This window comes from Rissa tridactyla, chromosome 1 (assembly GCF_028500815.1).
Source record: "Rissa tridactyla isolate bRisTri1 chromosome 1, bRisTri1.patW.cur.20221130, whole genome shotgun sequence".
Taxonomy (NCBI): domain Eukaryota; kingdom Metazoa; phylum Chordata; class Aves; order Charadriiformes; family Laridae; genus Rissa; species Rissa tridactyla.
This window is the reverse complement of record NC_071466.1, coordinates 100,051,803-100,123,476: the sequence shown is the minus strand read 5'-3', so window position 1 is coordinate 100,123,476 and position 71,674 is coordinate 100,051,803. Positions and strand designations below refer to the sequence as shown.

Genomic DNA, 71,674 nt, shown 5'->3' with positions numbered 1-71,674 from the left:
CTTTCAAAAGAAGTATTCTTATATACTTTTGTCTTTCTGGGAAATATAATCCTAAAATTACCCTAGTTCTGAGCAGAAGCAGAATAATGATGAATCTGGAAATAAAAGGCCCATACCGCTTGTAACGGTTTTCAATATGACACTTGGAGGAAGATTATATAAAGAAATAAACAGCAACAAAAACATAAAAACATCAGGCAAGCTCAATACCTTCCAGGGTAGTGCAGCCTAGTAAAGAAAAGAAGCAATGCTGATCCATGAGAAACAGTATGCTTGGGATTAAGTAGCAAAACACAGAAACTCCTTTTAAGAAGAGATTTAAGCTATGGAAACAAACAAGAAGTGAAAGGAGTTAATGAAAAAATTCCAAAGGATAAGATGAGAAAAGCATGATGTAGAAAAAGCAAGGAATGAGAAAAGTGTGCTAAAATGAAATATTTGAATTGGCAGGCAGTGAGGGAGCTGAGAAGAATAAACAGAACAGCCATAATCAGGATAAGGTTAGACTAACAACGGGTAGTCTTCAGAAAAGATGGGGATCATGCGGAACAGAGAAAAGTGAAAAATCAGTCTGATTTGTATGAGCTTTAAGAGACTGCAGAGGGTAGGTAGGGAAATGAAGAAATAGGCATAGATAATATGGTTGATGTTGAGGCACAAAACAAGAGATACATGGAAGGGCTTACCCACTGAACCAAAATTAAGAATCACAGTGAACTGTGCTTAAAAATATACATGCCTGTTTTGATAGTGTGGGACAGAAGGGTCCAGAGAAGAGCATCACTGTTTTTTAAAAAGGTATTTTCTTGGCAATAGCAACAAAAATGACACAAGCATTGCTAGAGAGAAAAGAAAGATGAATAGTGAGAATCAGACGGGAAGAAAAGAATTTCTGTTTTTGTTATCTTTAAAGCAGTTGTATCTTTCCAAGAGGGAGATAAGGGAGGTAGAAACAGAATTATTGATGAGTACGTGAGCAGACAAGCAAGAAGGAACATACCTGGGTGCTATGAGCATACCAATATCACTGGCCAGGAGCAAAAGTACTGCTGATAGGGTAAATATAAAGATAACACAGAGACCAAAAACAACACCCTGGGCACATTGCTAAGAGAAGCACCTCAAAACTGTGAAAAACTTGAGCAGAGTCAGTCAGTCAGGCTGGAAGAAAGGTGAACCGAAAGCCCAGCGCCATGATAATGAAGAAAAAGGAAACAAACTGCTGTGGCAAACATAGTGCTGGCTATTTGATTCCTGAGCAAAGCAAGGATGTCTGGTAGTAGAATGACACAGAGCGAGAGTATTGAAGGGCAAAGTGCTAAAAAGTGGCTCATCCTTTAATGCTTCGGGATTATTGTTAAGGTTACCTTTCTTTCCTGCAGAATCTCTTTCTAACTCGGTGCGTTCATAACTTGGTGAATTCCACTAACTTGTGTCTGGGGTTTCTCTTGTCTTCTCTGGGGCAAAGCAGTCATACAGGAGAGTAAAGGAACAAAGCATGAGGTGCAGAGAAGTATAGCACCACCATTTTCCCCTGCTACAACATCATCACTGTTCACTCAAGAAAACTGATATTTTGACCTTATAGACTTCAGCTGTAGCACAAACAGCTCTAGGGAAGACTTGGAAAACAAGAGAATGGAAGTGCTGAGTGACTATAGCCAAAATAAGTTACAGGGCAAGGATGAGAACAAGACATAAAGACTCCTCTACTCTGTTGTCCATAGAATAAAAAGATGCTTTAGAAAGCAATGTTATTGCCTTTACAAAAAAAATGTTGAAGCCAGCTCATACGATAGGAAACCATTTTAAGTTTACAAAGAAATATGTGGAGAAAAAGGAATCGCAGCTAAGGAAGAGAAAGCACTGATAAACTCTCTGTGCAACTGAAGAAAGCATAAGACAACCACCGATCAATCAAACTTGAAAGAGTTAAAGTAACATTAGTTATGTCCTTGTACATGTCTTAGAGAAATAACCCCTGTAGATGAACAAAAATAATAGGTAAGTGCATCATAGGTACCTTGATAGTTTCAGTAGCAACATACCTAAATCTGGTTTTGCTGCAGTTTTAAATAAATAAAGCATTCTTTATTTTTGTTTTAAGTTGACCTATAGGGCCCCTGGGCAATGTTCAGCAGTCACTCAGAATTGGTTGTTCTTTAGTCATTAGTGAATTCCAGTACAGCAATACTTGTAAGAGTCAAAACTATACAGAAGAGATATTCCATTATAATCCCATGTTTTCACTGACTCAGATTTCCCCAGGGGGAAAAAATTAACAGAATCATTTCATGTCCCTAAGTACAAAGGGAGCTTTCCCCTTGTCCCCCCTAAAACTTGAGAATTATTCTTTGGACTACAGGGGTTTGAAAAGAGGGTGCGTGTACATAGATAAACATGGGCATGTGTATGCCAGAACTACTTCAAAAGAACATTAAGGACATGTAGTCAAGCACTAAATTAAAGTCAGAATTCAAGTTGTCAGTATAGCTTTCTCTCAGGGTCCCTCCCTTTTTACTAATTATTATTTAGCACCATTATCGCATTAATTTTTTTCTGCAGGACCTCTTCCTCATTGAGCTCACCAGGTGGGCGGCAATCACTAAATGTACAACTAGTCAAGATTACTTTTTATCCTCACTGTTCAGTGGGTGCTCCAGGAGTTAATTATCACGTCACCCAAATCCTGCCTTTGAGCTTTTCTATGATGCCTGTATCGTAGCGCACTAGTTCTTCACAAACAGTAGTAAATACACTTTCACTAAGCTCCTCATGCGACTAACTGGTATTATAGCCTATCACTCGAAGAGCTTAAACAAAAAGTCATTTAATATTCTATACCACATAATATGTATGCCCACACTGTCCTAGGAAAAGTCATCCTGAAGACCAGATTCACTGTCCTTCCAGACAGCAAGCCTGGAAGCACAAAACTAGGCATGGCCAGAGGGTACCTCCACATCACGCTAGGGGGTTAGACCGTTTTAAATAGGACCTTATATTTGGAACCGCAAGGCACTACTGAGCAATTTCACTAGAGTTTTTCACAACAGGGATAATACAACAAGGACAAGAAGTCAATGACATTTCAGGAGAAGCAGTGTGTTGAAGGGGGTTTCTCTCCCTCTCTCTCTAATAAGAAAGACCTGCTCTGTGAGACTTCATCTATCTCAAGTTGATGCGAGAACCCTATGCAACAGAACCCTTCCTTCAGACACTTCCCTTCGGTATTCACAGAACCACACAGACCTGGCAACACTGATCTGCAAGGGATGGGTAAGGAGGAAATGGTCTCCGTCCATTCTTCTTCCTTCTCACTGCCTAAATTTTACAGTGGGAACTGGGAGTCAGAGTGTGTATGCAGCAGTATACAGGGCACTACAGTACCACACTAATATGAATAATACCTTGCACACCTTCAGAATCATGATAAGGCTGGCAAGCGCACATCACCCGTTACTACAGCAAAGATGAGAGCATCGATTTCTGTATCACCATGTAATGATGCTGCAATGTACCAATTTGGTCCACACTTTTTCTAGCAGTTACCTGCAATTCTTTTGGAAGAAGAATAATGCAAGACGAAATGTAACTTTTACATCACTTTCCTAAAGCTGCTTTACTCTTATATGGAGCTTTTAACTGGGAAGAAAAGGGAGTATGGAGGGAGAAGATACTTCAGATTGTCTCTCACATCCACATGCATCTACAGTGAAGAGCGGAGAGAACGTTCCTCAAAACAGGTAATGAGATTCCTCAGCAAGCAAAGAACAGTACAAGTCTCCCCTTCTGCACATGCTTCACTCTTGGAAAAATTCATGTTGTAAGTTTAAAACTCTCCTTTTGGCTTGCGTGAGCTGCATTTCCTCAGCAGATTATCCCTGATCTCACTGCCCTTGGCAGCATTAGAGGGGTCACATTTTTACACGGCTGAACTACTTGAACAATTTCTTCAAAGTATGAAATAAAAACATTCTTTCCTTCAAAGCAGCCATGCATGCTTTCTTCTTTATTCTGTTTGTTCAGTTTTTCTTTTAAAGTCAATAAACACTTTATACCTTGTATTCATTGCAAGAAAAACAAATTCTACTCTATTACTAGTACCTACATTCTGCTTACAGCATCAGCTCCAGAAAATTAAGTATTTCACATGTGTCTTAAATTCCCTTCTAAGATTTAAGTTCAACCCCTAAATGATTTCCTCCTCAGCAAAAGTTCTAATTGTATTTGGCAGGAATGGAGTGGGGAGTGACATCTCTGATTATCTTCTGCCAAGCCTCAAAGAGCTGCTGTGTCCTCTTTCCCAGCTCCCAGGAGGGAACCAGTACGGTAAACACCATCTTCTTAGGTACTCCATGTAGCAGCAGCAGATGCATTTGCAAAGGTCACCTAGCAGAAGGCATTCCTGCCAACTTTCCTAAAATCCAAATGATTATTATTAACTATTTAAAGCAGAGTCTGCTTATACATGGTAGAGTGAACCCAAACCGCATGTTATAGCTCTCTTTTGTTATAAATGGATAACATTTACCCAAGTGTTAATAGAGTACAGGAGATGGACAAGGGTATTGCTAATATAAGGTAACCAAAAACTTAGTCAGTCCTTTTAAATGGTCAGAATATGGCACTTCAGCCTACATGAGACCCCAGAAAGATGAAACAGCCATTCTTGAATGCTTTTTCTCTTTGAAACATGTATTCTCATACAAGTCTAATAAAGGAGATTTCCTCCAACATTGAGTCAACTTCTATTTCTTATTTTTTTGTTTCCTAGACAGACTAATAGGATTATCAGTACTATATCCTGAAATTCATATTCAAAAGCAATAGCAGCCAAACCTTTGCCATGGAGACCAGAGTACCGTGAAGGGGTTTTTTTGTGTGGTTCTTCAAAAGGTATTAAAATGCAGTCAATAAAGTCATCCAGCAGAGAGAGACTATGAAGGAAAAAGCAATGACACGCCTGTAAGAATCCAGAAGGTCTAGTTGCTCTCAAAAAAAGACAGAACATATTCCTTTATGGGAAATCTTAATTAGTTAACAAGCCACATCATCATTCAGGCACTCTTATCCTCATTTGGTAAGAAGTGTTTTAAAGTTACCGTGGGCTCTTCCACTCTGCGCTAATAGCCTGTTCCTGTCATTCCAACATACTTGCCCTTTTTTTCCCTCCGAGTCATGCCACTGTGCGGGTCCATTTGTGCTGTCACAGCTCTTCTGTCCACACCCCTGTGCATGACAGGCCAAGTCCTGCACCATTTCAGTATGGAAGCTGTCTTCTCCTCCAGAACTCTCCTGAGAGGTCTGTTGTCACATCTGCAATCTCAGTCCCTGTACCCAGCACTGCAGCGCCCAAGAGCAGTAACTCCAAAGAAAGTCTTACTGAGCCCCACACCAGGACCAAACAATGCTCTCCAGCCTGAAGGTGAAGACCAACAAAGAGACAGAATGTGTTCAGCGTTAAAGGGGCCCCTGGAAGAAATTAACTGCTAGATGGGTTGCCACTGAGCACGTGTAAACTGATTTTTAATAGGATAAAAACTATGACCATGCTCAGATTTGTTGTTATGAAAACAACTGAAGAGATATACCTCATAGATAGGCAACTTTCCTTTGAGTCTTTTCCCCTCATACCCGGACGTTCCAGATCTGCTTCTCACATGGAAATACCCCGAAATGGACTGATATTTTTTTTAAGCTGCAGAACAATATGCTTTTCTCCAATACATTACTCAGAAAGGCCAGGAACAAACTTGCAGAAAATAGGATGAGTCCTTGGCAAAGCTGCAGCCCAAAAAAACTTCAGCAAAGTTATAAGCTTCTCTAATTTGAGGTTCTGGGCATTATCAACCAGAAATCGTGCAACCAGCTCCAAGTAATATATTTCTGATGCCCAACATAAGAAATAGTATAAACTATTAGGAAGGAAAGAAAAATTGAAGTGAAATGGCTAGATCTTGCCCTTATAAGCAGCAAATCAATCTAGCTTACTTCAGTGGGCTCTACAATTACAAATGAGGGAAGAATCACCTGGAGTTTTTTAAGCTCTTTTTTCAGACTTCTACCTCTTTTGGCTGGCTGTCTTTGAGAGTCTGCATCTCTGAAACAGCCTCCCTGATGCATTGTTTCCTGAAAACAAAGAATACCAAAAGGCAAGCATAATTATTCTCATTGTTGGATACTTGAAACAAACGGCAGGAGACATAAATTATGAGAAGACCTATAAGCCTGCATCTGATGAGGAATAATGAACTATTGTAAAGACAGAGAAAAATTGAAGTGCAAAGGCATGTAACATTTTATACATTAATAATGTAATCAGACTTTCTAAGATCACAGATCTTTCTCATTTTTTTAGAACAGGATCAGTGTATTTTGCCTTAGGACATATTTTATCTGGACCATTTCATCTACTGTCATTACCAGGCAACTGTAGGATAACAGTCCTTTTAATAATTGACTTATTTAACCTTAAGCACCTAAACCATTTTTTAGCTCTATCTTGCAGAAAGTCCATCACTCACAGCTGAAAACAGTTCATTATCAGTTTTTTTCAAGCAGGTGTGAGTTTTAAGTAGCATTTGGGGCTTATCATTAGCACAAACACTCAAAAGGCTAAATATACCCTGGTACATCATGAACTAAGCATTACAGTTGCCACTGGAGTTCATTCTGTAAAACACAATTGCATTTCACCTTTCTCTAGCCCCAATAAAGCATTTCAGAGGTCTCCAGAGGCCCAGAAGAATAACGACAAGACCTTATTTTACAAAGCTGATAGCTGCAAACCTTTCTTAGATGCACTGGGTTTTCCCCGTGGCTTAGATGACAAGAATGTTTCTGTGCTTGCAGACTACTTTGCTAGTAACATATTCATTTTTCATGCACATAGTTATCTTTATGTGCACAAAGTGAAAAACTTCAATCTTTCTAAGAATTTTTGAAAAACCGAGCTCAAGTTTGGGGTTGGTTTTTTTTTTTTAATTAGAAACAAATGGGATATAGAATAGGTTATTTAGAACAAGGTCACTGGGACCAGTATAATAATTTTGTTTCCAGTGGGATGAAGACTTGACCCATGTTGCTGTTACTATTTCGGACCAAAAAAAGGCAAAATTTATAAACAAAGTATAATTTCAAGACTAAAAAGCCGAAAAGAAAAAATAAAGAACTCATTGTCAGATTGCAAATAATCTTTTATCAAAACAAAGGGGATTTTTAACAAATCTTTTATTAATCCTACTAATTACATGTACCTAGGTTGTCATTCCAAATTCTCCTTCACCCAAATGTCACTCAGACACTTGGTCTGAAGTCTGTGGTTCAGGCTCAGCCTTCAGTATTTCAGATTTTATTTACTACAGCAGTGTATCTAAACTAGAATCCAGAAATTTACTGCTCAAGGAGGAAAGGAAAGGAAGGAAAGAAGCTCTGTGTCCAGCTGGCAGTCACTGAGTTGAGAAACCCAAGTTAAGGAAAATGCAGATCTTTATAGATTATGGTAAAAAATACCTGCAGCATCCAGTCTTCAGAGGCTCTGCCATGGTCAGCACCAGGGTGATAAAGCAAGGTGGACCAAAAAAACCCAGCAAGTTATAAAGACAGGCTGCAGGAACTAATTTTGCCATGCATGAGATCCTTCCTTTCTTGAAATCTCCAGTCTGAAGTGGTTATGCAGGCTACCACAAAGAAAATGCAGACAGCAAGCAACTTCTCAACTTAAGGCTGGCTGTTCAGACAACGTGGTCCATCACAAAATTCCTCAGTCTCTGCAATAATGGGCATAAATATAGACCCACAGCTCTATTAAATGACAAACTTATTTTAAAAAAACATTCCTGAATGCAGCTTTTAAGTGGAGTGCAGACAGGAGCATGCCTGTAATCTCCTTGTTGAACATCTGGTACGCAGGTGGGTTGGAACAAAACTGTACTCCATGGGTTTACCTTCCCAAAGTGACTAGTGTCTAGACTTCCAGGAGGACTCTCTATCCCATGTCCTCCACTTCCCAGCAAACACTGTGGAAGTCTAAGCACTTCTGAAAAGTCTTGACCAAGCCGATTAGTTTCCTGAACATCCACTAACAAGCAATTCCTACTACTCTTAACTATTAACAATAAATGAATAGTCTACTAGCGCTGGGCAAATGGATTGAAGCCCTGCATGTTTATGAAAGTACCTGAGTAATCTCAGTAGTACGTGCCAAGTCTCAATGTGTTGTTTTTAAAGTGCCGTTATAGTACACCGCATGTTTAATTTTTCATAGTTTATAAATTTATAACCATTGCTGTTTGTGGTGTAGGAAGGTCTGGAATCAGAAGGTCGATACTGGATCATTTTAAGGTCTAACCCACAAATTATTTCTTCTGTGGTGCCAGCTAGAGAATAGAGTTGAGGAAGCCTGCAAAGCTTTCTAAGGAGAAAAAACACTTTTCTGAGAGCAGTCGATGTATTCATCAAGAATTCTGCAGGCTGCCTCAGATGTGGGGCAGAAGCTCAAACGGGCACTCTCCCAGATAGCAATGAGCAACACCAGGCCCACCAGCCCACCAAGGCTAGCGAGATTTAAACAAAAGGTGATAAAAAAACCCAGACAAAACACAGTATCAAACATATCGACAGCATTGTATTGTCAGGATGTCCATGACCCTAACCTTGACCTCTGCTCTGAGCTGCCCTTTGAGCCCACAGGGCCTGAGTGAGACTTTACTTTGATCCACTTGGACCTGCAGCTGTGCTTCTGCCTCCCCTTCCTTTGCTCCTACTCCTTTCCACAAAGGAGGGATAGTGGCTTCTGCACAGCTCCTCTGCTCTAGCACTGGGAAAAGCAGAAAGCAAGCTGGTTTTTGCATCTCTTCCCTTTGATTGGGGACACACCACTTTGTCAGAGAAAAAGGATGAGGTAGGACAGAAGAAAAGGCGTTGCACGTGTGGACTTGAAGACCCCGGGAAGAAAGAAAATATTTGGAGGCAGAGATTTCTATAGGGAAAGGGCCTCATGCTCCAAATGGAGAGAAGTTCACATCCTGTGAAATCTTGCTGCAGCAGAGGGCCTTACTCCAGAGAAGACACAAAATAAGGACGTCATCACCCAACTGGGTGACAGTCTCTACCACAAAACAAAGTCTTGGGATGACTTTTGAGATCAGCTCAGCCAGGCTCCACTAGTGATTACATGCCTTCAGCAGTAACTAAGGAATTTTTAATGGAACTTTCATAGAAGACAGATGGATCTTCAACATCTTACATGTTCAACTGTAGCCAAAGTTGTAGCCACGTATCATCATTCAGAAAACTAATTGCACAGACAGTGATCAAAGGTGACACCCCTATCCACAGATTCTCTACTCACAGTAAAGAGATGAAGGGCACCAAACATTTGCACCTATATCCCCAACCACATAATCTCCAGCCACAAGATTCATTTTGGATGAGCTCTATACATGGTACCTATGCTCAGTCCTTCAACAAGCCCCAGAACTGCCCAAGCCCTCACTTTGGCACAGGAGGTGCTACTAGAGCCCTAGCAGTACCACTGGAATAGCTTTCATGGGTGGCACACCTTCCATCCCTGGTTTGTTCATCACCTTCAAAGACATACTGCCTTGGCAGACATGCAACACAGCCAAATCTTGTGGCCTCTGCTGCCACTTGATCGTTTACTGTTCTGTCATTTACCAGCAACATTACCAGCAACATTACCAGCAACATAGAAAAAAAACCACAGACAGAGAAGACCATTTCCCAGTCAGGTCCAGGAAGACCAAAATCTCCCTGCTCCTAAGGCTACCTACACTGCAGGTCCAGTCGGGTTTGTTTCAGTACCAGTGTGCAATTAGCGGTAAAGAGCAATCAGTCTTCTTAAAACTGAAGTATTGATTATGCTAACAGTAGAAACACAGAAAGTAGACAAAGCAATTTTAGAACAGAAGTCTTTATTTCATGTCCATCTGCCCTTATCATCGCATAACAATAGCATAGGTCAGCCTGACTTCTGCAGATGCACAGCAGCGAACCGCCTCGGTCTGAGCAGTCCCCTAATAGCTTCCTCTTTTGGAAGGAGAGTAGCTCTTTTTAGCCACCCAGAGTTCCTCTGCTCAGATCACCTCCAGCACTTCCTCTGCATCTTCAGCCACCTTCTCCATTCCTGCTTGTTTTCTCAACAGTCCTGATTTAACATCTCCATATAGCAACCGTCCTTCTGACTTAGTTAATGTACCTTGTCCATAACACAGAGCGGTTGCATTTTTATGATGCACTGTATTCTGTAAATACTGGTGGAAGGTTATGTTATAGAGACATATGTTAATTCACTGTCAAGTGGCTCAAGGTTCAAAACACCACAATACCGTCAAATTAAATTAATGCAGAGCTGGATCAAAGTCAAGATATACCTGCAAACTTATATTTGGACAAATGACTTTTTAGAAAGACCTATTCACAAGGGCTGATATTGAAAGATTATTTTTTTTAATTATTTACTCAAAGAGTACATATTTGGAATAACAAAAATACAGAAAAAAGATTCTCCAAATATTCTCGTCAACAAGGAGTACAGACACTTAAACTTGTGTCTATTTCTAGCGTTTCATTTATTTTCTGGATGTGATACACAAAGAAATAAATGTGCACATTGACTGTAGTGGCTTTCATTGCATACAGATGATTTCCCCTCCGAGGAATGTTTTGGATATAGTTACGTTCAGCTCTCTGGGAGGACTCTATAATGTCTTCTTTCAAAAGCAGTTGTTTACATTGCTCTTTTAAGGCCCATTCCTGCCCTTGTTCATAAATGCATTGGGACTATGCACCTGCACATGGCACAGTGTAAGCCTTACCAGATTCTTAGGTAAATAAAGGAGCAGACGAGGCAAGGCAGAAACCTCACAACACACTACTGCACGAACACGAGCCCTGCTGTGATGATGCGATGGGAGGACAGAAATGTTACGCGCATACCACTTCATAGGCAGCAGCTGTCTGATGTGCATTTACTACAAGAACTGTCTAGGTCTGTGGAAAACAGGACAAGAATAACTTCTAACAAACAGTATGAAAAAAAGACAAGTTTTCTCTTGAACTATGCTATATCTTCTATACTTTGAAAACTACGCACTTCTTTTGACCGGGATTGCTTTACACAGAAGTATGGTAACGTATCTTAGCAACAGTGGCAAGGGGGAAGACTTACTCTACTGTAAAAGAATTAAAACAAAATGTATATAGCTGCTGACTGTTATAAATACATCCCTACCACTCTGAGGGGGTGTTCAATTATACTCCTGATTACTTTTCACATTTCCTTTTCCAAAGGGGCGGGGGCACTTCTCCAGTTTTCAGCTCACCCATGAAGAGCCCTAAGCATTTTAATTCCCCTGAAGCTTCAGCTCCGACTAGACAGGCCTTACAGCATAACCTGTCACTATCCCAGCTACATTAGAAAAAAAGCCATTACCGGAGCACCCTGGAGATAACCTCTCTGTGTGAGACACGCTGCCACTCCCTCAGGTGTTCAGCTGCCATCAGCCTGGAGCAGCCATTTTCCTGTAGAAATGCGTAGAGCAGGTGAGACGAGACATAGCAGGACTGCAATATTTCACATTCCTACTTGTCAGGCAAATAGAAAGCTTCCTGCGGCGGCGAAAGTTTGCACCTTTTCACCTTTTACTGAGATGCGGAGTTTCCCACAAGTAAAACAACCTCCTGAGCGCAAGTTTCATCGATGCCCTCTACCCAAGTCCCCAGCCAGGCCAAGCCCCTCGCAGGCCTCCACACCTCCCCAGCTGCAGAAAAGCGAAGTTTTATAGCGCTTTCCTCCTCCTTGCAGAGCGCTCTGTCAGCAGCAGGGACAGGGACAGCATCCATCTCCTGCCATGGGTGCAGGGGAAAGCACTCAACTGCACTGGAGCCACTGAACTGATCTAAGGGAGGAGCTACTGAGAGCAAGGGTTCCAGATTATAAGTGACCGAGAGCTAGAGTATTGAAAACATCAGTGAAAAAAGTGAAAACACCTTGTTTTCCTTCAGCGAGGGTAGGTGGGCTCCCATTTCTTTTTAAGGATTATCCTCTGCAAGCAGCTCTGGCAATGGCTACGAATAACAGTCTCACCGGAGTACCCTTCTAGCAAATAGTTTACTCAGCCTTCCTGGGAGTGAACACGAGTACTACCCACCTCCTAGGGAAACTTCATTTAATACCTGTGAAACACTTGAAAATCTCGCAGAAGACTATTCTCTCTCAAGGAAATGAGGGAGGGAGCCCTCGCTGTTTACTATGGCAGGGGAGGGATCTCAGTTCATGCAGTTTGGAGCAGACTTACACACTAGGACAGACCAGGTGGTTGCCCAGGACAGCAAATTTGTGATGGGATACTGAGAATATGCATGACTTGGGCTGGATGTTTTTCACTTTATCTACTACACAGGATGGGGGTAAGGGTCAGGAACAAACACACACCAAATGACTCTGCTTAGACTTGCCCAGTGTTATTTTGCAAGGCTTTTGGACTATCTGCTCCATGTAATGATCTATCTGGCACTGTCATTACTCCGAAGGTGTAGAGACTAATTCCATCCAAAGTGTTCCCATCTTTCGAAAGGCCGCACTTGACTGCTGGTATTAATTCCATGCATGATGGAGACATTTAAAGCCCTGCAGGCTTTCTAACAAGCAGACGTCTTTCATGCCTTGCCCTTACTATTACAGCAGATGAATTTCCAGACACCCGCTCCTCACAACAGATGCCGCCGCTGTCACCCGCGCCACGGCCACACGCTGCCACAACCACCCGCGCCGGCATCCCCGGACCCGGCTACGTGCTCCCACCTCCTCCTCCTCATCATCCTCATCATCATCAACACCCTACCCTGCCGCTGCCTCAGCTCCCGCGGGGTCCTGAGACCCACGGCGCTCCAGTGAGGGGACCAGAGCTCCGGTCGCCGCGGGCGCGGATCCCCAGACCCGGCTCCGCGTTCGCTCCGCGCCCCCTCCTCCTCCTTCTCCATCATCTCCTGCCCCGCCGCTGCCTCAGCTCCCGCGGCGTCCTGAGACCCGCGGCGCCCCATGGAGGGGACCGGAGCCCCGCTCGCCCCCGGCGCGGCTCCCCGCTCGCCCTGCCCGCCCCGCCGCCTTCCCTTTAAGGCTTTCGTGAAACTTTCCTCCCCGCCGTGCCGTCACGCTCCGTTAGCGGGGCTGCGGGCTGGGCTCAGCCGAGCCGGGAAGTTTCTCCCGTGGGTACCGGCGTCGGAGCAACTTTCCCGCACGGCCCCCGAGAAGCCGGAGCGGCCGGGGCTCCGGCCGCTCCGGCTTCCCGGGGGCCGTGCGGGAGAAACGCGAGGAGGAGCTCGGTTTGGGGGAGGGGGGAGATGAAACCGGGGCGTGGGGAAGCCGCTCCCTTCTTCCTCCTCCTTCTCCTCCTCCTCCTCCCCCTGGCTGCTCCAGTCTGGCAGCCAGGCGGCCGCTGCAGTTGGGAAGCGACCCCGGCCCCCCGCGCTGCCGCCGGGATGGGGAAGCCGCTGGCGGCTCCCGGCCTCCTGCTCCTTCTGGCCGGCACCGCGGGGCTCTGCCGGGCTTTCTTCTCCCTCCCGCTCCGTGTGTCCCACCCGGCCGCCCCCGGCGGGTCGCCGCCAGCCCCGGTGGTGCTGCGGCCGGGGAGCGGTAGTCGGCAACAGGATCCTCAGGGCGGCGCGGACGGCTTGGCCTTGGCCTCGGATCCGGTCGGGACCCTCAACTTTTTAGCCATGGTGGAAAACCTGCAGGGAGACTCCGGCCGCGGCTACTACCTGGAGATACTAATCGGGACCCCGCCGCAGGCGGTAGGAGCGGGGGCGGGGGGCTGCGGGCTTGGGGGGAAGGGGAAAGGGAATGGGGCGGGCAAACTTCTCCCAAATGCAACTTTCTCCCCGAAAGACGGTGCCGGTGCGGGGGAGCGGCGGCGGCGGCAGCAGCGAGTTTCCACGGGCCGGGCGGGAGGCGTCGCCGGGTCCCCGGGAGGGAGGGAGAGCGGCGGGGTCGCGGAGCTCCTTCGGAGCCGGTGCCCGGTTTCATGCTGTCTCATGGGGTTTTGACTCACAGGCGGCTTCTATTATTATTATTCCTTTATTTTATTTTTTTGTTAAGCTGCTTTGCATTGTGATTGGGTGCTTTGATAGAATCTCCCGCTACCCCCCCCCCCCCCCCCCCCCCCCCGGGAGAAGCACTCGAAATCTTCCCGCTGAAGTAAGTTGATGTCTAGGCAAAACCAGCCCCTTCTTTCGGGAATTCATGTGTTATTCATTAATAACACAAAGAGCGTGTGTGTTTTGAATATTGTTTTCAAATAGACCGTGTTTCCTTAAATCTCCTCCAACTGCCTTCACCAGCGTTGCTGAAGTTTTTTGCAATGTGGTTGCTCTTTCATCTGTGTCATGAGATCCCAGGAGGAGCGGTGCTGGGCTGCTGGTGGGGATGACTAGTCAGCTGAGTGGGGATTAATTTCCTGAAAGCCCTCGGGGCTTTCCCTCAGAACTTTGTGTTTGCTGTGGGAGTTTAGGTCCTTGCGTTCCCAGTGTACAAAAAAAAAAAAAAAAATCCTTATTCTTCTGCTTTAGCTCCTCTCCGTAATAAAAAGCCAAGGGATGGCAAAATGCGTAGCCAACAGAGAGTGTTCAGCAGTTGTTACGTTTTTGGACTTCTATGAGCTCTTTCTCTTTTTACACCTTGAATGTTGAGAGGATTGGCCACATCGTCACTCCAATTGAAATGTATGACGGTAGGATCGATACGTGTATTGAGAAAGGGTGGCTTTGTTTTATGATCAATAAATGGAATTAAAAAAAAAACAACCAAAAACAAACAAAACAGAAAAGCTAACTAGGTCTGATGTATCAAGGTGTGGCCTGATAGCCACAGAGGCCATGAAATAATTTTTCTTCCATGTTGTGTGCTGCATATTTGACTAGTTCTATTAGTGTTGCGTTGTGTGCGCTTCATTACTCCAGGGAATGTTCAATATTGGTTTCTGCCAGAATCAAGATACCACATTTGATTGGACTAATAATCCAATTCAGTATGTCTTAAATGAAAAAAATAATTTTAGGTAGAGAAAGTGACTATCAAGCATATCCTTACGCATCTAGGGGGATTCTGAAATTGGAAGAAATGGAGAAGGAGTAATATGACAGGCTTTTGATAATGTGACTGGAGGTCTAAGAGGGAGAAATATGCTGCCCTCAGTGCACCTGGAGGCTTCACTTACACTTAACAGCTAGTATTACTTGTATTACATGTGATGTCAGGTTTCAGACAAACTTGCCTCAGTGATTTTTTTCCATCTGAAAAAAAGCTCTGAACCTGGTTGCAAAGCTTTTACTATTTTGAACTAGTTCTGAGTTCTTGCAAAGTTAATTATTTAAAAGACCGCCACTGGTGTTTAGCACATGTGAAATTTTATTCACGGGTAGGCCCACCGAGGTTGTAAGTAAGGTTATAAATGTGCTTGTGTTTCTAAAATCAGATCTTGGCATGTAGTGACTCAGTAGATGCAGTTAAAATTTATTCAGTACTTTTGCTGGAGACGAATTTGTTATCTCTTTCCCTGCCTGAAACTGGAAGACTTAAAGATCACAAATGTACTTGTTGTTTTTCTGCTTTGCGGTGAATAGTACCAAGCTCCAAAGCCACTACAGGCTAGTGCTACTTGAATCCCTCACAGTGCTGATACTAAAAGCAAGTATCTCAATACTGCCGAGTGTTGGGATCGTGTTAAACTCCTCGGGCAAGTAGTCACTGGAGTCAGAATGGGCCATGATTGTGTAGAAAGAGAGATGTCTCTTACTGATTTAAATGCTCCTCCCAACCCGACTTTGCCTCAAGCCAGAAGCTGCAATGTCAAGTGATGCTTGGACACCTTCCTTTACTCTTGCACCGCTCTGGCATGGGACTTTTTCCCCATCCTCACCCAGGCCTCTCCCAGGACAGCTGAGCCCTCACACAGGGTAATGCCAAGGACATTTTGCCAAGGAGGAAGAAGGATGCTGGCAACGAAGAAGAGCTGCAGAGCTGCACTGCTTCACTTCCCTGCTGTTGGAGCAGAAAGGCGGACGGCAGAGCTGCAGAGAGGGGATGGGTAAATGCAAACAAGGCAGTGGTGGACCAAGACCAAATAGGTTGTAAGAAGAGGCACAAGACTTAATGTCGCGGTTACGACAGTGTTGGTGCCTGGTAACTTTGAAAGTGTGTGTGTGAAGTGTTGAAAGCTACTGTGCCAGTGTGAGGAATGAGCATTTGTGAAAGATTTCAGCACTACTGAGCTCACTTCACTGCTCAATTGCATTTTTAGAAATTTTCCTTTTTTAATTTCTGTTCTTGGAAGGAAGCTACTACAGAAGAATTTAGTTTTTCAGGTCGTTTAAGGCACACTGTTTGGCTTTCATTCCAATTCTGATTTGTCATATAGCAGATAAACACAGCACAGAACTGAGTTTCACAATGGCAGTTCTGAAATACTTGTTCTGACGATATAAAAATAGAGCAACTGTGGGAAGTTAAATTTATTTTATTTTCAAGGGAGGAAATTTCAGTGCAGGCAATCCAGTTTTGCAAAGTGTTTGCAGCCAAAGTGTTTGTGATCATTTCCAGTTTTATAACATAGTATGCTTCCTAACCATATCAGACCTCCAGACTAGCTACCAGGTCGGTGTCAACTGCCATTACCCCTATTAATTCTCATGCATTCACAGGCAGATCTACTTAAGAATCATGTGAAAGGTGAAAAAGAAGGCCTATCGTATTGAAGAGTGTGCTGTATTGGTCTCTTATTTCATGGATGTATTATTATGTGCCCTGCTTCTGATGGATTATGTGCTTTACACCTGTCTGTATAGGTGCACTTCTTCCAATTCCATTTTTAAATAAGAGGTGGCAAGTGCCCAATATGAACCATGTGCACTGCTCTTACTTCTTATTTCTTTAAATAATCTGATGGAATTCCTTTGCTCTATCTTTTATTATTTTGCCTGCCCTGAGATTATAAGCACTGTGAGGAATTGAATCAGAGATCATTTAGGGTTTTTTCACTGTCTTCACTGCAGTTCTGTTCGTATTAATTTTGTTTCTCCTACGAGGTTTTGACCAATAGAATAGTCAAACTCTTAAAGCATCCCATGTTCTTCACAGCTTTCTTGAAGTCCATCTGGACTGCATTAAATGTTTGCAAAGAAAGCACTGTTGCCTCATCTTGCCTCTTGTGCTAGTCTTCCTTGTGTGAGGCAGAGGCAGTCCTGCCAGTCCCACTGCGTTTCCAAGTTGCGGTTTTATTGAGACCGGGTAAATGTTATTCCTGCAACTTCATTGCAAAGAGAGGCTGGCCATGTGCCTCCTGAGAGCTGAGAGTCACGTAGCTGTGGTCTGATTAGCAGGTGATTGAAACCACGATAGGATCTGACTTGTGCGCTGAATGCCATGGCTCCTTCTTGAAATTTCAGCGTCAATTTTTCATTCTACGCATGAAGAGGTTTTGTTTATGGTTTTTCCTAATGGCAGTTTGTTCTGTGCAGGGGGTGAGCAAAAACCTGTCCTGCAAACTTGCTCTGAAGTTTTAAGGTCAACATGAACATTGGGAAATTCCCGTTTCCATCTAATTGTTGGGAGGTTATCTTTCCTTCAATCTCCTCCAGCTTTAGAGAAAAGAAGGATAAAAGACCTATATTAGACACCTCAAGTGTGTTATGGACTCGTATAATTTATAGCTTGGTATTTTGAAGGTGATGAACACACACACTAGCGATTTCTTAACACGCCAGCCATTCTTCCTTAATTGTTGATAGCTCTTATTTCCTGAGTGTTGGACGGAATGAAGACCATGAGGAAAGATTCGACTGCTCTTGTAATTTCATCACTTCACTAGTCTTGCTATATTAGGTGACAAGGGCCTGATTTCTGGAGCTGTGTTATTCCCTAAGAAGCTAAGCTCTGCTTTCTTAATTTTGATGAAAGGGGGTTTACTGCCTTTCTAGATACAAGAAGTTTTGAAAATGTGATCCTTCCAGGTTTGAATACCAGAAGGCAAGCTCCAACTCAAGTCTCTCTCTGTCTTTTTTTAAATAATAATTGCACTTGTCTTTTGTGTTTATTTTTGAGCTCTCTATGAAAGCTGAAAAAAAGGAAGGGCTGAGAAGGAAAGATGAGTGCTGTGGTGTACTGGCGTATTTTGAGGTGGTGGCATCAAAATCCTCCCAGATCCCTCTAATGGAAGTACTATTGAAATGCAAAATATTCCTGTTGTTAAACGATGAGTTGGGTAGATTTTGGTTGTTGTTGTATGCCTGCAAAATAAAAAGGACAAGGACCTGAAAGTCATAAGACAGGACTAATACAGTGATGTACTGTGGTGCAGTGGGGTGTAAGGTATTTTTGACCAAAGACAAAGCAAACAAACATACCAGGTTTGGGTTGACAGAAAGGTCCCTGCCTTTACAAATTAACATTCTGGCACCTCCTTCCATACAAAATTAGCCCTCGCAAAAGGGACTGCGTGGAGGTCGTGGAGTGTCTGCTATAAAAATAACCCAAAACACCAGTATTAATTACAATGCAGATGCCCTGAGTATAGCACTTTGTGTTTTGTAGCAAGGCTTAGCCTTGCTGTGTTTATAAGTGGGCTGCAATGGCCTGCGAGGTCTATGTGCAGAGTGACGCTGAATGGAAGAGGCTCATCGTGGTCGGTCCTCAGGATGTGCTCCTCTTCCAGGGTCAGTTGGATGAGAGCCCCGCTAACTGCTTCTTTAAAGGTGCTTTCTCTCCTTCAGAGAAATGGTGTAAGCTTTATTATCCAGGGTCGCCGATCACAGCAATCGTGCATTCAGACCCTGGTGGGCCAGGGCAGAAGACCTGTTCTGAGGAACAGGGGTGGTGGCAATAGGTGTCAGGTTCACACTTTTTACTGCTCCTCGCATCTTACTCCCTATCAAGGCAAAAGCATCAGTTAGTTACATTTAGAAAGAGTAAAATAGAAGGTCAGCAAATTAACTGTTTTGCCTGTTATTAAGGAGTAGATTAGACGTAACTTGGAGTAGAAACGAGATTAAACCAAACCAGTGGACAAAAGAAAGCCCATGTGTAATTCCTGTATGTTTGGGATTACTAAGGAAGGAGTCATTTTTTTCTTGGGAGTTGTTTTTTGTTGGGTTCTTTTCCCCCTCCTCTAAGCAGAGGGCTGTGACCTCTAGGGATAGTGTCTGGCAAGACAGGTTTAAAAACTACTACACCCTGCAGGGGTCTTTATTTTTGTGAAGGGCACTTATGGCTTCAAGTCCATGAGGACACGTTAGCTATTACATTGCCTCCACATTTTATTATCTTTGAAAATTTCTCACTTATTGTAGGTGAAGCGAGCCTGACCTGAAATGTGATCTGGTCGTTGTCAAGTATAGCTACATTTGAAAAAGGAAGCTGATACAATAGCGTACCCTTGCACATGTGCATCTCCAGTATGAATCAGACGTACCTCTCTCCCTTATCTTACTGGCTGTAAAATACAGATTTAAACAACATAATTTGTGTAAATGAGTGAAGGAACTTGTTGCTCCTATTTCTGCCCAGATTAAGCACTCAGCTGCCACAGAAAAATGAAGTGTTTTTTCCTGCCGTTGATGGGACTGTCATACATCTTGCTGCTTTTCAGCCTGGTTTTGCTATGTAGATCTGAGCTTGTGAAGCAAATGCAGTACGTGTTTTACAAGTACCAGACCGCCGTTAAAGTCAAAAGTTTTACATTCGCATTTGTGTCTTTTAGTTCAGTGTCCTTCAAAGCACTTGAAATTGCCCAGGACTAAAATAGATTTTATTTGCGATTTTTTGCACATGAACTCCCTTAGTTTTAAAATACCGAGTTAGATGACTATCTGTCTCCTCTTCTCTGCATATTCCTACACCACAGCCACCTGTGCGATTGCATTGTGGCGTTAAAGACCCTACCTAGTAGAAACCAGCTAACATGGGTTGGTCACAGCCTGGTTGTGACAACGGGGACCTCCACAGGAGCAATCTACTGTGTTTTTCCGGGTGGCTCTGCAACATGCAGTGAGCTCCGGTACTGCTGGCAGAACCTGAGATAGCTTAAGCACCTCTGCATCAACCGTGGGTTTGGGTTTTGCTACGGCAAAGGCTGCAAGCAGCCTAGAACTGCCGGAAAGCCTTGTCGAGGAGCTTGGCAAACTTCTCCCCCTTGGGATGAAAGTTTGGCCACAAAGAACCTTCCTCTGCCTGTGGACCCAGCCCTTTCGGCGGGCTTCCTCCCGGTGTGGCTGTCCGATGGGCTTTCATCCGCGCTCATCCGAGAGCAGTCACGTAGCACGGTTGGCTCTCGTGCCTTCAGGAAGCCTGGGGCCAAAGTCAACGTTTGCTCCCTCTTTTGCCAAAGCTTGATAAAATAATGCTTTTTCCCCCCCTTCTCTCTCCTCCCCCCAGAGTTCTTCCCTCATTCTTCCTTTTGCCTTTCTTTCCTTCTTCTGCTCTCGCTGCCTTTTTATGTCTTAAGAGCACTTTACGGGGAGGGCAGCGGGGGACAGATGTTCCAGACCTTTGTTTCAGTTTTTTAAGAGCCCTCCTCAAATAGCTGAAGCCTGTGGAGCGTGGTGGAGAGGGAATTTGAGGAATATAAGCTAGGTGGGGAAAAAAATCTTATTTGAGTGAAAATTACAATTCATTGAATACAATTAATGTGTCATAATTAAAAGGCTCTTTTGAAGGGAATCTGTTAAGACAGTAATTGCACTCTACAATCCTTTTTTTCCCTCACCACTGCTTACTAATAATCTGAAATTGTGAAAAATAAATTACTTGCAGATTTTGTCCTCTTTGCTCAGCTTGTGAGTACTAAAATTAGTTGATTTTACTTAGCTTTATGGCTGGTTTATTTTTGTACCTACTTACTACCAAAAAACTGCTGTTAAGCTAGACTGCATGTGTTTAGGGCAAACGCTTGTCTCAAAGACATTCCTAGTCTGGTCTTATTTTAAAAAAGGAAAGTTATTAATGCTGCAGTAACCCTTGGTAAGCTTCTCCTCCTTAAAAACACAAATTAATTCATTCCTAGGGATCTAAAACTGCATCATAATGCTACTTTTTTCCCATTGGCATTTTTGGTTTAAAGAAAAACAGAGGAAAACTCAAGAACTGAGAGTCACCTCTCCACTTGAGGGAGGGAGCGTAAGCCTTGTCGCGTTCAAGGCCAGCTCCTGCCATTTGACATGGAAAAAGTAATCGGATCTTTTTGGTGGCCATCTCTCAGATAATTCCTTGGTACTTGCTTGTGGATCTCCTTGCAAGAGTGGTCCATAGAAGGGCACCACAGAGCCTGCTGCAGTGCTGCAGCTCATGCTCAGGCTCATGTCAAGGCCAGGTGTGAGAATTTTCTTGCCCACCCAGGCTCTCTCTGTTTCTGACTTTGCTACCATAAGAAGTGTCATACCAGAGAAGATGAGCCGTTTGGGCCTTCTACAGAAACAAAAGGCTTATCTGCTAAGCCATCATGTGGAAGGTTGGGTCCTGTGTGTCCCACCTTGAAAGTTTTATTGTGGTATTAGGGAAGAAAAAAATACATCAGGTCAGCAGAAGGTAAATTTTGAAGATTGCCTTTGGCGGCAATAGTTTTGGTATAGAAAATAATGTACTAGGGTGTCTATTTCGACTGCAGGCTTTGGATCTATGTTCAAAATTGGAACTTTGCAAAATCTTGAGGGAGATTTTTTCCCTCTCATTTTTTTCTACCTAATTGGAAACTTTACTTCCAAAATTCTGTTATGATAGCTGTTGATACAGAAACCTTGACTGTCAGTGTTTGCAGCAAAAGAAATTGTAGCGTCTTTCCAAGACAGAGCACGCTATACCAATTTGGAAGGTCTTCAGGGCAATATTACCATGCTGCTTAAGCATGGTATGGAAAGACCTATGCTTTCATTCACTGTGCTGTTTAGTAGATGTCTGTTACGGGTAAGAGTGAAATGCGAGGCATGTCAGAAAATGATTCATCAGTCCTACTGATACCTTTCTGTGACTAAAGAGACTTTTACTTAATTCATTCATTTTTCTTCTCAGTAACTCTCAGGTTGCAACTAAGACAGAGGAGCCCAAAGGTGGTCACACTTTCCAGCAGTCTGAGAAGTGATGTAGCAAGATAACATCTGATGCAGTCACAGTGCTTCAGTTTATCTGTCACAGAATAATCTTCTCATTACTTCACGGATGCAAAGTCCTTCAGGGAATAACACAAACATTTCGCATGATCCAAAGTGCCAGATTTTTGCATTTGGACTGCTGAGATAAATAATGTGTGGGGAAAAAAAAAAGCTCAGAAAATTTCTCAGCAGCTGTAGTTATGAATGCTGGCACATGTTACATGTTCCAGCTAAAATTATCTTCCATTTGGGCTCTGCTGAGCCTTAGAGTTAACCTTTTCTTGGCAAGTGACCAAATACTAGTGATACTACCTGCACGTTTTTGTTCAGGTTTGGAAACTTTGTCCCCAGCAGGTGTGCTCAACAATGTTTGCTGTTGCTAATGGGCAAACTTCCACAATTCCAGCAGCCTGAGCACCATCAGCTCCAGCCTGTAGGCAGGAACGTGGCTGCACTTGCAGCCTTCCTCACAGTGTGTAAAATGTTGGAGCCCTGGGCTGCTGTAGGACCATCATCACAAGATGGGTTGTAACCCCTGGCTGAAGTAGATCGCTTAGTCCTGCCTACAGGTAGATATGCGGAGGAATGGATAGAAGGAAGCTGTCTTCTGTGTGATGCTGCAGTGTGTAGTAGCAGACTTCGTCAACCTGAGAGCATAAAAAAGTCTTTTAACTTCCTGCCCTACAAATTCAACCTGGTATCTGAAAATAAAGCCATGTTCCTGCATGCCTTTGTGTTCTCCTGTGTAATAAAGATTTTTATAGTGGAACTTGGTTAACAATTGTAATGATGTATGGGCCACAGGCGAAGCTAGTTCATTTCCCAGAGCTGCTGCCTCTACAGTATTAGCCAGGGTAAAGAGTAAAGTGTGCATGTTTGAGAAGGAGAGAAATAAATGAGTCCGATAGCAGGGAGTGGACCCTGCTGCTTTAAAAAAAAAAAAAAAGAATTTGGAAAAAATCATATCTTAATTCACTTGAGAATCAAATCTGCCTTTTAAATTGCCCTGCCAAATTTTTAAGTAAAAATGTTAGAATAAATATGAATTAAAAAGATTTTTTTTTTTTACTTTTAATAAATCAAACATGTCGTTGTGACCTCGCTTAACAGCCTTTTTTTTTTTTTTTTTTGCTTCCCCCCCTGGCCCCCACCAAATAGTTCTTCCTGGTATTATGGAGTGGAAAGCTGTTTTCTGTTTGTGCCTTTGAACTCCCCGGTATAATTCCAAGAAATACCCATGACGACAATCAAATTCTGCTCCTTGGTAATATCTTAAATAGGTCAGGTGGAATGGGGAGCAAAAGCCTTCTGTCTGTTGTATTCCCTTCATTAATTACCAGGGAAATAAAAAACACCGGAGTTGCATCACCTTGTTTGTGCTCTGAGACCTGGGGCCGCCTGTGGACGTTTGTGTGGTCGTTTAGGACGGCACGGACCAGCGGGCAGCTGCCTGACCCTGCGCCATTCCCCAGAGACACGGCACAGCTTTTCTAGCTGGGAATACAATCAGAATAACCAAATAACAGTCCTTGTGCTTGCTTTCTTTTTTTTTTTTCCAATCTCTTCCCTCCCTCCGTCCCTCCCCTTGCCGGCAGCAACAGATCCAGTCGTGTCCCTTTGCCGTCCGTCCGTGTCCATACAGCAGCAGCCCAGGGGTGTGTGAAAGCACGGCTGTTCCTGAGCAGAAAGGGAGGAATGGGGGTGGGACCTGCTCTGGCAGGTGGGGAAGAGGTAGTTCAAGGGAGTTGGAGGATGGGACCAGTCTTTACAGCTCCCCAGGCTGAGACATCCCAGTTTGTCAATATGAAATACTGTAGCAGCTCTCATACGTTAAACAAAATCTGGCAGTGCTGCAAATCCAGACCTGAAGAACAAGTTGTGGCATTTTTATAGCAGAGGTCATGCCTTGAAGTACAGGGAGTTCGTAGTTGGTTTTCCAGGGTGTGTGCTAATTTATTTACCACTCCATGTCCGAAAATCTTGGCTAATCCAGGGATCCCAGTGCATGAACATGGGATTGTCAGTAGTTTCCTGGCCTCCAGGAGGGAGAGGCTTCTTTCACAGTCATGAAAGCAGCAAGGTGGGGCTTCCCATGTAATCACATCCATTGGCTTTTATGTTTTCCGAAGGCCGGTCATTTCACCGTTGCAGTGTATGCAGAGAAAATCCAAGTAAGACGATGCTTATCCACTTTGGTTTTGTTATGGTGGTTTAGGGGAACAGCTGGAAAATATCATATAAGCATTCAGTGTCCTTCTTGAAGAAAAGCACTGAAAAAACATAAGAAGCCCTTGCTGAAAGCAGGCAGTAAGTGCGGCTAGAAGGAGGTTATAATGAGCGGCCCCACTGTGTGGGTATGGCAGCGCCACTGGGAACAGCCTGCTCTGGGTAGAACGGATCAACCTGATGTGTCAGGAGTGTCCTGCCTTCACCTCTCCTTCTCGCAACTCTCCAGCCTTTGAAAAACCTTTGCTAACAAACGCCCATCTCCAAAACTAACATCTTGACAGAAGAGGGGAAAAAAACTTGAAAAGAATCATGTCGCCACCAGAGCAAGCTGACGGGTGGAGGAGAGGGAAGAGATCAGACCTGGCGTGCAGCCTTCCCAAAACTCTGATTTTTCTCACTGCTGTCCTGCAAACTTCTTTTTCTTCCTGCCTGTCTCCAAAACATAGCCTTTTTCAAAGTTAATCGTTGCCTTCAAAAGCTTCTCAAATGTTGCAGGAGCAGCTTTGGCACTTAGTTTCACATCTCCAGTGCAATTTGAAATCCGGGGGTTTATTTAAATTTGAGATTGAAGTTCAGATCTTTGGTGGGAGGGAGACCTTTTAATACAGGAGTGAGACTGAGCCTCTCCTGAGAGGATTCTGCCCACTACTGAAGGGCAAGGGTAGTTTGACAAAAGGGAGATTACAAAAAAAATAACAGCACTCACGAGGCTAGAGATACCTCCTAGCCTATGCTCAAGAGCATTAGGTATGGGCTTCATAAGATGTGTTGAAGCTTGAAACGTGGCCCTTGATTAATTCTGTTATTTTCAAATGGCACAGTAAATATGGGCAGTGACTCACAGCGTAGAAGCTTGTACGGCATGAGGAGGGTTTAAAGATTAGTCAGTTCAAGCCTTTTTGAGATTACTTAGTATAGCTTGGCTCAGTGCATATGTGTAAAACTGTTTCAATCTCACAGATACTGCAGTTGGAGGGTTGTTGCTTTAGTTTCAACAAAAACTTATTTTTTTGCAGTTTAGGACTTCTGAAGCTAGGTAGAGAAGAACTAAAAATGCCTTTTTTTGTCAGAAAGCAGTTTCTCTGAGTGTAATGAACAACAGAGGTAAAGAAAAGGGTGACCTGACAAAATAAATTGGAAACTAATTTTGGAGAGCAAAAGCCTCAGAAAATTGAAATTCTGAACTGTATGCAGCTTCTACCTGTAATCATTCACTGGGTATAATACATTAACGCAAGCTTACTGATTTCATTTCCTTAAAAAAAAAAAAAAAGGCAAAAAGCCCTCCTTGGATATTGTATTCTGAAAGGTAGTGTATTAGCATGATGAGTCTCTTTCTCCTCTTTTTTTTTTCCCTAAAAAAAAACCCTCTAAAATTGTTGGATATAAGACTATGTTATTTAGAAGTATCATGCCCTGAGTAGTACTGGTAAGCAGAACAGATGTAGCAGACTGTACTGGGTTTGTGTGGCAAGGTTTTGGTAGTAGGGGTCTACAGGGGTGGTTTCTGTGAGCAGCTGCTAGCAGCTTCCCCTATGCCCAGTAGAGCCAATGCCCACCACCTCCAAGACAGGCCTGCTGCTGGCCAAAGCCGAGCCCATCAGTGACGGTGGTGGCACCTCTATGAGAACATATTTAAGAAGCGGGGGGGAAACTGGGCAATGACAACTGTAGCTGGAGAAAGGAGTGAGAATATGTGAGAGCAACAACTCTGCAGACACCAAGGTCAGTGAAGAAGGAGGGGGAGGAGGTATTCCAGGCACTGGAGCAGAGATTCCCCTGCAGCCTGTAGTGGAGACCATGGTGAGGCAGGCTGTCCCCCTGCAGCCCATGGAGATTAATGGTGGAGCAGATATCCACCTGCAGCCTGTGGAAGACCCCACACTGGAGCAGGTGGATGCCTGAAAGCAGCTGTGACCCCATGGGAAGCCCGTGCTGGAGCAGGCTCCTGGCAGGACCTGTGGACCCGTGGAAAGAGAAGTCCATGCTGGAACAGGTTTGCTGGCAGGACTTGTGACCCCGTAGGGGACCCACGCTGGAGCAGTCTGTTCCTGAAGGACTGCACCCTGTGGAAGGGACCCATGCTGGAGCAGTTCATGAAGAACTGCTGCCTGTGGGAAGGACTCACGTTGAAGAAGTTAATGGAGAACTGTCTCCTGTGGGAGGGAAGCCACGCTGGAAGAGTGTGAGGAGTCCTCCCCCTGAGGAGGAAGGAGCGGCAGAGACAACGTGTGATGAGCTGACCGCAACCCCCATTCCCCATCCTCCTGCACCAGCTGAGGGGAGGAGGTAGAGAAATCAGGAGTGAAGTTGAGCCTGGGAAGAAGGGAGGGGTGGGGTGAAGGTGTTTTTAAGATTTGGTTTTTATTTCTCATTATTCTACTCTGATTTGATTGGTAATAAATTATTTTTTTTCCCAAGTCAGTCTGTTTTGCTCACGATGGTAATTGGTGAGTGATCTCTCCTTGTCCTTATCTCAACGTACAAGCCTTTCGTTATATTTTCTCTCCCCTGTCCAGTTGAGGAGGGTGAGTGATAGAGCACCTTTGGTGGGCAACTGGCGTCCAGCCAGGGTCAACTCACCACACAGACATTTAACCTAAGACACTTGAGGTGGATGGTTTGTTGTTTTTCAGCAAGACGGTTGTCTTTTTTTACAGAAAAAGTTTAGCTTCAGGTCAAGTGAAAAAAATTGACAGTGATTTTCTTCAGCAATGAAATGAGACAGGCTGTGGTTAAGCGCGAGGGTAGAAGTGCGCAGAGGCTTGCTGAGGGAGCTGTCTAGGGACAGCAAAACCCCTTTTTGCTGGCTGGTGGTGTGTGTGCCTCTGCACTGTGAAATACAGTTGTGCAGCCCTTCGCCTATCTCCTCTGCCCTTCTATTTACTTCAGAGCTAGAAGCTGTCCCTCTACTGTCCTCCTACAATGCCCATAGATCCCTGGACTAGTAGCTGTCTGATGTGGCTGGCCATTGCTCCAAAGAGTTCGAAATCCTGCCAAGCAGTGCCCAGCAGGTCTGCTCTGCGGTGGCTACAAGCAGTGGTTTCAAAGCAAGAGAGAGGTTTAGGTTGAGAAGGTGACCGTGAAATCTGTCATGGCATTCACGAGTGTCTCTCCGAGAGTCAAGCTGGTGGGAGAGACGGACTTCAGGTCTTTCTTCAGGTTTTTTTTTAGCTGTTGAATTATTGAATTAATGGCTGTATCTCCAATACCTTTGGCCACCATGTTCTCTGTGGAGGGAGGGGTGACCTCTGGATGAGATACTAATTCAGATGTGGCACAGACCTTAGACACAGCCTGCCTCTAAACCAAGGCTGCGTGAGCACAGGGATTCCTCATGAGTCTTGCAGTCAGACATGAGAGTTGGTCCCAGTGGCATTCAGCTTACAGTCTCCCTTGTCTCATCAGTGCTGTACTGTAATTAGCAGAAAATTGATGGATTTAATTCCTATACACCTACTAAGAGGTGGAAACATGCTTTCAGACTTAACAAGAACTCTGTGCGTACTTAAGTACAAATAGCTGATGTCTCCTGCATTCATTCTGGAATTTCAGGGTGTGTTTGTGTTTTTTTTTTTTTAATCTTCCATTTATCTAGGCACTCATTAATCTTTCAATTCAAGAACGTGTTTAGTATAAATATAGAAAATATATAGATTTTCTTCACTCAAATTTTGAGCATCTGGGTGCTCTACTGCTTTAGTAATAATGAACAGTCTACCTGATGTTAACATGTGTTACTGGCTACACTGGCAAAGGCTGATGAAGATATCAGTCAGCTCACATGCAATCCCTTTTTCTGGAAGAAGCGACTCCTAGGGGGTCTCAGTGGCAATGATACGTCTGTTAAAAGATTGTCACAATTCTCAAACCAGTCCAAGCCTGCCAATGGTTATTTACAGGTGAGACTTTTCTAGACCTCTGGATTATTGTTGTTACTGAACTTTCTCTAACTAGTCCAGATTTTCCTTAAAACCGTTTTTTGTCAGCTACAGGGTATGATATAGGAGAGGGATTTGTATTTGGGGAAAAGAAAAGAGGGAAAAAAGTTTAATCTTTTCTGAAAAGGCAATGAGACAAAATTGCTACGATTCACACAGCTCTAAGATAAGCAAGTAATAGCTCATGTTCAACAGCAAAGCATGTTCATATAGCATGAATAGGATGGATGTGTTGTATGATAAATCTAGACACAGCAAATAAATTTCAGCCTGAAAAATAAGATAGCACATGAGACAGCATGTGCAGAAAGAATGCTAATGTTTAGGGAACTGAAGACATTGGCAGAAAGGAGAGCGCAGAAATGAAGAATAGATATTTTGTTTTGTTACCAGGATTGATTGGCTGACTATTTTTTTTGTCTTTAAACCATAATAGCCTTCCCCTATTGTCAAAATGATAATATATATAAAGCACTTCCTGTAATATTTCTCTTCAAAATGACTATTAATCAGTCCCAGAGTCAGATGCTCATATTTCAACTCACAATTTAGTTTAGCAAGTTTATACTTCAGCACAATCAGTCATTTTAGCATTTGTGTTTTTAATACAAATCTCAACTACAGAAGCATGCAGTGCTTTTAAGCACGGATAGATTGGCTAATCCAGATAGTACTTTGTAATCTTCTGGCAAAGAAAGAGATTATTGCTTTTCAGAGAGAAAAAAAATAAAGTATTCCTCCCAGTCTAGCAGTGCAGATCTTGAAGAGATTGAGGGCAAAGGCCATTTGTCTTCTTCTGGGCCCAGTGCAGGTGTGAGAGTGTCCAGGGATAGGTGAGTGTTTTAGATGGCTGGGGAAGAGAGTGAATGTGAAGATAGTCTAGATATGGGGTCAAATCCCAGGTCCCAACACCAGCTGGGAATGTGGTGAGGGGAATGGCAGCAAACACCAAACAGGTTCTGGTGGGCTTGATCTGCTGCTGCCCTGAAGAGCCTCCGTTTGCCATTTGTTCTCCTGCTTACCCCACAACGTACAGATGTCACAGTTTCTGTCGCAAACTTCTGCTGTTGCAAAAGCAGGAATTATCTTTGGTGATATATTTGACTTCCTGGTTTGGACAAGTTTTCATGCTGCAGTAAATCACCTTCCCCTGCATCCCCAGAGTGACGTTGCAGTGAAACGTAGGCACCACCCGCTGAACAAATGACATTAGTAAGTCATTAATCTCCATTCCATTTTTCTTTCTCACACCATCTCTCTTATCACGGCTGCATTGTTAAACCCTTCTTGTGACTACAGGAGGATTTTTTGGGAAGGTAGTAGCAGATGGGTCTGTTTCCCCTGGTGAGGTGACCTCCCTCAGGGCACCACAGGAAATAGTCCTTCTCCCCAGACTCAGCATAAGGTGTGGGCCTGCCCCCCGCCTCCTCCACTTCAAAGGTGAGGTCCAAGCTGCAGAACGTCATTTGGCTCTGGGTGGAGTATTTCTACACCGTTACCAGTGGCCGTGCAGCTGTCTGCCAAAAAGCTGAGTTGTTTTCTGGATTACTCTATGTGACACTGGTGAGACCACACCTGGAGTGCTGTGTCCAGCTCTGGGCTCCCCAGTACAAGAGAGACATGGACATACTGGAGAGAGTCCAGAGAAGGGCCATGAAGACTTTTAAGGAATCGGAGCACCTCTCACATGAGGAAAGGCTGAGAGAGCTGGGATTGCTCAGCCTGGAGACGAGAAGGCTCAGGGGGCAACTCATTGATATATATAAATCCCTGAAGGGAAGGTGCAAAGGGGACAGAGCCAGGCTCTTTCCAGAGGTGCCCAGTGACAAGACCAGAGGCAGTGGGCACAAACTGAAACATAGGAGGTTCCCTCTAAACACTTTTTTACTGTGAGGGTGACCAAGCACTGGTGCATGCTGCCCCAGGCAGATTATGGAGTTTTCATCCTTGGAGATACTCAAAAGCTCTCTGGGCATAGTCCTGGGCAGCTGTTTCTAGGTGGCCCTGTTTGAGCAGGCGGTTGGACTGGATGACCTCCATGGATGACCTCCAGAGGTCCTTTCCAACCTCAACCATTCTGTGAAGTGCTGCAGGGCAATGAGGACTGGGCTGCTCCAGACCAGGGACTGCTTATGATCAATGAAAAATGGGAGAGTCCCGTCCCTGCCTCAGTGTTCAGGGGCAGTGCATCGATCTGACGTACAGATGGACAAACTTACCCTTTTTTTGGTTTCAGTCTTAACCTGTTCAGCAAAATACGTATTATTCTGCAAGCAGAAATGTGTTCTTCTGGAGGCTTTTCCAGTTTATGTCTAACTTTGCAGGCCTCTGCATCTAGAAACGCTTACAAAGATTCCTCTAACTCATCTTTTAATTAGGTTTTATTTCTGTATCTTAAGCGGAACAGATGAAGAATCTGTATTAAAGCCTGGCCTTCTGAATTTGTTTATTAGAAAGTGGGCTGTAAATGCTAATTCCAAGTAACAGGAAAAAAAGTATCTCTGTGCTTAAAAGGCCGCTGTATATTGTAACTTTATTAATTTGTAGAAACAAATTGCTGAAAATAACCTGACTGACAGTCTGTGCCAGTAATGCATAATAACTGTGGGCAAACACAGCGTGTAGTTGCTAGTGTGTTTTCTTTCTCGCGTGATGGTTGTAAGCAATTCTTGCCAGATGGGCTGATAATGTAATTAGGAATTGTTGTGTTAAATGAGGCGGTATTTAAATTGGCAACTAATTTTCCTATCTATTAACCAGCTTTACAAAGAAGAGCTGTTACTCAAATGATTTCTAGCTGCTAATCCCTAACCAGAAACGTAGCACTTCTTTGCACCTTTTTTTTTAAGCACTGTCTAGCGAACCCTATTTTCTGCAGGGTTTATTATGTGTGGGACAAAATAAGAAAGAGAGGGAGTTAAGAGATGTTACAAGTTCAGGGGTTGTTAGGTGGGGTGGACTTCTATTAAGCCAGTACATCGTGATGTGTGGTAACAGTTCACGAGGTGGTAATGGGATGCCTCCTATTTATAGTCTCTACATGTGGACAAAAAAACATTTTTACTTTGTGATAGTTCACTGTGTGGCATACTCCATCAAGCAGAGTAGGACTATAAGCCCTATTTTAAGTGTGTGCGTGGGAGAAATCATGAAAGCACAGCAGGATGAGATTTTGATCGGCATATGAATGTTACTAGTGTGGAACAGTTGCTCTCTTTATTGGGGATGGAAGAGAAGGGAAAAGAAAGGGGTGCCCTTGGGTCAAATTAAAATCCCAGAGAAGGCATGATCGCTTGTCGTTTTCATCATGAACTCTTACGGAGCCAGCTTCTTTGCCCTGCTGGCTTGTGCAGTGGAAACTATCAATTGCCTATCATTAAGATTTTGACTGAACCCCAGAGTAAATGTAAGGCTGAATGAGATTGATTATTGTATTTATGGCTCTACCTATGCAAATCCTATTCCTTTTTTTTTTTCCTCCAATGTTTCACCTGAAGCAGGGATGAAGAGCCGAATACATTTTTACAGTCTGGTTTCTTCTGTCCAGTGGTGAAACTTTATTGCTTGACCTAAAAGAATCAGACCCGTTAACTTGAAAAAAAAATATAGCAGATTTTTCCAAGGGCCAGTCTTTTAATGGGGATGAAGATTATCACTAGCGCAGTGTGGCTTACCCAGGGTATCACATCAAAAGCAACAGTGCGACAGGGTTGCATGCAAGCCCTAGGATTCCACACCTGGAAAAGGCTGTGTATGCTACATCATGCAGAGAGCTGCTTCAAAGAAATGCATTATGCACTTGTAGCCCGTGGGATTTGTTTTGTGTATTTTTCTGAAAGTTGCCAAAAACTCATGACCTCAAACTAAAACAGGAAAGAGAAACTTATATAAAGTCTGAGGAGGGTGTAGATCAGAACAGAGGCAAGGTCTGTCCCTGCTAGAGGATGCTAGCAACCTCTATGCAACAAAAATTGAATGATTGCTACATTTTATGACTTTTCCTTGAAAATGTGAAGAAAGTCACTTTCTAAATGCGTCGTGGGATAACTGCAAATTGCTCTTCACCAGGCAGTTAAATGAGGCGTAGATAATGCCTAGTGTTGATGACGTTGTATTGACGCCACTTGCTGTATCAGATGGGGCAGGTGCCTGAACCACAGGCAGATGAAGCTTTGTTGAATGAAAAAAAGATGACAGATCAATAGGCAAATTTTTTTTCTAATATCAAAATAAAACAATATGCAGCAATTGAAACCTTAAAAATGTTAAAGACATAATGGTAAGTTAAATTATTGAGGCAGGATAGCATACAGTAACTGCTATTTGATGTTGGTGCTAAATCAAGCACTGCAAAGTTTGAGGGATCCTTGAAGTATTGACAATGTGTTTGACTTCCAGTTGAAATAAATCATTACGTTTGGGGTTTTTTTCAGTGTCTCTACCCCATCAGAGTAGAAAATATATAAAATGCATGGCCTAAAGAGCTTTCAATGATCCTGACTTTCAGTAAACAGTTTTGGATTTGTTTCTTTTTATAAACACAACTTAATGGCATACAGATAGGGTGTCAGATTTCCTCTGCAAGTTTGTCATGGCAGAGGTGGATGTTGCTATCTTGCTTACGCTATAGCTAGGGATCTTTATGAACCTCTTATTAATAGTCATGCTATTTACGTATAGGAAATGCATCCAGCAAAATAATCTCCAGGTATGGTACTAGGTGCAGATTTTATGTCCAACAGCTGTGGTAAAGGTGACCTTCAGGGGAAAAAAAACCAGCCTTCTGCACTTGCTGTCTGCTTTCTGCTGTATAGGTCTGAAATTGAACTTGGAAGACACAATTAAAAAAAACCCCAAGGCTTTCCTTCTGTGCCTCCAAAAGTGAACAGAAAATAGTCTTTCCTTGTTTTTAATGCTGGGCACGTGATCTGTCAGCAGTCTTTGGGCAGTTTTTCCTTCCTAGCCTCGTTCAGCTGTGTCTCTCCGACCTTGGCTTTCACAAAATCTGACTTCATCTGACACTTTCTGACAACACAGGGTGATCACTAAATAATCAGCTCCCAGTGACAGGAAGTAATTCACTCGAGGTGGCCTTAATAAACCCAAGGAACCTGCTCCACCTGCCCACGAGAGCTCTGATTCACCATCTCTGGGGCTTCACAAGGAGACAGCTGGGAAGATGCCGCCACCACTGTTGACTCTGCCTCGGCATCAGGGTCTTCTGTCCCTGTGGCAGAAAGGTAAAGGCAGAGAGGTACGACCACTCTCCAGCTGTCACAGCGCGTAGCTCAGTGGATCAAGTTGAGGTGCCGTTGATTTTGGTTTTCACTAGCAAGCCGGGTGGCGAAATGCAGCCTGCAGAGTGAGCATGCAGTGCGTTTGGCTTCATCTTTTGGGAGAGGGCAGGGCTGACCTCTGGAGATGGAGCAGGACGGGCATCCCTGGACCATAGCTCCTTCGGTTGCCACCCTGTGACTCACCAGAGCTTGCCTGAAGCTCCCCCAGCAGCACCATTAAACCGTCGGCAGGCAGTATGGAATAAAGTAGGCTCCAGTGGTGACAACATGAAAGTGGTTCTTAATGAGACGTGAAGGCACTAAAGAAAATTCAGACCCAAAGGGTAGCCAGGAGAGAAAGAGAACTCAGTAAGTTATACCCACCCCAAAATGAGCTGCTAATCACTGGCGCTATTGTACGGACTACAATAAATCAGTGTCTGCCCTGGCCGCCTGCATCTCATTATGCACAAACATGCGGATAGAGAATGTCAGCCTCAATAGCGATCTGTCATGTGAATGCTGCTGTGTCCGAGTGGGCTGCCACTTGCATGGTTAGCCGGCTTTGTATTTTCTCTTTTTTTGTTGTTGTTGTGGGGGATATCTATTTTCTTTTGGAAATGTTGATTTTCTCTGTACTGTGGGTAGTAAATTTGCCCTTTTCTTCAGTGATTTGTGAATTCTGTGATGATAACATTGTATTTAAAGTGTGGGGGTAAAATATCTTTCATATATGTCATATTTAGTGACTGGGGTTTTGTTTGGCTTTGGGTTTTTTTTCCTCCGTGTATGGTGTCATGAATATTACTGAAGCTGGGGCAACACCTACGCGTATTTATGCAGCTGATGTATAGTGCCCATTACTCAAGCATCACCGACTGCCTCGGAAAGGCTAATTAATTTAAGCCCTGCAGCACCCCTTTGAGGCAACTTTTGTTAGTCATGATAGATGCACACATTGTAGCTGCTCTTTGTTATTTATTTTTAATATGATTTTTGTCCCAGAGAGGGGGGAAAATGAATAGTTCTTCCTTTGTTAGGTAGTTGACAAAATGTTAGGCTTTTGATATCATTGAAATAAAGTATGTAGCAAACTTTGGATTTTATTGTAAGTCATGCCTCAGAGGTTCTTATTTTCTTTTAAAGCCTCAACTCCTGGAGCCAGGTGAACTTGTAGGTGTCCTTTTATTTTTAAATGTCTGTATTTAAATGCCTGTGTACGTGGTTGCAAAATAAATTTTAATGTATTGTCTCCACTTAATCTAAAATCTCAGATGCAGTGAGGCAGGTAAATAACTTGAATAAGGTCTTGGGTTTGTTTCTTTTTAGTCTTAAAATTTTTGCATGATTAGGACTGGGAATACCAATGACAGAGTATGCGTGCAGTTCAAAAGAGAGTCCCACAGATCACTAGTTGGTTTTGTGTTCGTGGTTTATTTTCAGAGCTCCCTAGTCCCGTACTACATTAAAGTAGGTAAAACAGGGGCAACCATCTCTTCCCTCCCCCTCCATGTGCAAATCAAAGATGTTTTTGAACATCGACTCACTTTTTTTGTCTGTGCTCAGTCTTAAATCTATTAAAGAAGGATTCAGCATGTCTTCTCCAAATGCGTTTTCCTCCTTCGTCTTTACTCTCCTTTCAGAGCTTGGCCCTGTTTCTCCACTTCCTTTGTCAACACTAAACTCATTTCCCCTATCATTCTCTCTTACCCGTCCCACATCCACTTTCAATGCTAGATCTCTAGGTACCTCACACCTTAAGGAGCGATGAGGACTACCAAAGTGGCTGGTTCAAACTAGAGTCAAACCACGGGCAACCCAGTCCTGATGTCTCATTCCCTTCTACAGGAAAATTCTTCATTCCTTATATATTTTTCTGGGGAGCAGGTGTCCCTTACTGCCTAGGGCATAACTTCACAATCATTTTAGGCCACACTGTCATCAAAAGAGGCAATCACCCTTTTCTTGTATCTGCTCCTACCATCTCTTTTCAAGTAGCTGCCAGATATGGCAGATTGCTAATTTTTTTTGGTAACTGTAGGTGAGGAGCCTGATCTCATTTACAGCACAGCCCCATGGGTGCCAGTGCTTTTGCCAAGAAGCCACGGTAAGCATCCAACCAAGAGCAGGAAAAAAGTGTGACCGCTGCTTTTGGTAGCAGTACCGTCTCTGAGTGACTTAAATTATCATTTAATGACATGTGTACTTTCAAGGTCTCACTGAAAGAGGTGATCCTGCATCCGGCTGCTCGCTCCCGTGCTGTTACCTTCTGACTTGTGCTAGCACAAGCCGTCACGCAGCTGCGGTGAACCGGCCTGTTGACCTGAGCCAAATGGGGAAAGGAGGTGTCTCGTTTTGTATGTGTGGTTTTATTAGGCAATTTTTGGCCTAAATCGTCCACCCAATTAACTGAACAAGTGGCCCGCTCTTAGGCCACCTGTCAATCCATGCTTTTCACGGTGTTTATAAATCTCCCATCCTCCTATTTAAAGGCAGTGAAAGCTGTGGTATGCTGCTGCTGCTTGGGATGCGCTGGGCAATGTTCCCGTGCTCTCCAAGCCACGAGGCAGCTTCGTGCTCCTGCCTATTTCTGCTCAGACTTGCACTCAGCCCCTACCTAGAAACCTCATAAGCTCTAAGGCAAACAGTGCTTTAAACAGTACGTAATTCAGCCTGTGTGCTGGAAGAACCAGGTTGTCGAGACACATGGGTTGGGCCAAAAAAGAAATTTGAGATGGTCGTGAATTCATCTCCTGTGCGAATGCGGGCTTGGCAGGTTTTCCCCCTTCCAGGAACATGACTATTTTAAAGCACGTCAGCACGGTCAGCTGTTTTGAAGGGGCTGCAGCAGCGTGACACTTTCCCCAAAGTGGCACTTTATATTTATTTTGCAGGGCAACCTTCATCATCATTTTAAAATTGGAGGTAGTTTAGACAAAAACTTGAATGATTTTTTTGTTTGTTTGTTTAGTTGGATGTGAAAACCACCTCTCCTTTCTTCTGTTTCGGCAGTTAAATATTCTGGTTGACACTGGGAGCAGTAATTTTGCTGTAGCAGGTGTGCCTGATCCTGATGTCACCTCCTACTTCAATACCAAGCTGTAAGTACCTGTTCCGCACACCGTGATGGGTTAGGATGTCTTTTAGATTCGGGCTTCTCCACACAAAAGGGAATGATAAGGCAGCTCGTGGGACTCCTGTGACATCCCATGCAAGTGGGATGTTTGTTCCCTGAATGGGAAGATTGCTTTTGCCTGATGCAAGGTCCTGCCTGACACCATGAACAGTCCTACCAATGGCAGCGCAACTGAGCTCTGAGCACAGCGCTGATTAGAGCTGGAGAAAAGGGAAGAAGATTACAGGGTAAAAATCGTTTGCAAAATCACACCAATTTCAGACAATTTCTTATCCAAATAGTCTTGGAAGGAATTAAAAGTTTAAATATACTTTCCTTTTGTTTAAAAACAAAAATTAAAACCCACTAATTGTGTCTGTTACTTGACATTTCATCCAAAACCAAAATTAGTCAAAAGCTAATTTGTTGTTTGGTTTGGCCAAGGGCCATGATCAGTTGGTGATATGGACAGACCCTGCTGAATCTGGTTGTTTATAAGATACGACTCGGTGGCCTTAGTGCTTGTTATGCACTAACTTTGCTGTGTTTAGCATGACCTGACATTAGTTACAGCCAAGCATGGCTTTGTCTTTCCGAATCACTCTCCCTCTTTTCTTCCTTCCTTTCTGCCCTTCTCTAGATTCAATTATTTCAGGTAAACTTCTCTAAAACACAATGTCTATCTTTAGCTGAAGCATATGGATAAAAATGCTTAGAGGGACTGGGAGGCTCTAGAATATCACCATTCTCGTTACCTCTTTATGTATTTTAACATGGGGGTTTGCACTTTTTTTTCCAATAAGATGCACTTCTAATGGAGGGAAAGCTTGTATTTCCATGCTGTTTACTAGAGTAGCCTTACCTTCTGTCACATATTCAGATGTTAACAGAGATATTTCACATCTCACTCTGATATGACACAGGTCTGGAAAGTCCAGAATTTGCACTTGAAAGCCGTTTCTGCACTACTGCAGAGTCTTACATGCCTTACATCCCCTTCCATAGGTAGCGGCTAGAGAAAACTTCATTGCAAGGAATTAAAAGTACAAGCATTCCTTATCACTTTTCTCTTAAGTGATGTTATTTTATCTGGAAGGGCAAGGCTTCTCTCATAAGAACCGTAAACCATTAGAAACAGCAACAACGGCAGAGGTTCTGTGTTGAGAAAGGCTGTGAAATCGCTTGAAGGTTACAGTCTGTTATCAGTGTTCTCAGCATACAGTTTTGAGAACTTTGATATAAAGTTAATAATAAAACCTTGAAGTTTAGGCCCTGAAGAGTTAAGGCTGCTTTGTAAAATGATTCAAACTCAAGTCATTCCAGTCCAGAGCAACTGCAATAGCAATTTCTGGTTTGGGTTGGATTGATGGAGGACTGCAATATGCTCAGAATAAAGTGCAACCATTAGCATGCTTGAACCTGGCCCCACCATGCTTCTTCCATTTAAAATACTTTAAATACATTTAAATAAATGTCACCTGGGAGGGATCCTGGTCACAGTGAAATCGGATGTTTCAAAAATTTTGTTTGCAAGACACCTCTGTAGGTCACTTAGTACATATCCCAAATGAGGCAGGGCTGTCATCAGATCAGGTCAGCCATGGCTGAGTCCGACCAAGTTCTCCTGTAAACTTCTGAGAATGGAGAATCCGTACTCTCTCTGGGCAGCGTGTTTCAGTGCTGTACCACACTCTTCTGTGGAGGAAATATTTCCTAATGTCCAACATGAACCTCACAGAATGCAACTCGTGGCTGTTGCCCCTTATGTTAGTATCTGGCACTGCGGGGAAAGGTTTGGCTATGTCATCTTTGTAACTGTCTTTCGAGTTGCTGTAAGCTGCTGTGAGATCTCCCCTTAGCCTCTTGTCTGCAAAACTGAAGACCAGCTCCCCTCAACTTCCCATCACAGGTCCATGATTCTTTACCTGTCTGGTAGCCTTCTGCCAGCCCCTCTTTTCTTTCTCCAGATCCCTGTTGAACTGGTTCCACAGCTGGACACAGTCTATTCCAGGTGTGGTCTCACCAGTGCTGACCAGAGAGTGAGAGCATTCCTTGGATACATGTCCATGGCCTTCCAAGTGTGGCCTGGTGTGGAGTTTGCTGTATGCACAGGGCAAGTATGGTGATGGCTCTTATTCAGCCTAGTGTCCACTGTCACTCAAAATCCTTTTGAGTCCTTTTCAGTTGCTTCCCAGTCTGTCCTGATGCATGGAGTTGTTTCCTCTCAGCTACAAACCTTTGTGCTTCTCCTTGTTGAATGCCAGGAAGTTTCTGTTGGCTCAATCTTCCCGTTTTTCAAGGTTCCTTTGAATTCAAGCTCTCACATTCAGCATATCAACTACTCCCCTTAATGTAGTATCCCATGCAAATCACCTAAGGGTGCAGTCTGTCCATTGTGTAGGTTCTTGATGAAGACGTTGAACAATTTTTCCTCCACTCACAACCTGTGGCACTATGCTTGTTACAAGCCTGATATTGAACAAATGGTCACTGTCCTTTGGGCTCAGTGGCCTAGCCCATCTGCAACCCACATGTTGGTCTGTTTGTTCATGGTCACTGTCCTTTGGGCTCAGTGGCCTAGCCCATCTTCAACCCACATGGTGGTCTGTTTGTTCAGCCCTACATCCTCAGCTTCCAAATGGGAATGCCATTGGATATGGTGTCAAAAACCTGACTGAAGTCAAGATGTGATACAGCTACTGCACTTTCCTCATCTGCTTAGCTGGTCACCTTGTTGTACAAGCCAATGAGCTTGCTCAGGTATGATATGCCTATGAAATTCCTCGTTGAGTATCCATGATTATGTTCTTGTCCTTCATGTGCTCGGGAACAGATTCCAGCAGGTTGTTCTCTGAGACTTTTCCTGACTTGAGGTGAAGCCCCAGTGGCCTTGGACCCTTGCGCCCTGCTGCTCGTCTCTTTTTGAGCCTGGCCTTACGATAGCCTTTTCCCAGCAGTAAGGTTACCTTCCCTGATTGTTGTGATTTTGCATAGATGGTAGACAGGGGCCTTGATATCACATCAGCCAGATCTGCAAAATTACCTAAGACATGTGTAATGAGACACCCATGTGTAAATGAGAAAAATGACCTGTGGGCACTTTTCTTCTACACTATGTGGAACACTTCAAAATTAGATAAAGAGGTTTTCTCTCATCTGGTAATCATTCCTGCAGTTTTTCCCTATATTGTCACTAAGTGCTTCCATATCAAAGTCATAAATGGCAAATTGAAGGCGAGGGGAAGGAAGGATTAGTAATTTGTTAAGTTAATGGGACTGAGTTACAGATGCGTGCTTATTAGAATATTAATATTGTGTTGGAGAAAGAGAGCTATGGGTCTGAATTTCCTGATTGCCACGCTCTTAGTTTAATGCTATTCAAATGATCAAAATCTGAAATTAAATGCATGATTGTTTTTTGACTGAAATCGAGGAGGGTCCATAGGAAAGGCATTCTCTTTGTTTCAAGGGACCCAGAGGGTGTGTTGCTCAGGAAGAGCCCTCCTTGAGCAATTTTAGAACTAGCTTGTTAAATGACGTTGTGTGTCATATAATCCGTGTCGTATAATTCTACTGTTTAATTATCTGGGTCTTTCTGTACAAAATGAATAAAGCTGTTATCATGAACTCTTTCACAACTTGGGCTTTTGAGCGGCTCCGACAAAACTTTGCTGTGAAAAGTTCTGAGTCTGCTGTGGTGATCATGCTGTATAAGTCACCATGTTGTATAAAGTTTGGGGAAATGGCATAATTTGTCCTGAACTGAAAAGAAATCCAGCATTTGTTTCTCATGCTGTTCAAAATAACAAGTAGTTTTTGTTGAATACGCTACTTATGATAAAAGAACTACTTAAACAGATGTATAAAGGGATTTTTACACTTGAAACTAAATTATCCGTGATGGCTCTGTAACGGTATGTGAAGGAGTGACATACTCAGAGCTGTCAGTATTCAGCAACAGTACTCAGTTTTATTTCAGTTTGAGTATTACTGCCTCACCATCTAAAGTTTCAAGAGCAAACTGCTCAAGAGATGCTCATTCCAAGAGATAGGGAGGTAAGAAAATTATGGGCAATAAATTGAGGTAATACAATAAGTTATATACTAGCAAGAAAAAGTAAACTGCTGCTTTGCTGTATGATTCTGCAAGTTTGGTTGTGTGCACTGTACAGTTCATGGTTTGAGGGAAATTATAAATTTGTTCCAGAACCCCTGCAAATTAGATGGGGCTTCTTGGTTAAACATCAGTAATTTATGTTGTGGAGTAGTCTTTAAACAACTAGGTTGATTGTTGGGTTTTTGTGTTTGCTTTTTCTTAAAGCCATTGGCCCTGAATCACTTATCTTGTGCCATCCACCTTCACTAGAGAAGGGATCAAAACTTCTGTTCAGATTTTTTTGTCTATTGCTATTTTCTGTCCCTTCTTTGCCACTGCTGTTCATAGAGGCATTGATTTGATGCTTGGGAAAAAGTGTATGGGCAAGTAGGAAAATCTGAAGGCCTGGTTTGTTGCAGAGTGGCAAGTGATTTGGGAGACCATGGAATTAAGCAGGAATTACATGTGTTTGGCGAGGTCAGTGTTAAGCAGGGTTTTCTGTGCAGTGGATTTGCTGTTACTGTGTTGAGCACAATATTTTGTCAATGTTTTGTTCAGTGCTGTAGGCTGGTAATGAGGAGTAATTTTGCATAAGAAAATGAACCTGTTGCTGGTTTTCTAAGCTGAGGTTTGAGGACCACCTTTGTGTTGAATGTTTTGGAGAGAAGATAGTAACCAGAAATGAGAGGGGGAAGGGAGTAGTGGCACTACAGCACCATAATCTAGGAGACCATTTTCCTTGCCTCTGGTGAAGATACACTCTGTCCTGCCAGAAAAGTTTAATTTCTTATTTTCTCATCATAGCCACAACAGCTTGTTTGGATTTTTTTGTGCTGTGTGTTTGTTTAAAACACTCAGCCAGTGAATTAGAACAAGTTTCTAGTTTTCACCTCTAAAGAAGTTTTCTTCCTTTGAATCAGTGAGGTGGAAAAACACGGACTGATTACAGTCAAGAAGATAGAGCAGGAAGTAGTTTTGCAGAGCAGAATACAATTTACTGCCATAAGGATCATGCGAGATCCCTTCCCACGCTAGGTATTGCATGAAAGAACTGATAAGGCCTTCTCTTCAACACAACATTTGTGCGCTTTACAAATGAGATGAGTATCCTCATACCCATTTCTACAAGTGGGGAAGCTGAGGTACAGAGAGCGAGGAACTGATTTGCCCTGCCTTTCCACAGGAAAGCTGACCAGCAGTGCTGGAAAATGAACCAAGTCTTTCTGTGTCCTGGTCCACAGCTCAATCCATCAGGCTGTTACTGCTTACGGAAGAGCTATGTGCTGCTGCTGTTGCTAGTCATGCAGAGTCTGTATTTGCAGATTTGCTGTGCTTTATTCTCCCAGCACTCACTTTTCTCTCTGATTTCAGATGTTTCCTCTTCTGTTGCACAGCCAGACACTTTTCTACGTGAAGAGCCCTGTATTTTCCCTTCCTTTTCCTGTCCCCCCCGTCCCCGGCTGACCCCCCCCCCAGTTTTTCTTAAGTCGCTAATTATTCAGACTCTATTTTGATTTATTAAATTTACTGGCAGTATCACAGCAGTGCTCTGAAGACCCTGCCTGAGCAGAGGCGTCCCTTTGTCTAAGCATCACACAAATGCAGAATTATGCAGAAAGGTAAAACAGCAGTAGCAGTAGCAGTAACCAGATACAGGTAGTAACAGTATTTCTGGAATTCGTGATTTTGAATTATAATCTCTGGGGCCTGTTACTTCATTTATTTCTGCTGTCTTGGATGTTACAAGCTACTGGACTGTGAAGACCCTGAAAGGGTTAGCTGCTGGGAGTATCAGTAACTGCTTAGGGTTAGAGCCTGGCCTCTTACTGCTCCTTACCCTCCCTTAGCTAGGAAGAGGATCAGTTGCATGGTCCATATGGCCAAATTGTCCCTCTAGATAAAGCATCTGCTTCAATGGATTGGAGTTTTCTGCATTGCGATCTGAAGGTTGTTCCCCATAACAAGCACCAGCTTCATTCTGTCGAGCTCAGGTACAGGGGGCTGTGAAGCCACCTCATGTGGCTGTTTCTAGTCAAACCAGCTGTTAGATTAAAGCTGCTTTCATAAAACTGACCGTACTTGATAAATCACCTGCATTTTCTGTTGTTTTACACACATAGAATCATAGAATGGTTTGGGTTGGAAGGGACCTTAAAGATTATCCAACCCCCCTGCCATGGGCAGGGACACTCCCACTAGACCAGGCTGCTCAAAGCCCCATCCAGCCTGGCCTTGAACATGTAAAGGTGGTGCTATGAAATTATTTTACACTTTTTTTTTTATTATTTACTTTTAAAACCACTGTCAAACTAAAAGTCTGTTTGGATGAACTGAGGATGGTTATCTGCCTTTTCAGAAGGGAAAGCTGCATGCCAAGGAATGGGACCAAAATAGATTGTAAGGAATCTAGTGACAAGGGTGGAAGATGATTACTATGTTGATACTACAGGATTTTAAAAAGAAAAAAAATCTATTGATGTTTTTTCTCATGTTTATGATAAGCCTTCTAAACAAGATTCTTTGCCTTTGTTTGCTTGCTGTACTTAACTGTTCTGTTGCCTTTGCTGCCCTGGTCTAGAAGGAACTCCTTCCTTTCCTCCAAGTCAGTGGATCATTTGTTAATAATATCCAAATCTAATCTGCTTACTTCCTGATAGATAGACCAAACTGCAGATTTAGAAAAACAGTGTCTTACCGCTGATACTCACAATAATATTCCAATTTACCCCAAATGGATTTTTAATAATATTAATGAGGTATTAATCTATAGCTCTTCAGCTAGCCTGGCATTTCAATTTTAGATTTGAATTCAGAAGCTTTTTGTTTCCTAGTGCCACTTAATATGTGCTGTCTCCAGTTAAAAAGCACTGCTCCTATTGTGGTGGACCAGTCTGAGTCAGGGACATATTGCACTAGATAGCATAATACCTTAGATTAAAAACAACAACAACAACAACCAAAACACACAAAAAAACCCAGACACATTGTAAAGATTTGAGTCACTGATGGCTTCAGGATGAAAACAGGGCCTCAATATTTTTTTAAGACCACCTTTTTTTTTTTTACTACTTTTGCAATCCATCCCCCTTCTTCTGTGAGTATATGGGATCAACTTTGCAGACTTCACTTTTTTTCCTCTCTGGGAAAAATTAAGATTGAATATATTCGGTTGTCTTGCATTGTAAATGAACAGCTCATGCATAAGTGTATCTTTTCCTTTTAAAGGTCAAGTACATACAAATCTCAAGGGATTGATGTCACAGTTAAGTACAGTCAAGGAAGCTGGACTGGAGTGCTGGGTACAGATGTCATTACTATCCCAAAAGGAATTGATGGCAGCTACACGATCAACATTGCTACCATTCTTGAATCGGAGAATTTCTTCTTACCAGGGGTTAAATGGCATGGGATTCTTGGTCTTGCCTATGATGCCTTAGCCAAGGTAAGTCACCCTTTCCCCAGCTATAGAAATAAAGAGGGCAGATGATCTGTCAGCATTAGACTCCTCCCTTCCACCCACTCTTTCCTATGGATCCTTTGTGTTTGTTAAGTTCCAGAAAGAATAAACTAGGTTGTGATGGTACCACAGTCCCATATGAGGATTTAGGCTTTTCTAGTGATGAAGGCTTCGATTTTAGTTCCTCTGGAAAGAATAAGCTTTTACAGAGTTTGTAGTACCAGAGGATGGGAGCAAAGGCTTCCGGTATGCGTGTGAAGGGCATTTATGAAGGTGGTGATGATCTCCCTCAAGACTTGTCAATGGACTGATGAACTTACTTGGCAAAACTCTTGGCAGTTAATTCTAAGACATTCTCCATTCATCAAGTAAAAGTTGAGATGGAGGGCATATATGGATAATTTCAGAACAAATATTAGCTACAGTGTTTTTATAAACATGCAACCAAGCACATCCTGTTCTTATGGAAGTAGGAAATTCAGGCAGAAGTTTAAATTAAACCCTAAAATTTATAGTCTAAGGTTATAAGTTATAACCTTATAACCTAAAACTGGAAACATGATTGGCCTACTACATAGTCATAGTTTTCAACTTACACATAACCATCTGAGAAATTCACAAACTGAGATATATCCCATTAGAACAAACGATTCAGTACAGCCTGCCTACTCTGTAATTAAAATGCTTTATTCAAGAGTTGTGTGATCATTGTATTGACTTTTGTTGTCCTTGCTGTCATACACTGTCGACAGATAGACAGAGAAGAGCCGCTTGTCAAACTCTGGTTTGGGCAAATAGTGCATTCAGGGCATTTATTTTTTCCTTCTTCCAAAGACTTAAGTGTTGTTGGCTTCTGAGGCTGCTCTGTGCTTTGTCTAGTAAGAGCACTTGGCACCCTGCAAGCTAGCCAGGGTCTCTGCCTGTCATGAGATGTACTTGCACGGAAATCTGAATTACAATGAAATTGCAATGCTCTAATAACTGCAAAGACAAGCATGAGATGCAGTGTAGGAAAGAACCTGTTGGCCAGTAATCAGTTGAACTGAGTGTGCTTAGATATGAAGTTCTTTAAAAGAAAGGAGAGGAAGTAAGGGCCCTTGAATTAAAAGTTCATTAGAATTAAACTATGTTTAAAAACTGAAAATCCTCACTTTAAAATTCTGCCTTTTAACTGTAGAAGGGTGGGAAGGACAAGTTGCATTTGACTGTTCTAATTACCCAAAGCCTTTTCCAAAGAGAAAGCATTGGTGAGAGTTTCTGCCTGAAACTGAAACTAGCATTTGAGTTTGAAAACTGCAACTGAAAAATACTCTCGTGCTTTAGGGATTTCTGTGACAGTGGTCAAGAGTAAAAATGTTTTTAAAAACAACAGAAACAGAAAAATGACAGATGTTGGTTTTTTTAATGACTTATTATATCTAGAATTTTCATCACCTGGTTGTCAGAAATTCAATTTACTCATGAAAAGTGGTCTTGTTTGAATGATTGGCTCATTTCTGCAAAGAAACTTTTTAATGAATACTTCTGCAATTCTTTTGTTTTGTTTTTCAACACCTTCAAGCCTTCAAGTTCTGTGGAGACGTTCTTTGATTCTCTTGTGAGGCAGGCAAAGATCCCCAACATTTTCTCCTTGCAGATGTGTGGTGCTGGACTGCCTGTTTCTGGAAGTGGTACCAACGGAGGTAGTCTTGTGGGTATCTGTCAATCTGAGAGGGAAGATGTATCTTTGTTAATCTCTCTCCCTCTTTTCTATGACTATCCTACTTCTTCCAAATTTAGTGTTTAAATATGTGAAATGCTTTATATTTTTTTTAAGGAAAATTTAGGCATTTAGGCAAAACTCAAGTGTCTATTTATTTTCATCCTCCATTCTTTTCTTCTCTCTCAAGTTTGAGTAATCTTCTGCATTTCAAGTTTAATTTTAATAAAGAAAAACGTAAATGTTGTGTTTCCTCAGGGCAAAACCTTTCCCAAACTGAGTAGTCCCCTACTCAGCTGCCAATCAAAATGCTACCGTATTTTTTTTTACATGATGTGAAAAGGGGGAGAGGAATCAAGGCTCTTTTCCTTTTGTGTAAACAACATATTAAAGGAAAAAGTCTGAAGTCCAGATCTTCCGCTTGTTAGTCTGGAAAGACTTTCCATCAGTTTTAGTGGGACCAAGAATTGGCCATTATTTATCTCGAATCAGGAGTTGGAATGACTGTTCCCACATTATGCTGAAATAAGCATATCAGCTCAGAAGCTGATCACAAATAGTTATTTTGCTGTGAATTCACATACTGTAAATGTTAACACACTTGACACAGACGAAGCCCAAGAGAGAACTCGCTTATGTTAGTTCAGTTCGAAGTCTGATGGTCTAGTATGCTCCCAGTCAGCTTCAGTGTAAGTTTTGATGGAAGCTAATAGTGATAGCAATGATAGGATGGTCATATCGCATTTTCGATGTGTGTAAAAAAAATATGAAATATTCTTGAGCAGTATTAAGGTTTTTCTGATCTGATAAAGTGAATTTATGATGTGCACATTTAATATTCTGTCCCATTTTTAAGCGTTGCCTAGATTAAACCACTGTTTTGATTTTAAGCTTTTTAAACTTTTTGAGCTTTCATAAGAGAATCAGCTTGTAGATGAGGATGCTGTTAATTTGGCCCAATATGGGACTTCTGGTTGGCTGAAGCACAATCTCCTTAATGTCTAGATGTTTCATACTGCTTTATTATTGGCAGAGAACTTGCCAGTAAAATCCTTACAAATGGTGCTAAATTAAAATTTGGATGCCCTGTGCATCACAATTAAATATTTCTCTTTTTTCCTGTACTTGCCCAAAACTAAGCATGTGGGATTTTAAAGTGTGTGAATTCCTTTCTGTTTTCCCTCAGGTTCTGGGTGGAATTGAGCCAAGTCTGTACAAGGGTGATATTTGGTACACACCTGTCAAAGAGGAGTGGTATTACCAGGTTGAAATTCTCAAACTGGAGGTTGGAGGACAGAACCTTGAATTGGACTGCAGAGAGGTATTTGCAATAATGTGTTTCTGTCTATATAAAACCCAAGTTTGGTTAAGAAAAATGCTTACTTGATCAGTTTTGTCTTCACATGCAGATCTGTATTGTGGTTTTCTCCAAGAATTAAGGTTGCATGGTAACTTTACAAAGAAAGCAACAAGCCATGTGAAATGTAGCATGTACATCAAGCATGCTGAAATTGCTTCAAAGAGGACTTTAAAATCATTGCTAGTATTTTGAATAAATTAGGGACTAAGCTACAACTATTAAGCGAACAGTCCACTGAAAATACGGCTGATGTGGTTTGGAGGGGCTCAGCCTCCCGACTAGTTTCAGTTGCACCAGAGGTGTATAAACACTGAAGATTCAAGGAGACAAGTCTTTAAACAACTACAGGTTATGGTTTTCTGTTACACAGTAAAATCAAACCAAAGGGTTTTAAGACAATTTTGGTCAAAGACAAGGGAAGGTTTTGGACAGACCTCTGTGGAGATGTCTAAGCATGAAATTCATGATGGCAGTGGGCAGGTGTCATCGTGGGAGGCTTCCCAAAGTATCTTATCCCTTTACTCCTTTTTTTTCATTCTTGTAATCCACTGTTGCTTGCTTCAACCTTGCCAGTTGTTATTCCTGATGAATATGTTTTCTGCTTTTGTTAGGAATAATGTTCTGCTATCTCTGGATCAGTCTAATGAGACTGTGTTGTTGCCATTTTTATTCCAAAGCGGTTTCATTTTTTTCTGGAGGATACGCGTGTATGTATGTGTTTCATTTGTTTCTTACTGTAGCTTTTTGCTATTCATGTTTTGACTTTAGTTCTATAATTTTCATGCCCTGTTTTCATTAGACATCTTAATTTTATCTTATGCTTGTTCTCTTAGTTGGAAATCATTAGGACATGATAATTCTGAAGTTTTTATAGGTCATACAATTAAGCGAAATTCATTATAAAAATTTTACATGTGCATAAATGTTATATTTCTGTACAAAATATGTAAATCATATTGCCATATAAAATATTTAAAACGAGTCATGTCATCTTTCAACTTAATAAGCAAAACAAGGTCTATTTAAACGTCTCTCTGTTACATTGTTAGGAAGGCAAAACTGCTGGTCCTTTAACATGAATGTTTGTGTTGCTTTTCTTTCTCGCTTTAAAAAACAATCAGCATGTTTTTGAAGAGGAGCCTTTGTAATAATGGCTTAATACATGCTGTTTCCAGAAAACAACTCACTTTAAAACCTAGCGGTGTTACGAAAGTTTCCTGTTATTGTCGCTCTTTTCTGAGCCGGGGTTTGCTTTAACGTTGTGTGTATTAGCACAGCATGCTACTCGCTGGTACAGAAGGCATCCTTCCTTTCTTGATCAAAGGAGATCTTCCCAAAAAAATTTAGGGGACGAATAGTAAATTAGGGCTACTACGATTAAAGTTTGGCTAGTTAGGGGCTTGCAGAGGATGCATAATTCACCGTCCAGGACGATGAACTATGTGCCCTCTCTCCTCTTAGTTGTTTTCTAGGAAATGGAACATTTTTTATAACCGTCACCAGAGACTAATCCTTTCCTTGGAAGGGAAAAGTAGTCCCCTCGCCTCAATGCCGGGAATGTGTCCAACCTTGCACTGCAGCTGTGGCCTTGAGCCTGGCAGACCAGGGCTGAGAGCGGTGCTGAGCTGCTGGCAGTGCTTAGGGTGCTCTGTTAAATATTAACGGGGAAGACTAAGAAGGCACGAAGCTCCTGCCCATTGAGAGTACACTGTACACAGCATGAAAATCCAGGTGCTTAGTCGCTGGCTGAGTGGTCCTGCTGCCCCAGGCATTTTGCATGGTTTTATGTTAGCGGTTGACCTTTTTGGCTGTTCCTCCTACCTACTTTTTTTCCAAGGGTGACTCTCCAGGATGCTGGTGATTGTGTATTTGTGGTACAAATCTATTAAAATGGACTCCACAGTGCCTTGATATTTCTCTCCACTCCTCAGAAGTATTTCTGAGTGTATAATAAATGGTTTCCTGTTTGCTTTTCTTTCAGCTCTGCTTGGCAGCCTATAGCAGCTCTTTTTTCAAAAAGAAAATAATTAAGCCAGTTACTTTTTTACTTTTTGGTGGATTTTATTTTTGTCACTGCACTAAAGCTATTCCATATGACTTGATAACATCTAAACCACTGTATTTTAACTCACTTGCTGTTTGACCTCTTTCTAAAAAGCCTATGCTGTATGTTTGTGTCTTATGATTGTGCTGTAAACGTGTCACTGTTTAGTTATATTGATCCTGCTGCCTGAGCTGATAACAGTAGTTAATGCAAACAGCTGCCACTGCTACTTGCCTTTTCTTTTTTTTAACAATTAATCATCATTTTTAAGTTCATGAAAAAAGATGTACCTTTTAAAATACTTATTCTTTGTTTACTGTATCTGAAGTTTAATGAAATCCCTACGTCTGAGAATTGGGGTTTTAATAATGAAGATAAATGTTTGCTTAGTTTTTTTAGTGCAGTTTTTGAGGCAGCAAGATTGAAATTTTAAGTTTCTTTGTACTTGTTTTTGTCAGTGTTTTAGTGTTGTCCCTCAATGAGGGTTCTCCACCCGGTGTGTGACAGCCAATCAACACACTGAGTCAAGATATTTGGTTTTAACTTTGTTCTTTAGACATAATTAGTGGTTTTCGGCAGTCAAGAGAGAAAGGTGTGGCATTTGGCAGTTGTGCTCTTGAGCCAGTACCAAACATGACACGTAATGGGGCCAAGGGTTCCCTGACTATTCTTAAGTTAGATACACCAGTCATTGAGAGTAGGCTGCTGTATTGTCTTGAAACTAGAGCGAGTTGTTTCCATAATAGAGGAGACCTTGGTTCAGGGCTTGGACATATGTGTAAGCTACGTCAGCACGCTTAGCATCGCTCTGTACTGACCATGAGAGTGCTTTTGCCCAAAGCGTATGGGAGATCAAGTGGATTAGTTCACACCCCTGAGAGGGGCCAGGATTTTCTCTTTACAGTGGTTTGGCCATTTGCACAAGCTGTGGTGACACGCAGTGATTTCTTGAGTGGTGCGGATAAACTCACGCTTGTGTCTAGGCTGACCATATCTTGGTTTTGCTCTCAGACTCCATTTGAATTCAAGCTATCAACTAGAGAGCGCTGCTGACAGGTATGACATGCCGGTTTGGGAAGACAGCTACCAAAAAGGAACAGCTTTGTTATTGTTGTGAAACAGTGGAATCTGCATTACATAAACTACAGCGTGTAACTTCTCTCCTTTTTTCCCTCTCCCTAGTATAATGCTGATAAAGCGATAGTAGACAGTGGAACCACGCTTCTCCGTCTGCCCCAGAAAGTCTTCAGTGCTGTTGTGCAAGCAATAGCTCGCACGTCCCTGGTAAGCTAATGTCATTAAATCTGCTTCAAACGTTAGATTCCTATTAAATGATCACATAATCTTTGAAAGGAGTGTCATCTTTGCTATCTGCTGTGTAAGTCACAGGGTTTTCACCTGAGGGGAGCAGAATCTCTCCTGGTTTACTCCTGTTAATAAGTGAGAAATGACTGATAGTCTTTGATGGAAATGGAAAAGGGAAAGGAAGAGGTGAAAAGGGAAAGGGAGGAGGGAAAACAGGGGGTCCAAATACAGACAAGAAGTGTGTGTGCATCAGAAATAGTGCAGAGGTGGAATGTTTTGTTCTAAGCATTTCAGAAACTTTGACGTAATCCCTGTTGCTCTGATTCAAAGTATTAAGAGTGCAAAAATCGGTCCTTTCATTCAAAACTAAGTGTTTATAAAGTAGAAGAACCTGCTACTGCAAGCAGTTCCTTTCCAAGTATAATGCTTATTGTATAGAATGGATGCCATTCATTAGGATTATTAATATCAATAAAGCTGCTTTTGACCTTCATTATTGAATTATTTATGTTTAAAAGCATCTTTCTTTGGAAATAGAGTGGGCTTTAGAAGTAAGGCATGGGGATGGTGGATTTCTCTGAGTGTAAAGTGACTGAAACATCATTTTCTGGTTAATAAAAACTATTCATAAATTTTGGCTGAATACAATGAAAAGCGCCGAGAAGGTTAAAGATGAAGAATAAATCTCAGATACTTCAAAGTGAACAATTTTAATATTTTTGTCATGGATTCACAATCAGACAGCAGTAGTCATTGGAAATCACAGGAAATACAATAACCAGACTATTGGCTGGCTGCCCAAAAGACAGAGTATTTGCCTGTATGCTGATAATTCAAGATTGAGATCCTCTTCCTACCTGATTAAGAGCAGAGACTTGGCATGAAGTGTTCTTCACTGCCTGCAGGTGTCCAGTATCTGAAATAAATGTGTCAGTTATCTTCTGTAGCTCGGCTTCCCCAGTTGAAATATTCTTCTCTTTGCAAAGCACTTAAGTATTGACTGGAATAATTTCAGTCAATGGGGGGGGGCGGGATTTAAAGAAGCCTACTCAAGAGCTCTTGTAATGGATACCTTGTGGATAGGGCATCCTCCTGTGAAGTGGGTCACAGCGGTCCACACTCCTCTCTGATGTTGGTCGGGACATTTGAACTAGGGCCTTCCACATGACAAGTAAATGGTCAACTGATCGATAAGGTATTAGAGGGAAACCACTCACTCACTCACTCTGCTTAATGTTTTTTGTACTTCCTATTAAAAATGCATAAACTAACTCTTCTCTTTTAGGGTTTCTTATTACCTCAAGGACCTTGCTGCTGTACCCCTTCCCCTCTGCACACAGCAAAAATTATTTTCACAGCTCTAAACAAAGGAGATAGATAGTCTATTAAATAAGAAAGTAGTTACAAGACGTAAGGATCAGATTCCAGCTGTGTAGGAGCAATGACAGGAAAACGGGTATTTTCAGCAATTGTACCCTGGCATTACAACCATACTCTTAGCACTCTGTGCTTCTGGCAGGCTATGTACCACTGAAACAGAAAATCGTCTGCTGTAGTCAGACATACTTCTCTGACCACAGGTGAACCAGGTTAACAAGTTCCTGCTCCTAGCAGCGAGTTATGAGCTTCCCAGCAAGATGTTTTTGCCCCCTCAGATATGCTGGGATAACTGCACATGAAGCTTTCCTTTATTCAGCTCCATTAAAAAACAAGGCTGTGAGCTTTATGCTCTTTGAGGGTGTAGATTGTTTTTTTAAATCTTACTTATTTGGGCTGGAGTCTTTTAGGGAGCAGCTATAGATGTAGTTTGATTTTGGTAGGTCTGAAGGGGGGTGGTTTTGGCAGATGGGCAGAGATGAGCCCAAGAGGGGTGGCAGCTACTACGCTTCATTGAGCTTAAGTCAGAACAGCATGTCTACTCACAGCATTAATATAATGCTAAGTTAATAAGTTGAAGAAATGAAGGCTCAGACAAACCTAATATCTTTATTTTAATAACCTTTTAGGTATCATACAGCCGAATCCCCCCCAGTGCATTTCCTCAGCCTACAGAAGTGAGGCAAAGAAATGCAATGTAATAAGCAGTCTTTCTGGGAAATGAAAGTAGGCACTTAAAATAGAGCACTTTATAGACTTGGTCTGTTCAGTCTGGGTGCTATCTTGCAGTTTTCCTCAGATCACAAGCTCTGCTTTCCAAGAGAAAATGGAAAGAGGGGAGAACTATATTTTTGGCCTGGGACGTAGCTGTGAGGGGCAGAGCGTTCTGTCCTGTGCCTGTACTTAAGCGTGCATTGAGAGTTAAGGGTAAAAGTAGTCTGTTTGTGACGGTAAGTCTCATTGTGCGTTTACATGAGTGTGTACGCTTGTTTGCCCAGGACCAGAGATGAGCACCTGGAAGTATTGAAGTATTAAGTCTCTAAATACTGTGCAGCCCTAACAAATATTTCATTGGCAGGTATGCAGGGTGAGGTGAATACTTGTCACCTGTAGAATGCCATATAACTAATGTATGAGCTGATGTTTACAAAATAAATGATATCACAGATAAATACAAGTGAGGGGAGTGGAAAGGCTGGATTCCGTCTTTCTTCTTCATCCAGATGGAAAGCTTGGGCTGTGCAGCGTCAGAACAAGATACTGCCTTCCTTCATGTGGGAATAAGAACCAGAGCAAAGTCATGCACTCAAATAAGGAAGGTTTTTCCTCTGATCTGGCAGCAGATAAGCTTCAGGGAGCACGAACATTAGACATGATGTTTATCTTAGGCAAACAAGCTCTGCAGGAGTTTGGGTTTTGCTTTGTTAGTGCCATGGATATATTAAGAAGTACTATTAATCAACCTTACTTCAAAAGCAAGTCAAGTCGTATTGGTAGTGAGTGGCAGGGCAGCAAAAGAGACAGAAGGACGTGTTTCTTTCCATTGACTGTAGCAGACCTTGGTTCCCTTAGCTGCCAGGAGATGTTGGCTTAGCCCTTGGCTTCAAAAACCTGAAGTTGAGTAAGAAGCTGTAGGTATGTGAGGAAGGGAGATGACTCCATTACATATTCATCTGGTTCGTATTTTGGTTTGTGTTTTGTGAAAAAATGTCTGCTGCTTCAAAATGTTGGCATTTGGTCAGAGCTGTTCAGAGAAGAGGTAGATGGGTAGTAAAAGCCTGTTGATGCTTTGCCTCTTTGCGGTACCGATTGCTCAGGGAGGTCGTACATGTTCATTGCAGAAGTGGAAGTAAAGAGACACAAATGGGGAGGGAAGAGAGAACTAAACTTGCTTTTGCCTCTTCCCCCTTCTTCCAAGTCATAATGGGTTATGAAGCGCCTCGATTTGTGTGTTGTGCTTTTTCTTTGATTCTTAAAGAAAAAGCTTTTTGTCAGACTTTTCTTCATGCTTGAATTTCTCCATGGGAATAGGAGAAATATTGAATAGTGGTAGTGATAATTTACAAAAATCTATCAAAATGTACATAACCTGTATGTATCACTTTTTTTTTTTTTAATAGATACAAGAATTCTCTTCTGGTTTCTGGACTGGTTCACAGCTTGCGTGCTGGGACAAAACTGAAAGACCCTGGTCCTTATTTCCCAAACTGTCCATTTACTTGAGGGATGAAAACTCCAGTAGGTCGTTTCGGATCTCTATCCTACCACAGGTCTCAACATTTTATTTATTCGGTTACAAATTTATTTTTGCTATTATAAAGCACATGCTCTTAAAAAAGAGAGGATCTATTTTTAGCAGTAATAGAGAACTGGCTTATTGCATGCAAGGGAAATCTTTTTAAATCAATTTTTTTTAAATCAACTTGTCAAACCTAAAACCAAAAAAAGAAAAACAGTTTCCCTCTGAGAATAGTCCATGTAGTTGGGAATGATTTTTTCAAATTGTTGAGGAAAACAGGCAAGTCTTTGTTTTGTTTTCATGAGCTTTAGCCACAATAGATGTCAATACAGAATGTCTCTGCTCATTTTGATCTTCTCATTTTGGGAAGCAAATTGATTTGTTTTTCGTGGCATTCTGAGCTGGAGCACTTCTTGTGAATATGACAGTCTTGGCAATGAGCCTATGTGATCTCTTCACCAGTTTCTGTAACTTGGTTAGTTTAGCTTTTATTAATATTCCATCCCAACTTTTAGAATATAATGTGCCACTTCTATTTTTCCTCTCTGGCAAAATATATTTCTATTTTTCCTCTCCTCCCAGTATAGGTTGCAAAACAGGCTAGTATCCTCTAAAATTACTAATATGGTCTTTTACCTCAGGGGATGGTCAGAAGCAAAGGGGAGAATGAACCTATTAAGTACATTTTAACTTGAAATATAGTGAAGCCTTATGATAAGCTTTTTCTGTATTGATCATGTAGCTTGGCAATCTTTCATCTTCCCTGAGGAGACAAGGGGTAAAATGTGACTTGAATTTATGCATCTAGAGCCTTGAAGCTGACACCGAATGCCCTCTGAATCAATTCCATTCTGATTTTTTTTTTAAATAATAAAATTATTCTCTAATTTGAGTTCATATCCCAAGTTCTTTCTCAGCTATCCTTCCTTTATAGAAAACAGAATAAAAAGTGGCTCTCGTGAATTTGCTGATGACTTTCACATAGTGACTGACTATATTCAGACTTAAGCTGAGAATCCAAGAGCTTTACCTCTTACCTGCTAGTAACCTTTGACCAGTTTTAAATCATGTACAGAAATCTGTTTGCCCCTATTCATTCTCTATTTCCAGGAGAGTTTGAGTGCTTGAATATAAAAAGCAAAAGGTCTGAACTTCTAAGTACTGTGTGTTGTTGCTTCTTACACTCTACCTTTTTTTTTTTTTTTTGTAATAGCTTTATATTCAACCCATCCTTGGAATAGGAGAGAATTTACAGTGCTACCGATTCGGCATCTCTTCCTCCACGAATGCTCTAGTTATTGGTGCTACTGTCATGGAAGGCTTCTATGTAATATTTGACAGAGCCCAGAGGAGAGTGGGCTTTGCAGTGAGTCCATGTGCAGGTAAGATAACTTAGGTTCAGGTTCAGGATTTGGTGAGTGAGGGAACACCTGTTCTCTCAGAGAAAGACCTTTGCCACTTCTCTGATGGGAAAAAGCGTGGTTAATCATGAAGTGTGAAGGGTATATTTTTGAGCAATCCCGAGCTATTCAGATTTCAAGGGGAGGGGAAAAAAAATCTGTATTGCATGCAACAGTCTTTTGGCATGAAGTAAATCAGCCTCAGCTCTGGGAATCTTAGCTGCGTTCTTCCCTCTGAGAGAAGATCTTCTTTTTGAGGCATCTGTCAGTGTGCACAGTTTCCCCAACAGTTACATGAGACAAGTCCCTGTTTTCAGTGCAGCTTCATTTTTGTGTAGTTCCTGTTCTAATTTGCCAATAAGTGAATTCTTCAACTAACTTCTGTAATATGCAGTGAAGTACCTTACTTGTGCTTTTCTCTTAATGTAAATTGCCCAGGGCAGGGGGGTTGGAACTAGATGATCTTTAAGGTCCCTTCCAACCCGAACCATGCCGTGATTCTGTGATTCTGTAAATTGTGCCTTTTCAGCCTCTCAGAAATACTCAAAGAAAGAGCTAAGATGAAAATGTGACTCAAATTAAGACTTGTGGTGTTTGTGTTGGTTCTAAACAAATAGTTTTCTCAGTGTAAGTAGAAAGCCATTGATTTTTTAATTAGCTGCTGAGGAAACATCAAAAAGCTCATAATTTTTGGATGATTTTACAGTGCTGGTGAACTTACTTTCTTTTCCATAATTTCTCTTATCTCACCAAGGGTAGCTAAAAACAAAACTTTGGGGGTTTCCTCCCCTTGTTGTTGAGACATTGCTTTGGCACCACAAGACCATACAAGTGGGAGATAACCAAAAGGACATGGACCCCTATGCAAGTCTCTGTCCCAAACAGAAGTGGTTTATGCCCAGAAAAAACATTGTATCATCTGAGATTTGCATGAGAAAAGGAGTAGGACTGACAGTGCCTCTTCAGTCCTCAGTATTTATGTTAGAGAGGGTAAAGGCAGTAAGTACTTGAGTGCTTAATGCAACCAGGTAATTGAGGGGAAAAAGAGAGATACTAGCTATCTGAGTTCTAGCTCCAGGGCATTTTAAAAGCCCTTTCTTTGTTAATCTGTCCATTGATAATGGGCTCAAAATTGTCATCTTTGAGCTTGCTAGGAAAGAAAATCCGGATATTGATGTGAGTTGCTTAATGAAGGTCTCTATGAGGTACCATGCAGTGATGAAAGAAATATTTTGAATGCATCTGGAAGGAGAGTGTAACTAGACAAATACTGCAGACCAGGTTTTCCTGCCTTTCATTATTCCTTGTGCTTCCTGACTGCAGTTTTAGCAAGCATAGAGCTGCCTTCTGTCCCTGCCACACTGCAGCCATTAATGGAGAGGGGAGGGGGCATTTTGACAGAACATATTGACCGACATGTGATCAGCGGGGGACACGAGCCAGCTGGTGCTCGTAAGAACTGCTTTGACAGCACGTCTTTGTTGAGAAAAAGAATCGGGGAACCATAATAACACCTTAATGTTAACATTGCTACATAGAAGCGTAGAGTTTGGCCACTTCATGTAGTTCTGCCAACCCCGTCTAGAGAGGAAGAACTGAGCTTGCTGAACAGCAGTGAAATCTGAATTTACATGAGCTTGGACACATGAGGATACCCAGCTGGTGCTAGAAGGCATTTCCTCCTTGTTTCTTGTCCTTATTTTGTGCATATGTCTAACCTAGCATCATGGGAACTTAGCTTCTTGAGAAATCAGATGACATAAGCCACTGACTGAGATGAGATACACCGATTTGTCAGGCTCTACTCACATGGGGCAGATGACATTTTGCTGGATGTGCCAGTTATTCTGAATTCACTTCTTCACAGCTTGCGGTTTCCATATTTAACAGTACTTTCATCAGAAAACCACAACTGTGAGTGGTTAGCAGTCGGTGCAGTGTGAGGGATTAAGCTCCTAACTGGCTTCCTGTGGAGGCCAGCCATGTCCTCCATAGCAACTACATTAATGTAATTTATTTGGAGCTTTTTAGTCTGCTCGTGGGCATAAATTAAATTGAATTGCTGGTGGCATAAATCTTCAGAAATAGAGAAATATAAAAGACCATTTGGTGTGGCTTTGCAATGATCTATGCTTTCTCGTTTACAGTAGAGTGTTAACACTAAATTTAAGCCCATGTTTTTATAAGGTATTAAATGGGTATGTGCTGAATACAAAAATGAGGGGAACAGGACTAAAAGCCTTAACTTCATTGAACTCCCAAGTTTCTATTGAGACTTGCTTAAAGATGAGAACTGGCTTATCCCACAATACTCCTTGCACCATTTTCATTCTCCAGGGTGTACCAAGAGTGAGGAGAGTTAGATAAATGGCTGCAGGAAGTTATTCCATTGTAGCAGGCAAAGAAATTTACTTTTTCCTCAATAAGTGAAACCCTTTAAGACTTATTCTGCCTGTTACTAATTTCAGATTGTTTCAAGTTGCCTGTTGATAATTTCAGGGATGGTCTACTGTTCACAGGATGACTAGCAAAGGTTTTAGATCAGGCCCCTTCTCGAGATAAGATGTTCAGATCAACTAGTTAGTATTAGTGAAGGAGCCTAATGATACCTTGGAATTGAGCAGAATTAGACCACTAGTAATTTTGGAGTAAGTGAGAAGATCATAGGAGCAAGACTTGGGTATTTTTTAGGGAAGAAAAGCACCGAGCACTGTAATTATAAATGACTTCTACACTAAACTGTGATGAGACAGAATGCACCCAAATTTGTGGGCACTAAACTCAGGAGAATGGATGGCATGATGAACAGCAGAGCTTCAGTCCAGATGGACCTTGGTAACCTGGAGGCAGCAGAAACCTCAAGAGTTTCAGTGAACAGAGGTGCAAAGTTGTGCACCTCAAGCAGAAAACCACCGTGCATGGGTACCATCCCGGAAGGGACCGTCTGAATAGCAGCACTGCGGAAAAAGAACTGGGGATTATGGTGGGCCCTAAAAAAGACATTGAGGTGCTGGAGCGGATCCAAAGAAGGGCAATGAAGCTGGTGAGGGGTCTGGAGAACAAGTCTTATGAGGAGCGGCTGAGGGAGCTGGGGTTGTTCAGCCTGGAGAAAAGAAGGCTGAGGGGAGACCTTATCACTCTCTACAACTACCTGAAAGGAGGTTGTAGAGAGGTGCGGGTCAGTCTCTTCTCCCAAGTAACAGCTGATAGGACAAGACGAAACAGCCTCAAGTTGCACCAGAGGAGGTTTAGACTGGGTATTAGGAAAAATTTTTATACTGGAAGGGTTGTCAAGCATTGGAACAGGCTGCCCAGGGAAGTAGTTGAGGCACCATCCCTGGAGGCATTTAAAAGACAGGTAGACATAGTGCTTAGCGATATGGTTTAGTGATGGTTTTTGTCAGAGTTAGGTTGATGGTTGGACTCGATGATCTGAAAGGTCCCTTCCAACGTAGGCAATTCTATGATTCTGTGAATGCAAGCCAAGGGCAAGTGCATGTGAAACTATGTACCAAAGGGCGACATCCACCAGTAACGTTCAGGAAGGTTCAAGTTGGACATGAGGAATTTCTTCTTCACCAGGAGGGTGGTACAGCACTGAAACAGGCTGCCCAGGGGGATCATGGGGTCTCCATCCTCTGGGTTTTACAAGGCCAGGCTGGATAAAGCTGCAGCTGACCTGATCTATTGATGGTGACAGTCCTGCTCTGAGTAGGAGGCTGTACTAGGTGACATCCGGGAGCCCCTTCCAAGAAGCACTTTACAATTTTATGATAAATTTGATCTAACTTCAGCCTTGCCTCCTTTCCAAACCACCCAAGATGGTGAATGAGTGAGAATGAGTGTGTTTGAGTTCTACACAAATGTTACAAAATAGCATTTTTCCAGAGGTGCCATTTTTGTCCTGTAATCATCAATAATGAAGAAAATCACATTTATTCAAGGTCAAGAATTTATTGTAGGTAGGTACCACCAGATGTTCTAAAAAAAACTACGCCAAAATTTCCTAATTCAGCTAATGTGTAATATGCTGAGTGTGTGTGACTACTAGTTTATGTTAAGGGCTTGTTTTGAACAATTTAGGCAAATTTTCTCTCTTTTGATTTCCTCTGAGGTTCTCTGGGGGTGGAAGAGGGTGAGGGAAAACTTTTCTTTTGGAAGGGAAGAAAGCAGAGGCTGTGCTGCTATCAAGCATTCTCAAAATGTAATTTAAAATGTCAGCCACTATGGCAACAGTTTTGTATTGCCTTTTTTAATAGAAGTAATTATTGTACTCAAGCCAAATAATGAGTAATTAGGGACTGTTTATTTTCAAAGCTATCTCCAAGGTAGAAAATTGTGCTGCTTTTTTTTTTTCCCCCCACTTCTTCGAAATACTGAATTCCTAAGTAGTAATACTTATGCCTTACATTTCACATTAGTATTATGTGCGGTTTAGTTTGGTTTCGCTGCAGGACTTCATAGGGACAGATGAAATGGCGTGAGGGGATGAGATGTCCAGAAGAAACAATTGCACAGCAGACAAAGTGCAATAACTGGGACTCTGAAGAAAACAGATTTCTGCCACAGACCTTCTAGGCAGTCTTCTACAAGTCTGTCCACTACTGTGCAGCTCCCTTACCATAGCTATGTAACAGCAGTGTCTTGGCAAAGATATGCTGACGGTACAGGGTGCACAGGCCAGGTTATTACCATCTGATGAGCTGAAAGAGTATGTGTTTGGTATTCATCAGCGTTAGAGTGCTTGTGGGTGCAGCCTCAGGTTCACCCAGTCCACTCTAAGAGAGTATTGATGCTTAAAGGAGTCTTCCCACACTCGCAGCTGGAGAAGGGCTTGGTTCAGTTGAGCGATCCTACAGAAAATTCCTTGTTTGGGCATTTTGTTTGTTATGACAGGTTGGTTTTCCATCCGATCAGCGAGTTGCCCTGACTCTCCGTGCAGCCTACCAGTCACTAGCACCAATACAAAAAGGCAGTGAGTGGCAGGAGTGAGGGCGAGCAGGACTGTCTCTTTCAGCAGCCGCCCGCGATTAAGTTGAATTAAGTCTAATGAGACTTAAACCTTAAAATAACATGAGGTGTTAGGAGGCCAGGGACTGAATACCAACTAAAATCTCTCCCAATAAATTGCAGATAAAGCAGCCCACCTAGTCTGCATTTGTTTCTCCACAAAGAATCTTAAAGGCCACCTTCCTGCCTTTCCAAAATCCGGGCTTCTCTCTTCCTTCCAAAGGATATTTTATTCCAATCTCTTTAAACATGCTTTCAGGAGTCACGTCTAAGATACGTGTAAATAAAAGGTACTGTTTTCGGTAGCTAGGTTCACTTACAATTTGGTAAGACTGTGCCTGTGTTTAAAATGAAGAAGAAATTAAGCAGGGAGGTTAAAACTGAGGTCTTTATAAGACATACGCAAATGTGTCTTGAAGCATCTGACTAGAAAAGTGAATTACAGCTGTTCGGAAGACTTGTTAAAATGCACAGACAGTACTAACTGCAAATTCCAAGTTGCCCCAAGCAAGTTAAAAGGTATCCATCCTTCCCCGGCCGTGTACCTGCAGATACAAAATGCTCTGAATATTTTGTTGCCCTGGGCAACTCACTTTGCTCTGCCTTTACCATACATGTAGCCCTGTCCACAACTCAGGGGAACTTCGCTGCGCTTGCCACGGTTACTGTGACAACCATGGGCAGCATAACCCTTTTTAGCAAATACTGGTTTAACAAGTAGGGATTTGTGATGGTAATGAAACAAGTCACACAGACTGTGATGTTACCAAGCTGGATGGCTGTTCGAAAACGGAGCTGCCAAGGCACCCCTTCGTGCTTCTTGCCTTAGCTTTGTCGTCTCCATTTTTCGAGCTTCTTGGTTAGCTTCTCCCTCCCTGCCCAACAGCACTGCTCCTTCATGTCCCAGCTCCTCACTCCTGACATGGACCTTCCTCTCCACTGTTCCCCTTTTCTGTACAGCTGTCACCCAGCTCTCCTGCCTCACCTCCTCTTCCTTCTGAATTTTCACCTCCACTCACAAGAGTATCTGTGCTGCTTTCCACCCTGCACCTTGTGTTTAGGATACAGTCTTTAAAGTATCTGTGAAGCTAATGATCCTGCACGCTGCTCCCTAAGACCGTGGAAGACAGCAAATGCAGAAGATGTAAGAACCATCTGAGGTACTCTGCCAGTTGTTGCGAATGCCAGAACCAAACAAAAACTGCCCAGGCCCTGACCTACTCCAGAGTAGGTGTTGTAGGATTTTTAACCTTTGTTAAATTGACATTTCTGAAAGGTTAGTCCAGAGAGAAAAGGTGGTCCAGGGGCCTGGGATTTAATTTAGCCTGTGGGAAACCGGATTTAAATGTCTGCTCTCTTGTTGACAGCCTGTGTAGATGTGGGAGTATCATGGTCTCCTTACGCCTCAGATTCCCATTTTATAAACATGACATACTATTATTTTTATTGCAATGAGAAATGCAATAAAACACAAGCATGCTGAGATGTATGATGATGGAGGAAAAGGGATATATAGGTATTTAAGCAAGATCTTTTGTTATTTGCTTTTAAATGGTGTCTATAGACTTAATGTTTTTCTTTTTGTAATTTCTCAGAAGTTGATGGCTCTCCAGTATCTGAGATTGAAGGCCCTTTCACAACAGCAGATGTTGCAAGCAACTGTGTTTCTAGCGTTTCTTTCCATGAACCAGTGTTGTGGATTGCCTCCTATGCTCTCATGAGCCTGTGTGGAATTATCCTCCTTGTACTGATCATCCTGCTGCTCATTCCACCACGGTGTCAGCATCGCTACACCGACAATGACGTGGTCAATGACGAATCCTCCTTAGTGCGTCATCGATGGAAATGAGAAACTTGATCGTGAAACCTGGGACTTAAACAGGATGAAGAACAGAGTACTTTGCCAAGGCGAAGAAGCCAATGCCTCGGTCCTTTCTACGTTCATTACAAATTGCTATTGAAATCCCGCCAAATACCCTGCATCGTAACTTTTTAAGCTTTATTTTCTAACACCGATTCTGAACCAAAGCACTGTTAACCATCTCTTAAGTGCTACGGTACTGGATTTGCTACTGCAGTACAATGAGCCTTTATGCTCTCAATAGTACCTTCTTTAAAAAAAAAAAAAAAGGAAAAAAAAAGAGAAAAAACACATCATGGTGTTCTTCCACTGTCTGAACAAAACTGTCCATCTCTTTCACAAACAAAGGAGCTGTCAGTTTTTTCTAACTAATCAATCCCTGACTGTAGAAAAAGAGAAAAAAACTTAATGATCTTTCTTATTAATTGCATTAAATGAATACTTCTTTCTGTTTACATCAATTCATTTTGAAACTGTGTTTATGGTGCAGGGGAGGGAGAAAGGTCAGACTTAAGCAGCAGAGAAAAGCAAAAGAAGAAATGTTGGTTTGTGGGTTTTTTTCCTCAAGATCGCTGCTGCCACTTGAGAGGGTCACCCTTTGTAAGTGTCTTTACAAAATAGTTTGAGGAGATGAAAACTGGGATACAAACTTGTTCAGCCTTAGTGTAAAACACGACTACCTCTCTTAATTTACGAGGATGCTACCACTGGTAAGCATGAGGGTTAGAACTGGTCTTGAAGCACAAAACGCTCCATACAACCAAATGCAACTCCTTGGCTTCAAAGTAGTGGATTTTATAAAAATTAATACGTCATGACTTTCCATTTTGATGCACAAAAAAAGCCTTTCAGTTTTCCCCCTAATGTGGGGGTTTGTTGGGTTTTTTTAAGTTGAGGACAGCTGATATTTAGAAAAGGCTGGTCTGCATATGTATGGACAGATGATAAAGCTAAAGGTCCGTGTTCTGCCATCTCTTTTGGTATTCCTAGTGAGCATGTAACAAAAAGGAAACAACAAAATGAGAAAGACAGTGCTTTTTTTTTGGCTGAGCTCAGCAACCTCAAAGTTCAAGGGAAAAGTATCTGTCTTCATGGACAGACTGTGAAGTGAAAATCTTAATGCTGGCTTGTTTTTCAATTTGGACGGCCATTGGAGGGGTTTAGTTTGGCTTCAGCAGTGTGTCAATCAAGTGAAAAGTGTGTGTACTGACCGGTTGAAAACAAACGTGTGGTGAGACTGAAAACAATAGGCAGAGAGAACAGGGAAGAATGTATTTGACTAGATCTCCATCGTGCAAGCGTAGATCTTAATGCTGAGGTCAGAACATGGCATTTTATTTGCAGATAGGACAATTTTCCTTGTATCTACTCAGTGAGCGTTGCAGGACCTCCATTGCTTTTCTGTAACACTGGCATAGTTGATTTGAAAGAAATAATGCAAGGTTGAGGAGTCAAGTGATAACTATTAGTTATCTGTTGGTGTTGGAGTTTTTTTTTAAAAAAAAGGAAACAAAATTCCTTTGCATTTCGATAGGAGAGCAGTTCGCATATCTGTGTGGGAAACAAGGAGGAAAAAAAAAAGGAAGCTTAGCTCCGAATCTCCCAATCCCTTGCCTAGAAAATTTTCTGCCTATAATCCCTTCATGTGGCTTTCTGATTCACACGGCCTCTGCATCTGACTCTCCATGGAATAAGCAAAGATTTCTTTTTTTCAGGATTGGTGCTTTTACAGAGATGCACATAATGTGTGTGAAAATAAAGCACTGGTGTTGTTTTTAAACTAACTTGTGTATTTCACTTCATAACTGGAAGTGCCTGTGGTTTTCTTTCCTTTTTTATTCTTGCACTTTCAGATTGTTTGTCTGAATAGAGTGCAATAATTGGTGTTGTGATCCAGTGTCTGAAAATTATTTCTCTTGGAATTAGGAGTTGGAAATAGGAGGAAATTTTGAGTTTGCTTCCTTCTTCCTCTGGCTCTTAATTTTTAAGGGGAGAAAAATGATGAATTATAAGCAATGTAAGAAATTATAGATATTAGGTGTTTTCTCCCTATTCTGTTTTCCATATGTCTCTCTCTCAGTGTCTTATAATCAGAATTTTTAGCACACAACAAGAAGTTCCCTTGAGTTTTTCTTAAAGCAATAGACTTTGCTCTGAAAAGAAAGAGAGTGATGTTTCCAATTCTGTGATTTGGTTCTGTATCATCCTCTTGGGTTTGGTTTGACATATAAATAATTTCAAAATTGTACTCCTTCTTATACAGTATGGTAATATAATATAATGCTTCTGTCACCTGTTCCAAACAGAAACACAGTGTGAATGTATGGGTTGATACAGTGGTAAACAATGAACCCATTTTTAATTTGGAAAGTAGTAACACGTGTGTGCTCTTGAAATGTTTCTTAGCTGCTTCCTTCTCCCCACCCCACCCTATTTCCTTTACCACAGAGAGTTTTAGGAAGGAATTTATTAGGAAAGGTTCCTAATATGCTTTCTAATGACATGTAAGATTTCTTCTGAGTTGGCTAACAAAGTTTTTTTGGCACATTAGATTTCACGTAAAAGCTGTTCAGTTTTACCCTCTCACTTTGAATGTCATTGGTCAAGCCATTTTAATAGAAACACTTGAATTATATGAGCAATAATCAAGTAGCACAAATGAAATAATAATATATTCTTGAGTTTTCATGACATCCCTTGCCACTAAATTTGGCTTATAGTAACAATGCTGTTAGCGACATCTGCTAGCAGCACAAACTTCATCTCAGCTTGTAAATTGATACTTACACTGGCAGATATTCAGGTGAGTATTGCTTTGTTGCTCTGGCAACAAGAAGAGCAATAGAAACCCTTGAGGGTTCATTTTTAGCCTACAGCACATTAAGAAAAATAGTGCTCTTGAGCATTTTTCTATGAAAGATGAAATACAATGATAGACCACAGTGTTACCAAGTGTGTCTTACTAGTGGTCTCTTTCCGTGACAAATTTTTTTAAAGGAGAGTGCTGTGAGGTATTTTATGCTGCTGTTAACTAACTTCAGAGATAAGATTAAACCATACCTTAAAAAAAAAAAGAAAAAAAAAAAAAAAGGAGGGGGCCAAAATACCAGAGCTTTGAGTAAAGATGGTGCTGGAAAATAGTCTCTATTTATTATGGAAGACAACACGCTCCACATCACAGGACTCCAAATCATTCCTTGCATACGTATCAATATTTCTTGCAGAACCAGTGTTTTCCTAATGTGAATGTAATATCATGTACCACGAAAATGTCAAAAAGCCATGTTTCATTGGATGCAGCCTTTTAGATAATTGATGCTATCAGTTCAATCATTAGGGATTTGAAGATGTGTGATTCGAGTTCAAGTAGTTAAACCTGAGTTCAGGCATGGGAATATGTTAGTTCTATCCCACTGCCTTCACAAGTTTTAGAAATATTATCATGGGCTTTTGGGCTCAATTTAAATGCTGAAGAAAATAGATGAAGAATTTTAATAAGCCTTTTATTCAGGTTCTGTAAAAGAAGTTAGGTAGAGGGGATTGTTCTGTTTTTGAGGTGAAAGACCTTGTATTTAGGACTTGTGTGTTGGATCAACCTAAACGCCATACATGAAGGCAACGTACCATTCCAGTTCTCAGCTTCGATGCTGCGCAGATTAACTAGTGGTAATCACAGAGCTATGGGGTTTGGTATCTCTTGTTAACATATCAGTTGCTTAATAAGAGTTAACTCTTTATCAGCTGAAGTCAACCTATGGGTATTCTACCCAGTTACTTGCTGTGTATCTTCTGGCTATGTTTCACTGGAGGATAAGCCATTTGTATACTAATCTCTTCCTTTTAAATATGAAAAGGCTCATGAGAATTGCTTAACACAGCAACTGCGGAGAGTGGCCCTTAAGTTTTCTGTTAATCCAGAATGGATCATGCTGCTGAAAGCTTTGTTGATTTCTGTAGAATTTTGCAACAACTAAGTTGGTTGGTTGTCATATCTCAGACATGAGCTTCATATATATAAGTAGTAATATGAGCTGCATAATGAAGGGGCCTGGTACAATGACCTTTGAAGGTAAGTGTAAAGGAAATTACAGAAAGAGAAATAAGTAAGCTACCTTGCACTTCATTAAAAATTGTAAGAGCATAACGGATTGATCCTTTTAAGAAAGGTCTGTACGATTTACCAAGACATTAGTTCCTGTCAAACTTGACTTTCTGGTTGATAAATCGTTCATTTCTGGCTGGTGAAGCTCTTGCTGCTATTCAGAGAAGTGAAGACAGATTGGTAATAGGATACGAGTAATCTTCTGAGCCAGTCAGATTTTCTGGCTTCTGGGGCCTAATTAGACGTTAGGCCAGGCTTGTGAGTAATCCAGAGTCCTGGTAAAGGCTTCTTGGGAACGTTATCTGAAATATAATTGTTAGCTTCAGCCGAACCCCTGGATGAGATGGATCCATACCGCAAAAGCCACTGCTGTGACTTGCACTAACTGATGGAGGGGCTCCGGTGAGATGGAGCTGGCTGGTGATGTGAAATCTTTGAGTTTTCTACCAGACTTCCAGATCGAGGCCAAGTCACCTTGATAGAGCAGAATGGGAGAGCAACTGCCCTTGCTGACAAGCTGCTGTAAGCGTAAGCTGTAAGCTTTTTTCAGTGGTGCCCAGTGACAGGACAAGAGGTATCGGGCACAAACTTGAACATAGGAAGTTCCGTCTAAGCATGAGGAGGAACTTCTTTACCCTGAGGGTGACAGAGCAGTGGCACAGGCTGCCCAGAGAGGTGGTGGAGTCTCTGTCGCTGGAGACATTCCAAACCCGCCTGGACGTGTTCCTGTGCAACCTGCTCTGGGTGACCCTGCTCTGGCAGGGGGGTTGGACTAGATGATCTCCAGAGCTCCCTTCTGACCCCTACTGTTCTGTGATTCTGTGATTCTGTAACATCAGTCAGTCACCTGGCTTCTTTGGTAAAGGTTCACTTGTCTGAATATTTTGAAAGGCAGTGTGCTCTATGGTGGCTATTGCTGCTACTGGGGATTATCCACTCATGGGTGACTATGGGGCACAATCATCTTTAAGTAGCCTCATTGGCTAGTTACTTAATATTCCCCTCTCCTTTTAACAAAGCGCACGGTGATATGTCTCACCTCTAGCAATAGTCTGTTTGTAAGCAACAAGACAGGTTATTTTAAAACATGTTGACACAGGTGACTGTACAGTAGTAATATGAGAATGTTTTGTGTTTGCCTTTTCTTTTAGTTTTTACTGTATTTGGCTGGATCTTTGTGGTCAGGTAATTTTTGAAATACTAGGAATTTTAGATTAGACTACAAAGGCACATGCAGAAATTCATTTAAGTAAAAGTCAGAAGGTAATTTTCAGCATTTAAAAGGAAGTAGCCCTCCATAAGTGTTCTCTCCTTTTTTTTTTTTTTAAATGGATGATAATCACTTAAAATCAATGTGTTTTCACGTAGCTGTTGTCCTATGAATTCACTGGCTGTAAATCTTCTGATTTTTCTGATTGTCTTCTGGCCCCCTCGTGTCCCACACCCCAAAAAAGAGTTCCTAAAAGCTGAAGACTTCTATATCCAAAATTCTGCCTTTAACAAAAGATGTGTTTTTCTTGGTGACCATTCATAGACCTGTTTTAAAGTCACTTGTAAGGCTTTAGAAATTAACTCTAAGTTGAAAATATTTGCATTAGTATTAGGAGGAGAATTGGAGCCGAAACTTCATCTATGTCAGCGGTCCCTGAATTTGCCTGCATGCAAAGAACTCCTTTGTGCACTTGACTACATTTCCTAGACCTCTTTCGCTTCCCACTTGGAATTCCACTTAACCCCTTGGCCTTCCTCAGTGGTCCTGTACATTTTCCCTTTTCTCTGTCCTCATGAAATACAGGGGTGGAGAGGAGGACCACAAGGAGCTGTGAGAGTTAGTGCCATTACTTAAGCGGATGACGGCCCCTTCCTTGAAGGCATTGCCCTTTTTTCTCCTACCACCAAGGGTAGTGGACCTTACTGTCTGTTGGCTCTTCTTGCTGACTGACACACTTCTGCTTTTTCCAGTTGAGCAACTCAGCCTGCTCTGATTTTACAGCGATGTGTACTTAGGCAAAATATTTGAATAAACTACACTGTTTGTAACCATCCTGTCGTCACATCCCTCTTTGAAGAGGGAAATTTTCACAGAGGCATGCCAAACCTGCAAAGGGTATGTTTATTCCTGTGTTGTTAGAGAGGAATTATACAGTTGAATGTTTAAATGGCCGTATTTGCAACATAGCTGTCCTTTGGAAAATTCTGGGGGGGAGGATGGACTCAAGAAAATCCTGTTGAAGTGGTATTGAAAAGATAACTGACAATTTCAGGATCCAAGGCATGGATTACTGCAGTATGTCCTGGAAAAAATTGCTTCGCTAGTCAATACTCTGTGTGTGCATAAACTATACAAGGTTGAGTGGTTTAAATAAGATTTATCTGAAACAGGCAGTTCACATTTTTTATTGAAAATTTTATATGGAGACGCAGAAATCTTTTAAGACTTTAACACTACATCAACTGTTATTTGATAGTTATTTAGGAAGCGTGGAAAGGATTTCACCTTTAAGGAAATGATTCCATCTTGTAGAGGCATTTCTTTACCTGTTTGGGTTTTTTTTAATAGATGAGACATAACATTGACTGAAAGGAAAATGGGATCAAAATTTTGAAAAAAGGGATATAGTCTTTGTAATTCAGTCTGCAGGTGATGTTAGGATGTCTATCCCACTTACTGTCAAGCCTCATTACTGAATTTTCCCAAAACTGGTATTTTGTACTTTCAGGTCTTGCCATTTTCAGATAAACACTATGTAAAAACAAACCAATTTTCTGCTGCTTAAAATAAATGATTAATTCTTTCAACCTATTCTGTGTGTCTTTTTAAATCCTGTTAAGATGAACTTCAAAGCCGGTAAATTATATCCATCCAAATTCTTCCTAGTACTTCGTGACTTTCAATTCTAACTGCTGGCTTTAGCTCTGAAAGGAAAGCTGAACTGCTTCAGATCTCATCTGAACACTGCAGGGAGGGGAGGAGGCAGGCAAGTTCAGCTCCAAGGTGATTTTTCCTGCTTATGCCCAAATAACTAAGATGTTCTTGCTTTAACTTTTCGTCAGTTCATTTCAGTATTGGACACAAATCGGGCACAGAAAACACTAACTTGAGAAGATGAAGCTTCTGATCATCTGGAATCGATACAGGTAATATTTTGGACCGTTGCTGTCTACTGCCCTAAACTATACATTAAGAAGGCATGCAAATTGAATGCCCCTGTCCTTAATACAACCACCCCCCCAGACAGCGTTGGTTTCTTACCTCCGGAGAGCCCGGAGGGTGGATACAGTGCTCTGCGGTTCGTACCCCGGGAGGTGGCGCACATGGTTTGTTTTTCAAATACGAGAGTTCTGAGCCCTTTCACAATAAAATCTGTTGTCTTGCTTGAGTTCTATTTAAAAGTACTTTCAGTTTTTCTCTTTTTTAAATATCCTACCTAAAAAGGTTCTTGAAGTCTCCTGATCATTTGGTAACAGCCTCCCCCTAAAATCCTCTTTTTAGGAGTCCATTATTTTTAAGCCCTAAGCTTTTATCTTTGAAGGTAACAAGGTGTATGCATGTTGGTAAACTTAGGGGATTGGTCATCCAAGACCGACTGTTTAATACGGTAGTTTTATTTCACGCTTTGGAAAGCTGGCTGGTTTTGCTTATTATTGTTCCTGATATCCAGTAAAGCCTACCTATTGTTACACAGCTGTGCTCACAGAGGTACTCTACAAGTTTTCAAAGTTTTTCTTGTGCTTAAACTTCCCCTATGCTCCCGAAATTGCCATCACCTTCAGAGCACCCTCTGTGCTTCAGGCTTATTGAATCCAAAACTATAAAACTGTCTGTTCATTCACACTTTGCTTGCTCATCTTTCCTCATTAAAGCTAATCCATCTAGACAAAACACCTTTTAAGTTTGTGTATGAAACACGAAAGTAAGAATTTATTGCAAGAATATGGCTTTTTTGGTAACCACAGTGCAGTATAGACAAATATGTGAAAGTTTACAATTTAAGTGCTCAATGTAATTTTTCAGGACAACACGTAACTCCATGGCCAAGGCCAACATGTAATTCCAAGGCCACTTACACGCTAAACATTAACTGTTCTTCCCTTTCTGCACCAAAATGAACTCATTTTAAAAATAAGTGGTTTGGATATTTTTTTGCCTTCTAGAGACATACAAGTAGCATCTGCCTATACCTTGACTCATCCTTTGTTTTTCTAGGACATTCAATACCATTTCCTAAGAAATACAGGTTATTGTAGACTACAAGAACCCATGCTGCCAGTGTATACATAAATATTAACATATTGGATTTTTATAGTTGTTAGCTAGATAAAACTACTTTTTATGAATAAACAAGGTGTTGTGTTATTCAACTTATTTATTTTCAGGCACCCTGCACTGTTGTGAAGTGCTATGCATGGGAATGCTACTTACTTTTACTGTGGTTGAGTTTTTTTAAATCGTAAGCTTAACATTAACTGCAGCTTTCCATATTGTTACTGTGTGAGAATTTTTTTATTGTCGTACAGCTTGGACATTCTCTAAGCTGGTGTTTTATACTGATGTTGAACTGCTGATGTATTTTTACACCGTTTTCTAGTTTCTTCATATATTCACTTTCATTCACTAACTTGTGCCACCTTTTTCCCACACTGTCCCGCAATATTGACCTGCTGTGACTACCCACATTTGTTGCCATCCTGGTCCATAGGTAAGACGATATCTTTTTTCTCTCTTCCCCTGAAGACAGGTCTGAAAGAAATCCAGCTCTCACACTGTGTGTGTGGACTGCGCTGCGAAAGTGGACTTACTGTTGTTTTTTGCTCTTTTAGGACACCAGCATCACATTCAGGTGACCTGAGCCCATCACGGTGGTGTCAGCCTAGGTCCCTGTTGAGAAACCTGGTGTTGACAGAATGCATCAGGGAAGAGCTCCAGGACATACCGCAGGATGCCATCTCGTCAAGCCATGAGTGCTTTGGGTTTGCTGATAGCAAGGGACCTTGCCAATCCAGC

The 71,674-nt window shown here is 42.0% G+C and overlaps 1 protein-coding gene across 4 annotated transcripts; it reads left to right on the top strand.

The window, feature by feature from the left end:
* Nucleotides 1–13,345: 13,345 nt before the first annotated feature.
* BACE2 (beta-secretase 2) lies at nucleotides 13,346–63,028 on the top strand. 4 transcript variants are annotated; one of them, XR_008463304.1, is made up of 10 exons: nucleotides 13,346–13,818; nucleotides 36,617–36,705; nucleotides 44,041–44,257; nucleotides 45,834–45,962; nucleotides 47,158–47,292; nucleotides 50,558–50,659; nucleotides 54,178–54,327; nucleotides 55,510–55,678; nucleotides 61,667–61,850; nucleotides 62,302–62,441. XR_008463304.1 is itself a non-coding variant. In XM_054181730.1 (9 exons), the coding sequence occupies exons 1-9, from the start codon at nucleotides 13,369–13,371 to the stop codon at nucleotides 62,553–62,555; spliced, it is 1,695 nt and encodes a 564-aa protein (XP_054037705.1). In that variant the 5' UTR covers nucleotides 13,346–13,368; the 3' UTR covers nucleotides 62,556–63,028. The 4 variants fall into 4 exon arrangements, 2 of the variants coding, with proteins under 2 accessions (XP_054037705.1, XP_054037714.1); XR_008463302.1 differs by having other exon boundaries at nucleotides 61,667–61,866; nucleotides 62,302–62,435; XM_054181730.1 differs by lacking the exon at nucleotides 61,667–61,850 and having other exon boundaries at nucleotides 62,302–63,028.
* Nucleotides 63,029–71,674: the final 8,646 nt, after the last annotated feature.

Coding starts and splice junctions, on each gene's coding strand:
- BACE2 (XM_054181730.1), top strand. CDS start 13,369: ATGAAACCGGGGCGTGGGGAAGCCGCTCCCTTCTTCCTCCTCCTTCTC. Junction 36,706..44,040: donor TCCTACTTCAATACCAAGCT/GTAAGTACCTGT, acceptor TTCCTTTTAAAG/GTCAAGTACATACAAATCTC. Junction 54,328..55,509: donor GGATCTCTATCCTACCACAG/GTCTCAACATTT, acceptor TTTTTGTAATAG/CTTTATATTCAACCCATCCT.